A 70951-nucleotide genomic window follows, 5' to 3' on the forward strand; every position below is an offset into this window, starting at 1 on the left:
GGGAATTATGAATAGGGCTTAGATAAGAATTGATACAGCTAGAAACAGACAACATCCATATATATTTTTAGCACATTAGCAGTCTTAGCATGCCATATCATAAGCCTAAATACTGTATAATTATGGATTTCCAAAGACTGGTTATTGCGTGCGTGCTGCTGTGATGACGCGCGGATCAGGTGTTGCTTCATATATCGCTGGGAGCTGTCCTGGTGCTGAAAACAGAACCGCTCGTCCTAAGACTGGGAGGAGATGCTATACACGTTCACTACTGCGGTCTGAGCATCTTGCCAAAGGTAAAAATTCATGCGTATGATTTGTAGCATGTCTCAAACAAAGATGTTTTGTAGGTTCATGTGTGGGCTTTCTAGCATTCCATGTTTTGATTTTGACTCTCCTCATCTCTCCTCCTCAAGTTCTCATCTCTTATCAGATCTCGGCAATCACTTGGAATTTATTTGAATAAGTGATAGCTGTGTGTTGTTGTGATGAATGTCAAATAGTCTATTCATGTATTTTGTCACTGGGCAAAATTGCGATGTGAAGTAATTTTGATTCTATCCCTCGCGAAATTGGTTTATTAATATGAGTTTTAATAGAGATTACGGTTTGGAGAAAGGCAGCCACAAGCTAAAGGTTGCCCTGACAACGGCCAGTGACTCATCCTGTGATGTAGGCTATTGTCATTTAAAATAGAATGATTCGCAAATATAGCGCACTTCTCCAACTTTGTATAATTTGTGCATTGAATAAATAGTCTATGGGTTATCAATGAACTGAGATTCTGCTCAAACATTGGGGACATTTAATTAAAATGCAGCCCATAGGGGGGTTTTCAGATGTTGAATTAATTACTAAACTTCATTTTTAAGCCCATGTTTTATCATCATTACTTATAAAAAGATCTGTCAGTGTATTTTGGTATTTTGCGGAGGGGCACACCCTCCCTAGTAAGTGGTTCCTTCCAAGGTGCACCATGGAGCAAAGATATGCAAGACAGGATGCTAGATACTCTAGTGCATACAGACAGTATCATCAGTGGAGGAGCGTTTGATTTGATTTTAGCTGCCGGTGATGGGCAGGACTTGCAGGATGTATGTTTGTAAATTCATTTGATCAAGCTATGCAGTCTATTTATTCCTTATTGATGAATAAATAAAAACTATGTTTTGTTGTTTCTTTGTAATACCAGCCACCTAGCAATTTTATGAAGTTGGCTTTAGCTAGCCAGCTAGATAGGTTCCCAATCTCCCAACCTCATAACTAGCTACCAAGCCATTTCAAACTATCAATCAAGTAAAAATAGCTAGTCTAAGTACAGATAACTGCCCAAATAAAGGAAACACCAACATAAAGTGCCACCAGAACAGCTTCAATGTGCCTTGGCATAGATTCAACATGTATCTGGAAATCAATTGGAGGGACACGACACCATTCTTCTGAGAAATTCCATAATTTGGTGTTCTGTTGATGTGGCTGAAAACGCCATCTCAGGTGCTACTCCAGAATCCCATAAGTGAGATCAGGTGACTGACTGACTGACTGACTGACTGACTGACTTTAAACCCCCTATGCTCCTTTGAGACCACTCTTTCAAATTCACAGAGATCTCTTCTTCTAGCCATGGTAGCCAAAATAATGAGCAAATTTTATACATGACCCTACTAAGCATGATGTAATGTTAATTGCTTAATTAACTCAGGAACCACACTTGTGTGGAAGCACCTGCTTTCAATACACTTGTTTTCCCCTCATACACTCAAGTGTTTCCTTTATTTTGACAGTTATCTGTATCTTAGCTAGCATGCCTTCTGGCAAGGCTGCTAAACTTCAGAAAACACAAAAAAATGCTTTAATTCGTGGGCTGTGATACAATATACAAGTGTGGTAGTTGTACTAAACTCCTAAAGCATAACAGTTCTTAACTGGACTGCAGTGGGCTAAATCAGGGTCTTAAACAAATCTACTTTGAAACAAAAGTATACACCTCACACACATGGTTATGGGCTTACAAAAAAGAAGACACCTGTACCATGTCATATATAGGGTTGAAATGTATTCCATTTTGAGTTTGCTTCCCAATATTACACTTTATATACATCACAGAAGACCGAAATATAACAAAACTGTTTAAAATAAAAACACTGGATTTTCGGCGGGTTTTTAATTATGAAATTATGAAAAATTATGAAAAAAATGAATAACATTCCACCCTAGGTAATTTGACTGCAGGAAAGGGCTACAGAATCAATGTGCATCATTTATTAAAATGATAATTGAACAGGTAAAGAGGCCTGCTTAGATAACCTATGCAGAAAAATAATGATTATGGCTCTAGATTGCAGGAAAGAGCTGTTTCAGGTGTTGAAAAATGTTAAATTCTCCAACCCCCCCATCTTCAAATACTTTGTGCCCCCTCTAAAATAATGGGTGCCTGACGCCCCTGTGTTCAGGCATATCATTGTATTGAACTCATCCCTTTGTCTCTCTCTCTCTCTAGGCTGCAATAAGATGCTGTCACTCTTTAAACTATCCACAGGAAAAGCTGTTGTTCTCGCTTTCCTCCTCCTCCATGCATTCTCTGTGCAGGGCGCGTCCCGCCCTCGCCACCACAGGCTCAGAGGCGGGGAGGCCGAAGAACTGCAACCCGCCGTCTACCCGCCCAGCTCCGACATGATCAAAGCCCTGGAGTACATCGAGAGCCTGAAACAGCGGACAGACGGGGGCCAAGAGAGAGAGGAGCCAACAAAAGACTATGATGAGGTCGAGAAGTTCCGCATCCTCCTGCAGCTCACCTCTCTCCAGGGTGAAGGCACACCCGAAAGGCAGTCCTCCCCGCCGGCCCAGAGGCAGCAGGACATCCCGGCTGAGCAGTTGGTGAGAGCCTTGCTCAGGACCCTCCAGGAACAGTTCGCTAGTCCCCCCAGACCCGCCCTTGTGGTGCCGGGGAATGACCGCCGCGTGCACAGGCACCCCTCAGCAAACACAGGCAGCCCCGTGAACACGCCTGCCTACAGTGGCTTCCCGAGGCCGCACAAGAAGTACCCGCTGATGTTCGAGGACGAGGAAGATAGAGACAGCCCCAAGCGCGCCACAGAGGACCTGAAGGAAAAATACACCCCTCAGAGCCTCAACAACCTGCGATCCACCTCCAACAACCAGAAGCGCCAAATCTTTGACGATGATGACGATTTATTCAGTCCAAGGAACCTGGCCTACGAGGATGTGGCGGGTGGGGAGGAGTGGATTCCTGTAGAGGAGAATGTCGAGACTGAGGAGGTGGTGAACAGGAGCCACGAGGAGTTCGACAGGGCTCTGCAGCAGAACTATGACAAGGAGGAGGAAGAGAAGGATGACGGAATGCAGATGCAGCGCAGAGCAGGCCAGAATAAAGAGGAACCAGAGGAAGATACTAAACCAGTAGATTATTACCTGTTGAAGATGCTGGGAATGAGCGAACATGAGACAGCCAAGAGGCAAACCGGAGAGCAAAAAAAGAGACTAATCCGTCACCCCATGGTGGACCCCCGGGCCCTGAACGAGCTGTTAAAGATCTCCCTCAAACTCCACATCCCCCCTGAGGATCTTATTGACATGCTGATCACGGAGGAAATCAGAAAACTAGACCATCACCCACAAGCCATCCCCCGCTACAGGACCAGCAGCAACCCGAAGATCAGATACTACAGCCGGAGACTGCCAGTCAAAAATGCTCCTGAAGACATGGACGAGGAAGACTTCCTGAATATCGTAGAAATGGAAACCATCAGTAACGACTATCCTGTGAGTCGGCGGCCGCTCAAGAGTGCCCCTTCCCCTCCCAGAGTTTCAGCACCACCCGCCCCGGCGAGAGTTTTAGCACCAGCACCAGCGCCGCCTCCCGCGGCTGCTCCAAAAGTCCCATCCTCATCCGGCCGAAGGGAAAACTTATTTATGTCGGAGCTCAACAAGATGCCTTTTAAGAGAGAATCTGACAACGATGAGGCGGACGAAGATGAGATGATGGCATTTCTGGCGGCCAAAATATTAACTAAGTACCCCAGCACGATCAGCAAACGCAACACCCAATCTCAGGCGAACGGACAGTTTCCTTACGAGCTATACGAACAAGCCATGAAAGATTACTTTGACCAAGCGGACACAATGACAAAGAGAGATTCAGAGGGTAATGAGGTAGTGGAGCCCGCGGAGATGCAGGTGAAAGATCAGGTTCCACAGGAGACCGCAGCTCCAGAGACGGAGGAGGAAAAGGAGCATCAAGGAAAACCGGTTGCTGGAATGTAGGCTACGCCGTGAAGACAAGTGACTTAAGACATCCTCTACTAAATAAATGATGTTTATGCTATCAATAACCATTCTGCTAGTTTACATAAAATGTGTATATATAGTAAAGGAAATCATATTATATATATATATATAACGTATATAAGTGTTCTGGGCTGGAGGCAGTGTGTGTGTCGTGTATATATCTGGGTTTGTGAGGTCCCAATCTTGTAACATTGTGAAAATGTCATTCCCTGATATAGGCTAGAGATTAAGATGTCACCATCCGGCCTTCCAACCCCCTGATGCTGCAAGCGCTGTAATTGTTGGACTCTTTGGGTTGTTGTGGTATATATATGCTAATTTCTAAACCATTTTGTACATGTTCAATAATGTGTGACAAGTTGGAGACTAATAAAGCATTAGCGGTATTATTTTCTTCTTGCTGCGTTCTGTTGTCTTTTTATAATACACTGATCACTAGACCTACATTGATACAGTGATGATTAGATATATAGTTGAAGTCAGAAGTTTACATACACCTCAACCAAATACATTTAAACTCAGTATTTCACAATTCCTGACATTTAATCCTAGTAAAAATTCCGTTTTAGGTCAGTTAGGATCACCACTTTATTTTACGAATGTGAAACGTCAGAATAGTAGAGAGAATGATTTATTTCAGCTTTTATTTATTTCATCACATTCCCAGTGGGTCAGAAGTTCACACACTCAATTAGTATTTGGTAGCATTGCATTAAATTGTTTAACTTGGGTCAAACATTTCAGGTAGCCTTCCACAAGTTTCCCACAATAAGTCTGGTGAATTTTGTCCCATTCCTCCTGACAGAGCTGGTGTAACGGAGTCAGGTTTGTAGGCCTCCTTGCTTGCACACGCCTTTTCAGTTCAGTTCAGCGGTATGACAGCTGCGTGGTCACATGGTGTTTATACAGAACAACGTGGTACCTTCAGGCATTTGGAAATTGCACCTAAGGATGAACCAGACTTGTGGAGGTCTACCATTTTTTTCCCCGAGGTCTTGGCTGATTTCTTTTGATTTTCCCATGATGTCAAGCAAAGAGGCACTGCGTTTGAAGGTAGGCCTTGAAATATATCCACAGGTACACCTCCAATTGACTCAAATTATGTCGATTAGCCTATCAGAAGCTTCTAAAGCCATGACATAATTTCCCAAGCTGTTTAAAGGCACAGTCCACTTAGTGTATGTAAACTTCTGACCCACTGGAATTGTGATACACTGAATTATAAGTGAAATAATCTGTCTGTAAACAATTGTTGGAAAAATAACGTGTGTCATGCACAAAGTAGAACCGACTTGCCAAAACTATAGTTTAACAATAAATTTGTTGAATGGTCGTTAAAACTCGTTTTTCAACTCCAACCTAAGTGTATGTAACCTTCCGGCTTAAAACTATATATGGATTCCACAAGCTCATGTTCTTTTTATGCTTCTCTTCCTTCTAGAGCAAGCTTGGACCTAAATAATGTTGAAGCAGAATTAGATGTACGATTAAAGTGTCAGCGGCAGCTTATAAATGAAAAATCTACAGATAAATGTGCTTGGTTTATCAATGCTCATCGTGCACTTAAGTGAAATAATGACAAACATTAAATAGTCTAGCCGATAACAGAAATACAAATCCCCAGAAGATTCAAGTATCAAAATGCACTTTTATTCCAACGTCGTCAACATTCAAAATCAATAATTAGTTTTATAAAAAAACAAACCGTAACATTCACCCAGATAAATAATTCCCTTTCCAAAAAGGCTAGTCCCAACCAAGATTATACAAAACAAGGCTAGTCTACAAGATGCATTTAAAACGCAACATCAAATACATATTCTAAAGAGGCACTTCTTCAATGTTCATATAATCTTACATGCACAACATGTCATTGAAGAAATCAAGAATTGATTCAAAAGCACTTCGTGGTGATATATTAGGATTGTTATAACCCTAGTTTTCAGTAACTACTTCAAGGATCCAGGGGGATGGGTGATCATATCAATAATAACAGCTAAAGTCTCGTCCTTATCTTACGAGGAAAAATAAAGCCGTATTTAGAACACAACAATCGAGGATAAAACATCCTGCCCACCTCAGCAGACAAATTCCGTCATAGAAATAGAATTCTGGAACTCGTAATTCCATGGATTCTGTACAGTAGGAAGACTTCCAGTTCTGGAATGGTCCTGTATTCCACATTCCTTCTTGTGTGTGTAGATCCCCGGTTCCAGTATTAGAACGCAGGCTTGCTCATGTATTCCTCCATGGTCTGGAGAGGAGAGATGGACAAATTCATTGTGTGATATCCATATCAACAAGCCTTGTTTTAATGTCATGAATATTCCGTCACACCTACATAACATCTTTGTATGTAGCTCACATCCATTAAGACATAAGCATAGAACGTTTACACACGGCACTATGCTACTAATAGAATCACAATCATTAGCCTCTAACCTTTGTCCAAATTCAAGGCCATCCAAGCTCCAGATCATAATCACTGTTGTCAATCTCAGCCTAAAGCAATGATGATGAAGGTGATGAAGAATCAAATGAGTGATGATGCAACTGTTCAGATAGCATGCAATAGAGACTAGGATCAATATGTTAGTTGTATTTCCTAAGCAAGCAGATAGTGAAACTAGGGATGGGCGTGAGTACTCGATTCAAGGTTTGTATTTGTTTGTTAATAGTCAAATAAAAGTTCAACACTTACAATGCAACTATTTAGCAGGTGGAATTTATAAGCGCTGACAAAATGTAAAATTCTAAGATTAACTTATTGTTTGTTGACTATGTCAAGTGCGGGTAAAATAATGTTACATTGGAACGACCAATAGCATACCGCAAACTTCTTCTTCTTCCCCATTTCACAATAACATGCCGAATACGAGTTTTCAAATGCCCATCCCTAAGTAAAAACCAAAAAGGGCCATGCAGAGTGTCGCTTAGTGCCTATAGCGCCACACAGAGGCTGCATGGATAGTACAGAGAGTAGACAGCTCCTGCCAAAGCAGACCTACAGCAACGAGAGAGCCAGAAGAATCTAAATTGGTTCAGTCTCTCATGACAGACAGAATGAGGATAATAGGGCCATAAGTAAACCAGTTAATATGGGTCATGTAGGGGAGCCTATTAGCTATGAGACAGGAGAAGAGAGCTCATCAGGAGTCAGTCAACAGCACTGCACAGTCAATCCATGAGACATTAACACCATTTCCACAGTCCACTTTCATCGGGTTTTTACTAAGGAATTATAGGGTAAAATAGGTACTTTTCAGTACCCACTTTAAAGAATTCATTAAAATTGGTAACTACTTGTTACTAAATGGTGCATTCAATCCTAAATAAACATTATGTTAATTATTATGTAACTATAATAATTGTACCAGGTAAATCATATGTAGAAAAACAGGTCAATATCAGACCGTAAGATAAAGCATTTACAATGTTGCTTCTAGACACTGATCTAAGGTCAGTTTTTGCAATTCTCCCCCAAATAGTCTCAGTTAAGATTGGAAGTGGAAAACACTGATCCTAGATCTGTGTCATGGGCAACATCTACCTTGAGCACGGTCTCTCACTCACCTCCTGTAGCATGTCTGAGGCCTCGATGGAGCGGGATACGACCTGTTTGGACGTCTCCTGTACCTCTCCCCCCAACAGAAACTCATCCAGGATGAAGTAAGCCTTTTCAAAGTTAAATATTATGTCCAGCTCACATACCTTGGGAGAGGATGAAAAAAATTACCCAAGGTTCAAGAAGTAGAGTCCAGTCTAGCACAAATCAGTTTACGGTGTTAAATACATACTATGCAGGCAATGCAATTTGTTGAAAAATATAAATAGGGGGAGGAAATTGGAGGGGGGAGAGAGAGAGAGATCAACACAAATAGAGTGCTGTGTGAGAGAATCATACATTGCCAAAGTACTTGTCCAGCAGCTCCACATAGCGATGCAGCACCTCCAGGGCTAGCAGCTCATTCTCCTCAGCATCCAGACCACAGCAGAAATACAGACTGGCATACCTACCGTACCGAGAGAGAGAAAGCGGTAGAGAGAGTGAGAGAGAGAGAGGGAGGGTGAGCGAGAGAGGAATAACAGAGTAATACAGTTAGAGTTCAGATTATTGAATATGAAGAAGGAAGCCACTTTAGTCTTCTGATAAGCAACCTTAGGAGAGGAGAGCACACCGCTTGCTATTCATCTCCCCTCCCCCTCCCTCCTGTACACTACCCTTCTCACTTCTTGTAGACGATCTTCAGGTCTTTCCAGTGCAGGAAGTTGCAGGAGCGTGGTTTCCGTCCCAACACCATGGTGGTCATGTCCCTGACGATCTTCTTCTTCTCTCGCTCAGGGATGGGCGTGAACCACTTCTGGAGGCGGAGCTTGCCTTGGCGACTGAAGAGCAGCAGGAAATGCATCTACAGGAAAAGATGCACCACAAGGTTAGTAATATAACAATAACGTATGCCATTTAGCAGACGCTTCTATCCAAAGAGACCTACAGTCATGCTTGCATACATTTTACGTATGGGTGGCCCAGGGAATCAAACCCACAATCCTGGCATTGCAAACACCATGCTCTACCAACTGAGGAGAAAGAGAAATATAGGCCAGGAAGGAGAAATATAGGCCAGGAAGGATGCTGGGTTCCAATATTTTGAGAATGCATCCTTCCTTCAAGTAAACACTGACAATTCAGCAATAACAGCATGCAGTACATCAACCCTGTCATGTCAGATAGTGGTTATCAATGAGTAGTGCCAGACTGAATCAGTGTTTATTTCAAAGAATATGTATAAAAGTATTCAACTGAAAATCACACACACACAGTGAGTCACTGAATGACGCCTGACTCAAGCTGTATACAAGGCCCCCTGTATTAACTCTCTTCCCTGGAGCCCTATCAGCACCATGCATAGACCTTTGGTAGTGCTGCCCCCCCTTCTTCAATTCTATTCATACTTTCTTACTGCTCCTGTAGCCAAATTCTGTTTTATCATGGGCCTTAATTTTCTGCAAAAACACAGTCATCACACATTGTAGGCTAAGCAAGCTAAAACCAAAGATAAAAGGGAATTAGTGAAGTATCTTTGCTAGAAATACTAATGGGGTGTGCTATATCACCTGATCATCTCTAATGTAGGCTAGATGAATCAGCTAGGATATTCGGTCAAATATCCTAGCTAATATCCTGTCCCTGACCGGGAGACAACACATGCTAGCAATCCAAAGTAACCTACTACTGGCAGTATTCATTTCAAACTCACCGCTCGTTGCCGGTGGACAGTTCGCGCATTTGACGAAGACGAGTGCAGCAACGCACTGCCTCACTCGCGGTGGCTAAAGGACTTTTTCCCAAGAATCACAAGTTTGAGAAATTATCTAGTTTGATAGGCAATTTGTTGCATTTAAAAGCTACAAGTGAGAAGAGACCAAAAATAAAATAAGATCAGTAAAAAAATAAAAAGCACCAAATAAAAGGCCTTTGTTTTTTTTGTTTTTTTTTACAAAGGAGGGCAAAAGGGCACCCCAAGGGCTGAGGCAGTCCAGTGAAGATGTTAATTTACTAACCTAACAAGACAAAGGGAAGAGAAATTGAGAAAAAGGCAGAAAGAGAAAGAGGGGGAGGGATAAAAGGTACCTCAACCTGAGATGACAGAAAAAGAGAGGGGGGGGGGGGTGGAGGTAAGCAGTGCTAGAGGCATCACTACAGACCCTGGTTTGATCCTGGGCTGTATCACAACCGTTCATGATCGGGAGTTCCATAGGGCGGCGCACAATTGGCCCAGCGTCATCCGGAATAGGGGAAGGTCATTGTAAAATAAGAATTTCTTCTTGAAACTGACTTTCCTAGTTAAATAAAAACATTTTAAAAAGTAAGCAGATAGACCCAACCTCTTTTGTTTGATGCTATGGCGTTGTTTCCCAAAAGAGTTGAGGAGATGTATTCGTACTGTTTAGAGAGTACATTTCCTTGTTTTGTTCAGCTAGATGTCCAACATGATCTTTGTTTTAGGACCTGAGTGACTAGGGCAAAAGGCTCTCTGGTTTCATTTTCCTGCATTTGTTGACTTGAATATCTGGGCAATGTGTATTATTGTCAACTGTTTAAGTGAGCCACCTGGCAGCACCAGCAAAGCCATTTATATTCAGGGACATTTGATCCATTCTTTGGTCTGACAAGAACAGAGTACGTACAGAATACAAAATAAAGTTCAAGTTAATTTCACAGAGTAAATGTTTTCTCAACCTTGCACTGCAGAGATGTGTATCGTTGTCAATGAAAGGCAAAATAAAATATTCATATTTTAGGGACTTTTGAGGGATTCTTTGATTTGACAAGGAAGGACAGACAGTGTATATATAATTCATATATTCCCAAAAGTTTACTCAGAAAAGCAAGGTTTTCTACAATGAAAACGCCATACCTTTCTAAATGTTCATTTGGAGATACTGTATATTCAGAGACATTGAAATATCACGGCAGATACTTTGTGCAGAGTCCCAAATAGGCTACTCCCAAGTAGCACAAAACGTTCCTGGAACCGAAACCAACTTTGGACTTAGGTTGTATATTGGTGTTGCAAAAACAAAACGTAACAATGTTCTCCCAACATTCCCAAGTAAACATATTTGAAACATATTCCAAAGTTGCCTATAGGTTGAGATTTGGCACTGTTTGACACGTATGAAAGGGAATTCTTGGCCAATGTTTCTAAACATTGTCAGAAGGTTTCAAAATGAATGTATTTGAAACCTATTCCAACATAGCCAGTAGGTGGGGATTTGGTACTGTTTGCGGAATGCCGATACGCCCGACCACTTGAGTGCCAAAAATACGCTATTTTTGAGCGCTATTTTTGAGCGTTCACTTGAGCGTATTCACTGCAGTAACTTATGTTTGTTCCTTATATAATGACAAACTGGGGCGTAGGTTTAACTACTTTTAATGAACATATACTTCAGCTAAAAAACTCCATGTTTAGCCATTCTTTAACCATCCGAATAGCCTGCTGGGTAACGTAGTCTAAATGTTATTAACACAACACAGTAACGTCGTCAGGTCATTTGTATGTGATAACATGTAACATTATATTTTATGTCATCAGTGTTGATGTTCGATTATTAAACAACTGAATGCTTGGAGTTAGCTAGCTAACATTAACTTAACTTTACCTAACTCAGTTGACTCACTTAACACTAGCTAAATTGACTAACGTTAGTCAACTAGTCTTATTAACACTGACTTTACCGTTCTCCGAGTTAACCAGCCGGCTGACCAGCCGTAACGTTACTCGAATCATCATTCTCCTGCATTTCTCAAGCCAAGCTCCGGGTGTGTTCACTGACACAGATGTTTCAACGTAACTTAAATCAAGTCAGTTTGCTTTGAAACATGGCAATCTCTGTTCTCGGTCTCCAGTTACAGCCTGCCAACCAGCCAGCTGTAGCCCTTGGTAACTTACTCTTCGTAAGAGTCTTCCTCCTCCAGCCAGCTAACACAAGGCGATTATCTGAATTATTGAAATTAATTAACCCACCCAATTACTCAACTAAGCACCCCACTAGCCACTGTGTGTGTGTGTGTGTGTGTGTATATATATATATATATATATATATATATATATATATAATCTCAGTGACACGACCAATACATGCAGCAGTAAATTGATTATACACCGAGTATATTAACATATGTGTAGACCCGATGCTTATGACATGTTTTCTGTTTTGTACCCAACAGCTGATATAGATGAGTTCTTTATGCATTCCAGAGAAAACTGTGTTTACCCCTACCGCCCAGATATCAGGACAAAGTGTCTTATATGGAAAAATTATTTATGATTTCACAATGAACAGAATTTTTGCCCAATGCAAAAAATAAATTAAATCATGCTTCTTATGATTTGTAAGTACCCAAAAGATATCCCGCGAAAAGGAAAGGCCTACAAAGAGTTACCAACATTTTGGACCGTGGTATACAATGTCCAAAAGTATGTGGACACCCCTACTAATTATTGAGTTCAGGTGTTTCAGCAACACCCATTGCTAACTGGTGCATAAATCCAGCTGAGCCTTTAGCTCCAGTGAAGGGTAATTTTAATGCTACAGGATACAAATACATTTTAGACAAATTGGGTGCTTCCAACTTTGTGGAAACAGTTTGGGGAAGGCCCTTTCCTGTTCCAGCATGACTGTGTCGCACAGACACACTCCAAAATCTTGTGGAAAGCCTACCCAGAAGAGTGGCAGCTGTCATAGCCACAAAGGGGGGCCCGACTCCATATTAATGCCCATGGTTTTGGAATGGGATGTCCAACAAGCTCATATAGGTGTGATGGCCAGGTGTCCACATATTCTATATACACTGTGGCCATGAGTATCATCAAATTAAGCCGTCGCATTAATTTAAAATCTGAGGTGGAGAAGTACAGATTAGAGGTCAACCGATTAATCGGAATGGCTGATTTCAAGTTTTTGTAACAATTGGAAATCGGTATTTTTGGGCGCCAATTAATTTTTTTATACCTTTATTTTACTAGGCAAGTCAGTTAAGAACACATTCTTATTTTCAATGACGCCTAGGAACAATGGGTTAACTGCCTTGTTCAGGGGCAGAACAACAGATTTTCACCTTGTCAGCTCGGGGGAGCCAATCTTGCAACCTTACAATTAACTAGTCCAACGCAATAACGACCTGCCTCTCTCTCGTTGCACTCCACAAGGAGACTGCCTAAGCCAAGGTAAGTTGCTAGCTAGCATTAAACTTACAGTGCCTTGCGAAAGTATTCGGCCCCCTTGAACTTTGCGACCTTTTGCCACATTTCAGGCTTCAAACATAAAGATATAAAACGGTATTTTTTTGTGAAGAATCAACAACAAGTGGGACACAATCATGAAGTGGAACGACATTTATTGGATATTCCAAACTTTTTTAACAAATCAAAAACTGAAAAATTGTGCGTGCAAAATTATTCAGCCCCTTTACTTTCAGTGCAGCAAACTCTCTCCAGAAGTTCAGTGAGGATCTCTGAATGATCCAATGTTGACCTAAATGACTAATGATGATAAATACAATCCACCTGTGTGTAATCAAGTCTCCGTATAAATGCACCTGCACTGTGATAGTCTCAGAGGTCCGTCAAAAGCGCAGAGAGCATCATGAAGAACAAGGAACACACCAGGCAGGTCCGAGATACTGCTGTGAAGAAGTTTAAAGCCGGATTTGGATACAAAAAGATTTCCCAAGCTTTAAACATCCCAAGGTGCACTTTGCAAGCGATAATATTGAAATGGAAGGAGTATCAGACCACTGCAAATCTACCAAGATCTGGCCGTCCCTCTAAACTTTCAGCTCATACAAGGAGAAGACTGATCAGAGATGCAGCCAAGAGGCCCATGATCACTCTGGATGAACTGAAGAGATCTACAGCTGAGGTGGGAGACTCTGTCCATAGGACAACAATCAGTCGTATATTGCACAAATCTGGCCTTTATGGAAGAGTGGCAAGAAGAAAGCCATTTCTTAAAGATATCCATAAAAAGTGTCGTTTAAAGTTTGCCACAAGCCACCTGGCAGACACACCAAACATGTGGAAGAAGGTGCTCTGGTCAGATAAAAACAAAATTGAACTTTTTGGCAACAATGCAAAACGTTATGTTTGGCGTAAAAGCAACACCCTGAACACACCATCCCCACTGTCAAACATGGTGGTGGCAGCATCATGGTTTGGGCCTGCTTTTCTTCAGCAGGGACAGGGAAGATCGTTAAAATTGATGGGAAGATGGATGGAGCCAAATACAGGACCATTCTGGAAGAAAACCTGATGGAGTCTGCAAAAGACCTGAGACTGGGACGGAGATTTGTCTTCCAACAAGACAATGATCCAAAACATAAAGCAAAATCTACAATGGAATGGTTCAAAAATAAACATATCCAGGTGTTAGAATGGCCAAGTCAAAGTCCAGACCTGAATCCAATCAAGAATCTGTGGAAAGAACTGAAAACTGCTGTTTACAAATGCTATCCATCCAACCTCACTGAGCTCGAGCTGTTTTGCAAGGAGGAATGGGAAAAAATGTCAGTCTCTCGATGTGCAAAACTGATAGAGACATACCCCAAGCGACTTACAGCTGTTATCGCAGCAAAAGGTGGCGCTACAAAGTATTAACTTAAGGGGGCTGAATAATTTTGCACGCCCAATTTTTCAGTTTTTGATTTGTTAAAAAAGTTTGAAATATCCAATAAATGTCGTTCCACTTCATGATTGTGTCCCACTTGTTGTTGATTCTTCACGAAAAAAATACAGTTTTATATCTTCATGTTTGAAGCCTGAAATGTGGCAAAAGGTCGCAAAGTTCAAGGGGGCCGAATACTTTCGCAAGGCACTGTATCTTATAAAAAACAATCAATCATAATCACTAGTTAACTACACATGGTTGATGATATATTACTAGATATTATCTAGCGTGTCCTGCGTTGCATATAATCTGACTGAGCATACAAGTATCTAAGTATCTGACTGAGCGGTGGTAGGCAGAAGCAGGCGTGTAAACATTCATTCAAACAGCACTTTTGTGCGTTTTGCCAGCAGCTCTTCCTTGTGCGTCAAGCATTGCCGCTGTTTATGACTTCAAGCCTATCAGCTCAAGAGATGAGGCTGGTGTTACCGAAGTGAAATGGCTAGCTAGTTAGCGCGCGCTAATGGAGTTTCAAATGTCACTCGCTCTGAGCCTTCTAGTGGTTGTTCCCCTTGCTCTGCATGGGTAACGCTGCTTCGATGATGGCTGTTGTCGTTGTGTTGCTGGTTTGAGCCCAGGGAGGAGCGAGGAGAGGGACAGAAGCTATACTGTTACACTGGCAATACTAAAGTGCCTATAAGAACATCCAATAATCAAAGGTTAATGAAATACAAATGGTATAGAGGTAAATAGTCCTATAATAACTACAACCTAAAACTTCTTACCTGGGAATATTGAAGACTCATGTTAAAAGGAACCACCAGCTTTCATATGTTCTCATGTTCTGAGCAAGGAACTGAAACGTTAGCTTTCTTACATACAGTGCCTTGCGAAAGTATTCGGCCCCCTTGAACTTTGCGACCTTTTGCCACATTTCAGGCTTCAAACATAAAGATATAAAACTGTATTTTTTTGTGAAGAATCGACAACAAGTGGGACACAATCATGAAGTGGAACGACATTTATTGGATATTTCAAACTTTTTTAACAAATCAAAAACTGAAAAATTGGGCGTGCAAAATTATTCAGCCCCCTTAAGTTAATACTTTGTAGCGCCACCTTTTGCTGCGATTACAGCTGTAAGTCGCTTGGGGTATGTCTCTATCTGTTTTGTAACTTCGAGTTCATTGGTGTCCACATCAACAACAAACTAGAATGGTCCAAACACACCAAGACAGTTGTGAAGAGGGCACGACAAAGTCTAGTCCCCCTCAGGAAACTAAAAAGATTTGGCATGGGTCCTGAGATCCTCAAAAGGTTCTACAGCTGCAACACTTTGCATCACTGCCTGGTACGGCAATTGCTCACCCTCTGACCGCAAGGCACAACAGAGGGTTGTGCGTACGGCCCAGTACATCACTGGGGCTAAGCTGCCTTCCATCCAGGACCTCTACACCAGGCGGTGTCAGAGGAAGGCCCTAAAAATTGTCAAAGACCCCAGCCACCCCAGTCATAGACTCTTCTCTCTACTACCGCATTGCAAGAGGTACCGGAGTGCCAAGTCTAGGACAAAAAGGCTTCTCAACAGTTTTTACCCCTAAGTCATAAGAATGGCTACCCAGACTATTTGCATTGTGTGCCCCCAACCCCTCTTTTTACACTGCTGCTACTCTCTGTTTATCATATATGCATAGTCACTTTAACTATACATTCATGTACATACTACCTCAATTGGGTCGACCAACCAGTGCTCCCGCACATTGGCTAACCTGGCTATCTGCATTGTGTCCCACCCACCACCCCCTCTTTTACGCTACTGCTACTCTCTGTTCATCATATGCATAGTCACTTTAACCATATCTACATGTACATACTACATCAATCAGCCTGACTAACCGGTGTCTATATGTAGCCTCGATACTGTTATAGCCTCGCTACTTTTATAGCCCGTCTTTTTACTGTTGTTTTATTTCTTTACCTACCCATTGTTCACCGAATACCTTTTTTGCACTATTGGTTAGAGCCTGTAAGTAAGCATTTCACTGTAAGGTCTACTACACCTGTTGTATTCGGCACACGTGACAAATAAACTTTGATTAGATATCTTCTTCTGTAATGTTACACGCGAAATTGACACATCTGAGAAGAGCGCAGATAAACAGAAAGAGCTCCGTCTGCCCAAATGGTGTGAGAGAGCACGAGCTGACTGTGATGACAATGTGATGACAATGACGAGTTAACACTCAGTTACTTTGTTTCAGTCCACAGCACCTGAAAGAGACAGAAGCCCAAGACACAGAAGGAGAACAAACCCGAGTTGACCCTAATGCTTTTTGACTAAAGAGGACATTTTGTAACCAGTGATTTCATTAAATGTGTCCAGTGGGAAATAAAAAAAGGAAATAGTAATGTAACTAGTTGCTAATCCAATTATAATTCATCAATAGTTAGTGATTACCAGTTTATATTGTATTTCCTTGTTGGTTGAATACAATGTTATCTATAATAGTCCCCTTTTCAGTCATGTAAATAATTACCAATCAAATTATAGTTAGTCAAGAGTTAGGAAATACAACATAAAAAACTGTTAATTACTGTCTTTATTAGCTGAAGCAATGGTCGCATATAACATCTATTACCAACGTTTGCTAAACATTGGTCAACGTTGGTCGTTTGAAACCCAACCAACGTCGTAAAATACACCTACGTTAACCAAACGTTGATGACACCTATGGCAAATGTTTACAAAACGTAACCTGTCCCCTACACTTTAACCAAAACCGAACGTGTATCTGAATACATACAAAATGTTTAGACAACCAATCCAACACCTAAAGAACCCACCTATTTTTGCTACCTGGGTGACGCCTAAGGCGCAGGGAGCATGTACAGGCAAATACACCTGAACCAGCTTTCAACTGTCACCATGGCTGCAGAGTCACCAGCCAAGCGACAAGTGACGAAACCTGTTCCGCAGAGTGCAGTTCGAGGAAATACAACTTACTTCCGACTGTCGCTTCAGCAGAAATACTGTACCCAACACACCTAACATTTAGAAATAAACTATGCAATTGTGTCAATATAATTATGGTGTATAGAGAGGGCAAACGATTAATGACAAATACCAATCCGATATACAGTTTAAAATGACTCTGACACAGTCACCTTGTGGTAGCGACAGGTGCAGTCCAGTGGACTGTCGGAATAGTCTGACTCATCACTAAATTAGAACAACGGGTCGTGTGCCTGAAAACGAACTCACCATTTTGAGGATAGTTTGAGTCAAATTCCAGTCGTTAAATATAACTAAAAGTTAGTCCAATACTTTCACCCTCGCACAGCGGGCCAGACAACTTGAAGAGCGCATAGCTGTAGTCGTTTCACCCTGGACGCTGTCGTCGAGCAGAGAAAAGAAAACCAGGAGAACTGCTCTGTCCTGAACGTTGCCCACAGGTCTAGACCGGTGGAGGCCACCTCACCCAATTATCTGCCTCTGGATTGGTTGACAGCGTTACACCTGTTCGGAAGTCCTACAGCGCCTTTGATCAAATCTGAGGTGACTACCGTATTAGGCTTGTAGCCTACGGATGCAAAAATGTGCTCAATTAAAAGTGGTAAAATGACATTGTCAGTGTGGCTACTGAGGTTAGTATGCAGTTTAGAGTTTTGTTTTAGTACTGATCATGTGCAGAGCAGACGTAGGCCTATCCCTTTCACAAAAGTAGACAAAATAATCAACCAACGATTGTGTCATCTGACAAAGTGTTTTATAGGCTGGTGCAGTTGTTGTTCTCAGAAAAGACTAGAGAGGGCACCACTAAACTCTGAAATGAACTTGTAGGCACACGTGACGCTTGTCTGTCACAGTCCATGCTAGAGTGGGCTTGGTAAACCGGCCACAACTCAACGGGCTTCGGAGGAGAGAGCACTTGATCATGAAAAGCAATGTCTTTCTACCGCAATATCGTCTGGTTTCTCAAAGGAATTCACGAATACACAAGGTCAGTGAATTGCAAAACGACATAAATCTGTTGAATTTGGCTTTTTTAGGGATATGAGAAAGTTGTTGTTTTTTGAAGGTGGACTTTTTTTGTGGGTATATGAGAAGGTAGTTGGTACAGACACTGTTTGCAAGTACCCATGTCTCAGAGTATTCTATGCTGCTCCTGGTTTATAATAACGATCAAATATTTGTCTATTTGATCATCATCTGCAAGGATATTACTCTTACTGTTACAGTAGGCTATATGCAAATGTAGATCACTGTATGGCACTACCAGCCACACACACAATCCCTCTTTTCACTCGCATTACAATAGTCCCTTTGACAGATGAAGTGTCTTGTCATTTGAGGTCGCCTTCTCCTTCAGTCACCCCAACAGCTGATTAGTTTTTATAAGAGCTGACGGAAGAATCCTGACTTCAAACTTGCTCTTTGGGTTTTTATGTCATTGCAAAGAAAAGGTATGTCTACTTCAACATACAATGTGATGGGATTGGTTCATTAGTTGATTGATTGGTGTGTTGTGTTTCCCAACAGGAGTGGCTATGAGCAAGCTGCTAAACACTTTGTGGCCAAGGAGCTGGATGTGGCTGTGGTAGGAAGGTCCTTCATAATAACAGGAGCTAACAGTGGCATAGGGAAAGCCACTGCCACGGCTATAGCTAAGAAAGGTACGAAACCAGAGATTGGTCAGGAAGGCAACTCCACCACGCTTGCACTGTGTAATGGTGTCATACAGAAGAATCATGATTCTGTTTTACCAACATTCCCTCTTTGGTTTGCCAGGTGGTACAGTCCACATGTTATGCAGGAACAAGGAGAGAGCTGAGAAGGCCAAAGAAGATATTGTCAGGGAGACAGGAAACACGGTAAGCTTGACGTGTTGGTGCGCATCATTGGCATGTCCAAAACATTTTAAATGGGGTGGCCAAGGTGGGGCATAGACCCAGTTTCGGGGGCGATAACATTTTGAACCTTAATTGATGCAAGGTGGAATTTAAAAAAAATACAATTATGATTGTTCAACAGATTAAATTAGGGCTCCTGAGTGGCGCAGTGGTCTAAGGCACTGCATCTCAGTGTTAGAGGCGTCACGGCAGCCTGGTTCGAATCCAGGATGTATCACAACCGGCCGTGATTGGGAGTCCCATAAGGCGGCGCACAACTGGCCCAGCGTCGTCCGGCTTCGGCCGTCATTGTAAATAAGAATTTGTCCTCTAAGACAGAAGGGCGCTGTTTCGTTTGCCTGAAACAGCGCCATAGCGGTTTTGCTGTCGGTGCACGTCTTGGTCAAAATTATGAATATATTCAGAGACGACCTATCAGATCTCAGAATTTCTGGCGTGGCTACGAGTGTCTAATCAGATTTCTGGATACGCCACTGGTGTGCATGTGTTTGTGTCAAACTCAGCTACATACATTATAATGAACAACATCTGGCCATACCGCAATGGTTTATTGTATTACTTTTCACTCCAGGAAGTATACGTTCACCATCTGGATATGTCCGAGACACACAAGGTGTGGGAGTTTGCTGAATCCTTTAAGATGCAATACCCCTCCCTCAATGTGCTGGTAGGCACCACAGACTTTTTCTTCTCCCTCTTCCACTTTTGAATAGCTTTTTGCTAAACTCCATTATGGAGCATTGAGTGTGTTGAGAATAGAGTGAATATTGACTAAGGAGTTATTATTGAGTGGGTTACGCTGTTTCTCTGTGTTGGTTCAGATTAATAATGCTGGGTGTATGGTGAACAAGAGAGAGGTGAACGATGATGGTTTGGAGAAGAACTTTGCCACCAACACACTGGGTAAGACTTACTGTCTATACAGAGTGATCAATGAGTTGTATAGGTATAATTATCTTTTTCCTCCTCTCCTCCCTTCCATTTAGGAGTGTATCTTCTCACCCAGAGCCTCATTCCACTACTTCAGAAGAGCAGGGATCCGAGGGTGGTGGGTATAGGCACACTAGGATGGATAGATACTCTTAATTTAAAACCAAACCAATGGTCTGGATATTGCGTGGGGATACGCGTGGGAGTTTCTACAATAAAAATAAATATCTGTCAATATTGGCCAATATCCTGCAACATGTCTCATTTGCCCATTCTGGCATAGCCATCACCCCTCTCTCACCCCCTGTTCTCAAAGATAACAGTAACATCAGGGGGCATGCTGGTCCAGAAACTCCAACCTGATGACCTCCAGTCTGCAAAAGGTTCCTTTGACGGCACCATGGTCTACGCACAGAATAAGGTAGGAGAGGAGAACAGGGTTCCAATGATGGTAGGGCACAGGAGGTTGGTGCGACCTTAATTGGGGAGGACGGACTCGTGGTAATGACTGGAGCGGAATTAGTGGAATGGTATCAAACATATGGTTTCCATGTCTTTGTTACCATTCCATTTTCTCCGTTTCAGCCATTATGGTGAGTCGTCCTCCCCTCAGCTGCCTCCACTGTGGTAGGATACCTTGCCTGGGGTTGCATGGCTGTGTAATGTTGTACAGCACGGATTAAGATTGTATTGCATGTACAGTGGGGCAAAACAGTATTTAGTCAGCCACCAATTGTGCAAGTTCTCCCACTTAAAAATATGATTTTCATCATAGGCACACTTCAACTATGACAGACAAAATGAGAAAAAAAATCCAGAAAATCACATTGTAGGATTTTTAATGAATTTGAGCAAATTATGGTGGAAAATAAGTATTTGGTCACCTACAAACAAGCAAGATTTCTGGTTCTCAGACCTGTAACTTCTTCTTTAAGAGGCTCCTCTGTCCTCCACTCGTTACCTGTATTAATGGCACCTGTTTGAACTTGTTATCAGTTTAAAAGACACCTGTCCACAACCTCAAACAGTCACACTCCAAACTCCACTATGGCCAAGACCAAAGAGCTGTCAAAGGACACCAGAAACAAAATTGTAGACCTGCACCAGGCTGGGAAGACTGAATCTGCAATAGGTAAGCAGCTTGGTTTGAAGAAATCAACTGTGGGAGCAATTATTAGAAAATGGAAGACCACTGACAATCTCCCTCCATCTGGGGCTCCACGCAAGATCTCACCCCGTGGGGTCAAAATGATCACAAGAACAGTGAGCAAAAATCCCAGAACCACACGGGGGGACCTAGTGAATGACCTGCAGAGAGCTGGGACCAAAGTAACAAAGCCTACCATCAGTAACACACTACGCCGCCAGGGACTCAAATCCTGCAGTGCCAGACGTGTCCCCCTGCTTAAGCCAGTACATGTCCAGGCCCGTCTGAAGTTTGCTAGAGAGCATTTGGATGATCCAGAAGAAGATTGGGGGAATGTCATATGGTCAGATGAAACCAAAATAAAACTTTTTGGTAAAAACTCAACTTGTCGTGTTTGGAGGACAAAGAATGCTGAGTTGCATCCAAAGAACACCATACCTACTGTGAAGCATGGGGGTGGAAACATCATGCTTTGGGGCTGTTTTTCTGAAAAGGGACCAGGACGTCTGATCCGTGTAAAGGAAAGAATGAATGGGGCCATGTATCGTGAGATTTTGAGTGAAAACCTCCTTCCATCAGTAAGGGCATTGAAGATAAAACGTGGCTGGGTCTTTCAGCATGACAATGATCCCAAATACACTGCCCGGGCAACAAAGGAGTGGCTTCGTTAAAAGCATTAAGGTCCTGGAGTGGCCCAGCCAGTCTCCAGATCTCAACTCCATAGAAAATCTTTGGAGGGAGTTGAAAGTCCGTGTTGCCCAGCAACAGCCCCAAAACATCACTGCTCTAGAGGAGATCTGCATGGAGGAATGGGCCAAAATACCAACAACAGTGTGTGAGAACCTTGAAGGCTTACAGAAAACGTTTGACCTCTGTTATATACCCTTTGTTGGCAATGACAAAGTATTGAGATAGACTTTTATTGACCATATACTTATTTTCCACCATCATTTGCAAATAAATATCCTGTGTGATATCTCTTTAGTGAGTGTCAGTGTGCTGCTCTACCAACTGTTTGGCTCAGTAAGTAAAGAATGGCTCTTGCAACGCCAGGATTGTGGGTTCGATTCCCGGGGCCACCCATATGAAACATGTACGCATGCATGATAGTAAATCGCTTTGGATAAAAGTGTCTGCTAAATAGCACATTATATTGTTGTCCCCTGTAGAGACAGCAGGTGGTGCTGACAGAACAATGGGCCAAACACCACCCAGCCATCCACTTCTCCGTCATGCACCCTGGATGGGCTGACACACCAGGTACCATGGGGAGGCATAGGATAGATACAGATAGACCACGGGGAGACGGGGATAGACAGACCAGGTACCATGGGGAGATGGGGGGGGGAAGGACAGACCAGGTACCGTGGGGAGGTCAGGGGGATAGATAGAAATCAGACAAAATAATGTGTACAGACACATCAAATCATGTACCATATATTAGGGTAGACACTGATTGAAGATACTTTTATACAGATTGAGTAATGTGCTGTAAATTGCAAATATTGATTGTAAACATAAGATTGTTAGTTATTTGGTGCAGTCAGATGACATCTCTCCTCCCCCCAGCGGTTTCTACATCTATGCCTCAGTTCCACCAGATGATGGGGGAAAGGCTGCGTAGTGCAGAGCAGGGAGCTGACACTGTGGTGTGGCTGGCACTGACCCGTGCTGCTGGCAGAACACGCAGCGGAAAGTTCTTCCAAGGTGGGCACCAGTGTGTTTTAGTACCAGTGGGACGGGGATCCCCTAAAATGTTTCATTAAATTGACTTGCGTTTACTTCATTTAATCAACTAGGGCTGAGCAGAAAATGCCAATGCACACTAACTGCCAACACTAATGGGCTGGGTGTGATTTTTCTCAGATCGGCGGGCGGTCCCGGCCCACCTGCCCCTGGCCTGGACCCACAGTTCCCCCGAGGAGGTCCGGTCCTTCATGACCCAGCTGGAGATCTTGGCCCAGGCTGCAAAGCAGCCTCGCACTGACGCACAGCCCAGTTTTGACCCAACTTATTGAAAGGTCTTGTGACCCACCAGCACCAAAAGAGTACATATCCAGTCTCAAGCTGCAAACCCAATGTAACCAAACAACCACTTTGATAAACTTTCTTACCTAACCAATTATAATTGATTCAGCTCTTAGGAATCTTAACTTCCACTTGTAGTGCATTGATGTCAATGGACATCGATCCTTAGTGAAAAGTACTATAGTTAAGGTTCAGTATGTGACCACAGACCTAGAGGTATCCCTAACCTGTCCTCAATGTTTTGTTGGTATTAAAGGACTTGAACCTAGATGATGTATCTGTCTGAATCTTTCAGGACACACGCTTAAGAATTCAACGATTTTGTAGCTAGCCTGAAGGATCAGGCTAAAATTACCATGTTTCAAAGTGGGTAATAAAGCCTCAATATTGAATATTTTTTTTATTTATTTTTGTAGCAATCCACATTTGCCGTTTTGTTTTTAATATTTCATTTTTATACAGTATTGAAAACAAAAATAATGTGGTGCATTCACATCTTTCCCAAGGGATTCTTTAAGGTTGATCTCTACAAGGGTAAAACAGTGAAAAGCCTGAAGCTGGAATCCATACATGTTGAAGTTCTCACAGGGAGTAAGAAGAGTAGTGGGCCTGATTTTTAAAATCTACAAGGCTTGATGGATTTTGTTTGTACTTTTTTTGCCATTTACTTTTTAAATTTTTAGTAAAGGGAGGAGTCTGCTTCCCAGCATTTCTTTTAAAAGGAACTTCCCAGTCCATGCGAACAACAGTCCAAAAAAACACCCCTCCATCTCTCCTCATCCACAATGCGCCTCTCCTCCACTTATGCAACATAGGTGTAGACTTTGCGGTCCTCGGGCGTCCGTGCCAAGTATTCTCTCTCTATAAGTCCTTCAATGCGCTTCTTAATGACCACGGGGCTGGGGAGGAACCGGGCCCGCAGCTGCTGGGTTACCTGGGGAGAGAGGAAGTACAACAGCACTATTAGACACTTCACTATCATTTCTCTGGTTCAAAAGATAGGACATTTCAGCACAAACTTCTGAGGAATCATAACATGATTAGTTGGTACTCGTGTTCAACGTTAAAATAATCACCTCGAAGTACTTACTGAAATACTCCAGGATGCAAATTCCACATTCATAATAATGAGCTGAGAAATTAAGTCTAATAATCAACCAAATTGCCTCAACTCCAGATTTTAATAAAAAACGTGGCTCTTCCACACCTGGCTCAAGAGTCAAGAGAAGTAAAGCTAAAGACAGTTCTCTGCGGGCGGTTTCCCCAGAACAGATTAGGCTTAATCCAGGACTAAACATTTAATGTATATTCTCCATTGAGCTAGTTTTTTAGCCCAGGAAGTTAAGACCACACCCACCTTTGCTACCAAAATGTTAAGACCTTTGTTCTTAGTTTAACATTTGTGTTGCTGATCATGTCTATTAGTGTTCTGTATTTTGTCATGTTCTATGTTTTGTGAGGACCCCAGGAAGAATAGCTGCTGCTTTTTCAGCTAATGTGGATCAAAATAAAAATCACCACGCCCACCTCTGATACCAGGACCTAAAGGCCACACCCACCTCTGCTACCAGGACGTTATGCTGCATCTTCTTCCTGGACTTCATGATGCGGACGATGGCTGCTTCAATTTCGTGCTTCCTGTCGTCATCTACCTTCTGCCGCGTCTCTTTTCTCTCAGGGTCAGACTCCCCCTGCTTAGCAGCGACTGGAGGGAGGGAAATAAATGTTCAGTACAGGTCATCAGGGCAAAGTCAAAGGTCAACATGCCCAGAGGTTAAATGAGGAATAGCTAAGAAGTTGACCCTAAAACTGTGGCCACAAAAGCCTTTAGCTCCCCAAACCAGAGTGGGAGACCAATGTGATACAGCCGGGTAGTTTTCAGTTTCATCAATTAAATCTCATTAGAATAACAGACAGAATATAGATCAACATCTAAGGCCCATACTACACACCTGTCTGTATTTTGACTCTGTGCAGCTTGGAGGTAAACTGATCGTTGACTGTAAACACGTGGCCGTTCTCGATCTCCTTGGACTTGGGCTCCTTGGTGAGGACGCGCTGGGTGGGCTTCCCACAAGCCAGCGACTGCAGCGCTCGCACCAGCTCCCTCTCCGGGATGTCCGTCTCCTGCTGGATCTCCTACAATGGGGACGGGAGGGAGCAGAAAAGAGAGAGGGGAAGGATGAGAAATAAAAGGGAAGCAGAGTGGAGTAAAACAATATATGGGAGAGGAGGATGAATGGGAGAAGAAATAGAAATCAGATAAATGCAATCTAACACTTCCATGTGATTGAGACTGACAAGCCTATACAAGTGTCTGGCTCTTACCTCAAAGGTGGACTTTTCTCTGTTGTTGAAGAGCATGAGGATGGTCATCTGGAAAGTTGAGACCTGCAGTATGTGTTTCCTGGTGTTCGAGCCTGTCACCTGTGCTCCTCCCACTCCTACCTCCGAACCATCCTCCTGAAGCGGTAGGCAGGTAGAAAGGGAGAGACGAAGAGAAAGTGAGACGGGGTAATAAAAGTTGAGAATTGCCATTGTGCAGTTTAGGAAAGCTAGCCCCTCCATCCATGGGTGGCAGGCAGGGCCCTTTACCTTCTTGATGAGACCGTGAAAGGTGGCATTGAGGTCTGCTGAGCCCATGTGGTGCTGGAGTGTCAACTGTCTGCCGCTGTGTTTGGCCAAGTAGAACCTGAAAGGGGGAGGTAAATAACTGGTTACAAACTATACTTTTCATCAACCAAGGAATTGGTTTATCTAGTAGTTGCATTAAAGAGATGCCTGTAATGCAATTAATTGTATTGTTGTAATTGAAGGTGAAAAACAGCAAAAAGAGAATGAATCCTACCTTCTAAAGACCTCAAAGGCATGTCTGGGGGAGGGGGGGATGGTGCACTTGGGCGTGGCCGACTGCGTGGGCCAATAGCCAGTGGTGAGTACTCTTACTGTGAGGTCGACGCCCCCTAGAGACACCTGTAGGAAACAGCAGACACGGTCACAAAATGAAAACGAAAACCAAGACACAAAAGGAGTCCAGGATTGCATTTATTAAACATAAACAGGAGAAGATCAGACGCCTTTAATATCAATGTCAGTCTCGCTGATGATGTAAAGAGGAATTGTATGCATCATATCTTAAACCTGTGAACTGTGAGGTGTGTTTTTGAGTGATGCCTGTGTACTACCAGGTGTGAGTGTTTAGAAATGTGTACGATCAGGTGTGTGAGGTGAGCGGAGAGGTATAGTAGTGCAACACCGTCTTACCCCCGTGGACTGTAGGTGTTGTCTGAACTCGTCCATGGTGGTGTTGGAGATGCTCATGTCTCTGAACATCCCTTCCAGTTTAGAGGTGAACTGACAGCCACACTCAGTCTACACAGAGAAGAGACAACATACTGGTTCAGGGATGGGATCAGCACAATACGGACAATCAGGTCAAACAGCTACAAGTCCATTTTAACGCTAAGATAGAAGATTTAAGAACATCCTAAATTCCTGATTAATAATAAAAAGTAACAATGTAACTTTTATTATTAATTAAGGGGGGGCTGAACACCGATTCAACGTTTTCTGCTGCTCATTAAGAAAAATTAGATTAGGGTCTTGGGGGTGTGGTTCGATGTGGGTGTGTTAGGTTTGCATAGCGTACCCTGGCGGTTACTGGTGTTTGTCCCTCTTGAGACACCGTAGCAACAACATAGCCACGATCACTTCCTCAAAATAGAATTGATCTAAGATAAATCAAGAAATCTATAATAAATTGACGTTTTTGCAGATGTCTTAGTCAGGCAATTTTACATCTAGCTAAGGTGTTTGGTGCAGAAATTCAAGTAAAAAAAACTAGTCAGTGTACTGAGTATCAGTCTCAACTTCATCATCAGCAAGCTGCCAAACTACCGTAAATAAAAGCACAAGCTACACGCTGTTTGTCAGTGGCCAAAATCACTAGCTATAGCTAGGTTCCATCTCTGGGTTTGTCAATGAAGCTAGCTAATAGTAGCTAGCAGGCACATTGAGCAGGCAGGCCACAGACTAATCAGCTCATCAAGTCACTGGCAAGTGGCGACATGTAGTTCTTCATAACTTTCTCACTATCTATTACCAGAGTGTCTGTCTGGCAGTGGTTCATAGTGAATCATGTTGTGGTACAAAAGATGCTCACGAATGGGTTTAGAATGTTGGAATATGTGCACATCGTCTCAATTCAAATTCCCAAAACAGTGGCTGATCCTTAGTTACACAAATCTAACAAACTCAGTTTTTGAATATGCTGACTTTATGACCAGAATGATCCTACTTACCCTTCTTAGTCAATTTTGGCACTGGAATAAATGTTTGACTAATATTGATGCCACATACGCCAGTTTCAACCAGAGAAGTTGGTCATTCAGTTTCTCTTTAAAATCTAATTCATGAATACAAAATTCATTGGATAAAAAATGTCAATGTAATTGACAGCGGACTTGACTCGCCCTCTCCTCACCTTCAGCTTAGAGATCATGTTCTTCTCAGAGTCGTCAGAGACACTCTTGTTGGTGAGCAGCCTCCGGGCCAGGTGCTGTTTGTAGTACCTCTCAAACACATCCTTCTCCTGCATGAACCGGAAAAGCACCATGGCCTTGTCCAGGATGGACTCCACTTCCTGCTCTGTCAGCTGGAGATCATACCAAAAGACAGAGAGGGTTGGGATATGTGCTTGAATAGTTTGAAAATGGCATATTTCTTTTACCTTTTACAGAAAGTACAAAAGCATGTTTTTATGTTATTGATAAAAAAAAGGATGTGGGTTAAGGCAGCAACAGATGCATTTCATGATACCCAAATAGTGCACTGTGTGGTTCTGGCCAGAGCACTGTGTGGTTCTGGCCAGAGCCAGTGCACTGTGTGGTTCTGGCCAGAGCCAGACCACTGTGTGGTTCTGGCCAGAGCCAGTGCACTGTGTGGAGAATTAGGGTACCACATGAGATTATCCCATTGAAGTGTAGTGACATAAAATGTATAAGATTGAACACTACAGTGACGTACCCCTTTGACTCCCTTCTTGAGCTTGTCGTCGATGAAGAGGGAGAGGTATTCGGGGGAGCGGGAGTTTAGGTTGAGGAAGTACTCAAAGTCTCCGGCGATGGTCTGCTTGAAGAGCCGGTCGTTGTTGAACGACTCCAGGAGGAAGCGGTCGAACCGCGTCTTCAGGTCCAACAGGCCCTATAGGAGGGGGAATCAAATCCAACTTTATTTAAAAGATAAATCACAGCACACTAACATAAACACAGATACTATTAGAGTCAGTGGTTTATGTGTCAACTCTTGGGGATGCCATAAAAGAGTGGTCTGGAACATTAGCTTCAATGCTTATGGGGGTAGTTACTCATTATTTTAAACGCTTTAGATTTTAGACATTTAGTCCTGACTTTTTCCTGATCAGGAAATACTCAGTACCCTGATTTGTTCTGGGTATGTTTTGAATTTGACAATCTTTGATTTTTGAGATTAGGCCCAGTGTACCTGGATGTAGTCGACAGGGTTCTTGCCCTCTCCCTCCTCCGACACCAGAGCCTTGCCCTGCTCCCTCAGGTAGGAGCTCATACACTCACACATTGTCTTCAGGCCGTTAGGCACACGGCTAAACAGCTTGTACATGCAGCCCAGGTCTTGAGAAGTGGAGAGAGCGAGGGAAAGGAAGAAAGAATAGATGGGTTATGAAGGAACTTCATAAATATACAGATCTACACTCAAAATTGCAATGATACATTGTTTAAGCACTGTCAAATAGTCTGTCTGTCTAACTCGGTGTCTGGCTTTGCCACGGTTACAGCGTTCATTTGTCAGGTGAGCATGCAGAGCTCAAGAGATGCATTTGAAACTAATTAAACTAAACCTGTAAATGCCCGAGTGAGTGAGAATTTATTCATCTCCAACTGATTTATTAAGAGTGTTTGAGAGAGTCAACGCATGCCAGATCATGTTCAACATTAAACACTATCTTTTTAAATATGCTGGAAACCAGACAGGTTGATAGTGTTTTAAGACTGGCAACAGCAACAAACCCACTACACTGAATGAGAAGGTGTCCAAACTTAACTGGTACTGAATATTATTTTTTTTTTTGCTGAAACATTGAATTTGGCATTGGTGCCATTAGCCCATAGACATGCATTGAATAACAGATTCACTACATGGAACAATCAAATTAAAACATCAAAAGACAGTTTATTCAGGCCTCCCGGGTGGCGCAGTGGTTAAGGGCGCTGTACTGCAGCACCAGCTGTGCCATCAGAGACACTGGATTCGCGCCCAGGCTCTGTCGTAACCGGCCGTGGAGCGACGCACAATTGGCCTAGCGTTGTCCGGGTTAGGGAGGGCCTGGCCGGTAGGGATGTCCTTGTCTCATCGCGCACCAGCGACTCCTGTGGCGGGCCGGGCACAGTGCGCGCTAACCAAGGTTGCCAGGTGCATGGTGTTTCCTCCGACACATTGGTGTGGCTGGCTTCCGGGTTGGATGCGCGCTGTGTTAAGAAGCAGTGCGGCTTGGTTAGGTTGTGTATCGGAGGACGCATGACTTTCAACCTTAGTCTCTCCCGAGCCCGTACGGGAGTTGTAGCGATGAGACAAAACAATTAGATACCACGAAATTGGGGAGAAAAAGGGGTAAAAAAAAATATTTAAAAAAGAGTTTGTTCTGACGTGTCGGTCCTATATCTGAGACAAGAAAGATCAGGAAACAATGATTTATGTATTTATACCTTATTTTAGGCAATAAACTATCGCCATATATACTTCCATTAATTACTGGGGATCTTCAGACAAGCCTTGTGAGAAGACAGATTTTTTAGGATCTGATTCATGGTCTGACAAATACCGCTCTAGCTCTGCTAGTATTAGGTTAATTAGATTTCCAGGGCAGTGAAAATGTTTTAAGGTCATAAAAAAAGAGTGTTACATTTAGCCCCATTCTCCCCTATGCACTCAGAGAATTGCAGAGCCGTAACGTTTAAAAATAGTGCAGATTCCCCTCTTTTTATCAAATGCCATTAAAACTGCAGTTTTCCCACAACGTCAGAACGCATGTTTCCCTCCCTATGGCGCTCGCAACTTGAATGCGCCTTGAAGAATATTTCTCATATAAAACAAACAAGCCGACCAGGTAAATAGATTAACTATTCTACTATGGGGGTTCCAGTTTAGGAGCGATTTAGACTGATCTAATGAACCATTGCATTTATGTTCAAAAAGTTGTATCAAGTCTGCCCAAATGTGCCTAATTGGTTTATTGATACATTTTCAAATTCATAACAGTGCACTCTCCTCAAACAACAGCATGGTATTATTTCACTGTAATAGCTACTGTAAATTGGACAGTGCAGTTAGCTTAAATTCGTGTTAATCTCTTTCTGCCCATATCAGATATGTCTATGTCCTGAGAAATTCTCACGCTAATCACATTAGCACACGTTAGCTCAACCGTCCCGTGGGGGGTGGGGGGTAAACTTGAATAGATAAACTATTCTACTCATTACTTGTTTTGTTTGCAGATGTTGTAAATGTTGACTTTTCTAGCATCTTCTTTTCTAGTCTCTCTTTCACACACACACGCTAGGCGCTAAGGCTAGATATCATTTTTAAATATAGTTTAGGCTTACATTAGGCCTAGACCCATTGCCTAGACCTACTGTCAAGCTAACCGTTTTTTAGATAGCTATATAACATAACTGAGCATTGTTGTTGGTTTTCAAACCAATAATTAGCGACCCGGGATTAGTTTAAAACGGCCCGAGACGTGTTTTGTGAAATTAAATCAAATCAGAGCGAAATCAGGAATAGTATGATTCATATATATTTTCTTCCGGTTTGAAACGTTTTCTTTGCTGTGAAGCTGCAAGCATGCCTGTCACGAAGCTGTGCTCCATGTTCCTCTCGGTCACTCAGAGGCTGCGTGACAGCAAATTTGCAATTAAAGCCTACGCAGACTGCCTGTGCTCTTGTTTATACCAGGCGATGACTTTGCACGCTCTGCGCACTGCTCCAATATATAACATTTACAAATATAACATCAGGGTCTGCATCCCCGCTCGCCAATTCGGCTGAATTATATATATTTTTAAACTGATGGAGGAATAGATGCGCAGGAAGAGCAGACAGAGAAGCAGGTGAGTGATGGTTGGAAGGGGATGCAGCTGGTGGATTACAGCTGCTACAAGTGAGATGCGCATGAAAGGGAAGTGTTGGTATCATGACGTTTTGGTACCGTGATACCGTGCAACACCATTGGATAACATGCCTGACTCAATCTTATTAAGATAACCCTCAGCCCAGGGTCCATATTCACAAAGTCTCAGAGTATGAATGCTGATATAGGATAACTTTTCCCTTTCAGATCATAATGAATAAGATAATATGGACAGGAGAAACTGATCCTAGATCAGAAGTCCTCCATTGAGACGCTTTTTGAAAATGCGCCCAGGTCTCCAGAAATAATTCAACACACATAGTTCTCATTAGTCAGGATTATAACGCAATTCAGTCTTCATCTGATGCCTGTAAAACAAGCATGTCTTCCTTGTTTACCTTCGGTCTTGCCGTTCTTGAGCATGTGGACAAGGCCAGAGTTCTCCATCTCCACGATGGTCTTCATGTGTTTGGAGATGAGCTCCCGTTCCACCACCTTGACAATGGGCTCCTCTGTGGACTTGTCCAGGCAGTGCAGCACCCGCTCTATCTCCTCGTTGATCCTGGCCTCCACCTTCTTGATGTACACACTGGCACTGTTCTCCGCTAGGAACTTCTGGCTCTCCATCTAAAGAGGGGATAGATTAGCAGAGCATGTTTGAGGATCATGATGTTGGGGTTATTCAGCCACTCTTGGTGGACAGAAAGGAAGATGATAGAAGGTATGTGATCAGGGCAGGAAAATCTGATTTTTCTAGGGAATAGGGCAGTTCCCATATAAAATGGCAGATAAATGTCAGAAATGCAGGAAATCACATCCACGGCTATCAAAATGACTAAGCCCGCAAAGAATGTAGTCAGTGTGAAAAGGATGCATCATTAGGCCATCAAGATTTGCATGACCACAAACAAAGATATGTCACACCTACATGTTGGAAAATCACTATTTTGGGTTAGGATAGTGCGAAGTGTCACTGACTTAATGAATCTTAATGTTTTGTAAATAGCTTGGTTAAGTTTTTGTTTTGTTTTGGCATCCATGACAACATCAAACAATCTCAGCAGATTTGTCCAATCACAATGACAAAATAACAACTCAACTTTTTTTATTTTTTAAGTGTTGCCCAACCTACCTGGAAGAATTCTGCAGACATTTCTAAGAAGGGGGCCTCAAAGTCTTCCTCGTACACAGTCCTGCCCTCCAGGCCGAGAATCATCAGCATCTGACAGGCGTTCCTGATCGCTCCCCTGTACACACACACACACATTTTTATTTTTAAAGCGATAACGCTTGACTCAACTACATGAGCAAAAACCATCTGTATAGCACTTTGTGACATAAATACATTTAATTTGATATGGATTGAGTTTTATGATTTCTTACACAACCACATAGATTCTTCAAAAGAGATCACAACTACAGAGTAAAAACCATATGCCAGAGTGTTCATGGTGGGTTTTCATGTATTAGGCTCAGCTGCGTATCTCCCAAGTTGAGAGCATACAAACAAGGTCAGTGCTCTATGAATAGGTTATGCTACTGCCCTTATGATAGGCTTACATATAAAACAGTCAAAGATAAATATGGAGCCGTGTTAGAGCTTAAACCTTACATCACACAGCCAGCCATTGTCACCCAGCACATGACCTTCATACACCAGCCTCACCAAATAGCCACTACCTGATAAACAGTGACAGGACTCTGAGTAGGATCAGCCCCCCCCCCCCCCCCCAACATACTCATCGTGATCTGTAAGGAAAAACTGGTACTCTGACAATTTGTGAATAGAGGGCCAGATCTTTTTGTTAGACCCTGGAAGAGTCCGTACCTATCCACCACCTCTCCCTTCCTCTCGCGTGCGATCATGTCCAGCAGCGTCTGGCGGAGGTGGTCTCGGATGCAGCCGTAGCGCACCACCTGGTCTCTGAAGATGATCAGGCCCAGGTTGTACACATTCTCCACGTTGTTCTGCTGCACGTACACCCGGTCCTGGAGTAGAACACGGAGATAAGTTAGAATGGAACACATTTGACTATTTCATTGTCCTCCAAGGAGAAAGTTATTTGCAGTTAGCCAGAGCTTACTTTACGCAAATTAAAAGTTCAGGCAGGGGGAAGAGATGAAGGAATCAGAAGAATCTCTTGTTTTCTGCTTTGAAAAGCCATATATGATACTGGATAGGCAGGTCAGTTTGGTCACACTAACCAATGCAAATCTATACTCTGCCTGTAATACATGAGAGAAATAGAAGAAATATGCCTGAAACCTCAGTTCTGAGTGAGAGGAAGAGAAACAAAAGAATCCCCTTAGAGAACTCTGCACTCTCAAATGCACCTCCAAGGAGCATGCGCTCTCACAGTAAACACACACCCTCACACAACCACTCACAAGGCCTTACTGCTACAGTAAATCAAGCAGAGTTCTCAAAATGGATAGATAAAACAATAGTAGCTCTTTGTTCTGCCCAGTGCAAAGAGCTACTAGAAGGCTGAGCCTGGCCGGTGCCTGGCCACCGACCCGCCATGAGATGTAGAGGTGAGGGGAGTCTGCCAGGGTCATGCCATCATAAGAGGAAACTATTATTTACACTTCAAGGAAATACTCTAGACAGCTTTCTAGAAAATCAATAGTACTGATTAGGCCTATCTGAGGTTTTTAACATCTTCAGAATCATTCAGGACTAGAATTCAGGAATTCTGCAGATTCATTCAAATCATGCATATTTTCCAGCATGTCCCCGCTATACAGACCAGGGGTTTCCTTCTTGGCAGGGTTGCTAGGGCACTCCAATTCAGTCTCACAACAAAATGGTCGATCCTTCATGGTGAAATAACCATACGATAAGACAGAAAGCAGGCCACCTACCATGTACATGAGGATGTCTCGGATCATGACCATTGCCGTCTGGTGATCATTCCAAGCTTGATTTAATGTCTGCAGGAAGTTATTGTTTAATGAGTTGAGGACATCTTCTCTTACCTGTGGAAAGACATAAGTATTGATAACGACAGAAGCTATATCTTTGCTGAGACTATGTTGAAGTTGCCCATAGACAATGATCTAAAGTCTGTTTAATTCACTTCCCCACCAGATGCCTTTCATGAAGATCTTCAATTGTGTGATCTTTCTCATACATTTTCGCACTTGAAAACCATTCAAAAATAATGAGAAAACTTGATAAGCTACAAGGTGGTCACTTTCATAATACACTTTCATAGCGTATTATGGGAAATGCTTTTCGATAAGATAAATACAGTAGTGCATTGTGGGAAGTGTAGTAATTTACTTTGTTGACGAGGTGCTCGGTGACGACCTCACGCAGGCCTGTGTAGAGCTTCTCGCCGTGTTTGTGCAGCACCATTGTGTAGGCGTTCCTGTAGAGCTCCTCGAAGCTCAGCCCGCTGTTGTTCTTCCTCTGGATCTCCTGGATGGCGTTCTTCAGAAGGTCCCAGATGTTGTTGACATACTTCTCATCCATTGTCATCTAGGGGAAAGATGGCAGTAGGACACAATTGCGAAGAGAAAATTATAACAGAAAAGTTCAACCCTTTTCACGTGTGTCTGTTCATTCTTACAAAGTGTTGTTTCCTTGTGCTGCAAATCTGCACAGATGAGATATTAGTCAATTGTTTCATAAAAAGGTGTTGAAGGCTGTGAATAACAAATCACCCACAAGATGGACCTGCGCTTAAAACTTGACTGATAACAGGGGGGGAAAAAAAACAGCCAATTTTGACTTCACAGTGACTTAATTGTGGCAGTTGGAGCAAACTTTGTCTGAACACATTTAAAACAAACAATGCCATTCGCCTACAATTAGGGATGTCTGTGTTGCTCATTGGTAGAGAAAGTGAAAGAAATTAAAGGTTTATGCAATAGTACATCAAGTGACTAGGCTGATTGTGGTCAACACATTTGTATTAGGCATTTTGTGTTGTGACTGTACAACAGAAGTTAGATACAAATAGCTTGATATAAGCCTAGGCATTTTTTTGTATTGGAAATGATCAATAGCAGAATGTGCACAGCAGGAAGTTAAATGTCTGCATTAGCCTACATGAAAATGATAATAAGCGATGACATTATTAATACAGAAATGGTCCATCACTACACCAAAGCAGTGGAGTTGTTATGCTAGCCTGCCCATATAAAAACACATTAATTCAGGAGAGAATGTGTTCGGGAAAAGTCATGTCATTTAATAGTTAGGTTGGTGCAGAAGATCTCCAGCCACAACCATACACCTAGAGGCTAGCGCTGGAGGTTGTAACTTTGACTTCATTGTTGGTCTACCAAGAGATGGCTTTCCAACTCACACTGACACATGAGGAGTAATGTGGGGCAAAAAAAATGGAGATCAAAGTTTAAAAAGAGAGAGATATTCCATCAAGTCTCTCCTCCACACTGTGTGCCTCCCCTTCAAAAAGTAACTATTATTTGGGGGCAAACAACTGAACAGGATGATCCAACAAGTGCCAAGGGGAAAAACTGCCTAAATAGTACAACAGTTTTTCACAGCAGCTTCTCCCTACTTCTAAACTAGGCCTAATCCTCAGTTATTATTCTCAGTGGGGCTGTGGCAGGTTAGTCTGGCTAAAACCTAACTCTTCAAGTCCTCTGAACTTCAGAGTCTGTAATGGCTCTTTGATGTTGTGGTCGAGTGTGGTCACAGCTCTCCCCGCGCTTTAAGTCATGTGGCTCGCGTTAGCCAGGATAGCTGCAGGTACGCAGCCAGGCAAAAACTGCATATCCCATACCCTGGCTACATGTCCAGGTACACACAGACAGTGTGTGATCACTAAGGTTACAAAATTCCAGGAACTTTCAATAAATTCCCTGGTTTTCTATAAATCCTGGTTGCATTGTTCCGGATTTCCTGCTTATTCCGGGAATCCTCCAACCAGGATTTCCAGAAAACCAAGGAATGTATTGAAAGTTCCCGGAATTTTGCAACCCTGGTGGTCACAGATGCCGCAGTTATTCCTGCAGCATTCAAGCTGTCAGAGTGTAACACTGGGTGTGAAGGAGCGAGATAAAAGACAGAGCAGAATTCAGGGACTGAGATGGAGTACACTTCTGGCTAAGCCCAGGGCCCTGACTGCAATGTCATTCCTTCACATATGCTGCCAAATTCTGGCATCCAACAATGTGAGGCTCCTCTCAACAACATAAAGACTACTACAGCATATAGCTCTCCATGTTTACCTTTTTCTGCAACATAGCAGGCCTATTTTTAAATATCTATAAAATAGTCACCTCAAAAAAAAACACCTAATAAACTTTGACAAATGGGCAAAGGAAAAATACTATTTGATCACCAAATAAAAGTACTCAGTAAGAGAACCAAACTCCACTCCGTAAGCAACGTTGTACAATGCGTGTCTTGATCAACAGAAGCTGTTGACAAAAAATAACCAAACCACTAAGTAATGTTAGCTAACATTAGTAGTTAGCTGTGCTCCTCGATTAGCTAACGTTAATAACCGTTTCAAAGTAGGCCAAGATAAAGAACTGGTTCTGACAGACAGCTAGCTAGCAAGTAAAATACTTTACATTTCTGTTGCTGACTAAACTCAATGATTTCCGATGGAGTTGAGTGGTGATTAGTATGCGCGGACAGCAGCTGCAACGTCATGTTTTTACACTGTATTTTATGTGACGTCGGAGCTCCAGTCCGCCCACACTAGTCACCGCTCAACTCCATCATAAATCGTGGAATTGAGTCGGCTACCTTTTCTGCTGCCTTCAGTCTTTTTCGGCTGGGTAGTTAGCTAGCTGCACAGCTAGGGAACAGTCAAGATTTGCACATGGGTGTCCTAGAAGTCTACATTTTTTTAAAAAGCAATGTACATGTCTAAAGATTACTTTTCAGTATTGCCGGATCCGGAGTGTTCTCACTAGTTAGAAAAACCTAATATTGTGGCGCTGCCCCTTTTTATGACGCTGCTAGCAGCCACGAGTGAGTGCTAGCTAGCCAAGCACCACAACACAAGCATACTATACAACTACTACTGGTGAGTGGAGTTACAAACAGACTATACTAAACAAGTTAAATGTCTTACCTGTGATTAAAATGTTTTCCCACACACACACAGCTACGTGTAGCCTACTTATACACCGATTTACGTCATTTCCCATTTCGAAAGCTTGAAGCCACAGGACTCTTCTCGCAGGCTCCATGTCCCTATGTTGGAGCATTGTGAACCATAGGTCTTGATTTTTGACCTGGTTATATGTACATTGAACAACAGCAGCTTTTCTGCATGTTTTGTTATTTTGTATTTTTTTTAAACTACAACTCAGTTGGCTCTTTTACACTGGGGGTCAATGGGAAATAATGTGTTTTCCCCAATTTGTGGGCGTGGTCGAGGGAATTCCTTATTGTGTGAGGAAGAGGAGAAGACTTACTCCGCCCAAAACAAGACCACAGTGAGGAATATTTGTATGGAGGTCAATGCAAGTGTCAAATTTGTCTTGTAATGGTTAGGTTGCTACGAATGCACTGACACGGGATTTCAGCAAATTTGGAAAACGCTACTTTATATTGGTGGGTCCACTGTCAATATAATAGATAATAGATATAATAGATCTGGCTCTGTTCAAGGCAACTCGGAAATGTTCGACTTATAAAATCGTTGTAGAAAGATGAGGCCCGAGTTTCACTCTTGGATAGTACGTTAACTTTAACTCGGAGTTCCGAGTTTCCAACTTGTCATGAATGCACCATATCTATCATCGCAAACTGGCTAACTATCTTAACAACTAACGTTAGCTCAGGCTGAATGATAATCAAAACAACCTTCGCTAGCTACATTTTAAGTGACATTTCTCGAGTTAGCTAGTTACTAAGACTGGCGAACTTGGTAGGCTAGCTAGCTATGTAGCCAAGTTATGTATGGTTAACCTGGCAACTTGTTTGCTAGGTACCGTTAGATAGTTGACATACTGTAGGTTAGTTAGCCAGCTAGCCATGTAGGTAGCCAGTTAGCTATGTTAATCGAAGAACTAGTTAAGTTAGCTAGCTGGCTGACAGGTCTGTCAGCATCACTGCACGTTAACGTAAACTAGTAGCTAGTTAGTGGATATTTTCCAGTTTGCACAAATAGCTAACATAACTCGATCGACTCAATGCTTATCAGGCTAGCTAGCAAGCCAACGGGCGATTATTAATCAACGAAATAGTACGTTTAGCTAGTTGTTAGCTGACAGTGAAACGCATTTGCTCAGTTAGTCTGGCCTATCTATAGCATCAAACAGCTAGCAAGTGACAACCCCGGTAGTCGCGTCTCAGCGTACCCGGCCAATAACGTTACTTACAGGAAAGGCTCTTATCCTCATCTTGGTGTCTTTCTTGACGCCGCCTTTGAGGTTGGACATGATTAGTTAGTGCGTCCGTCGTCTCTAAGTTAACATGAAATACTATTTTAGGCTGCAACAGGGAGGCCTTCAAATGCAAAGTGGTAAAGATCTCCCTCGACCTTCCCCTTGGGTTTGGGTCCGTCTCTCTGCGCTGTTGTTGTCACACTTCTCTCAAAATTTGCCTAGCTTCTCTTGCAGTGATGGCGGACAACAATCTTCTACTGCGCAGTGTTAACGGCGCACCGAAATCACGCGAGATTAACTGTCGAAAAATAAAGTCACAAAAAGATACAGAACGTTCATCCTCCTCATTCAGCAAGTTTGAACTATGTCCAATTTATGAACTATGTCCAATTATAAACTGGGTGGGTTGAGCCCTGAATGCTGATTGGCTGACAGACATGATATATCAGACCATATACCATGGGTATGACAAAACATGTATTTTTACTGCTCTAATTATGTTGGTAAGTACTTTATAATAGCAATATAATAGGCACCTCGTGGGTTTGTGATATATGGCCAATATCAGTGTTGTAAAAATACATGTTTTGGGGTATCTGTTCTTTACTATTTTTATTATTGACAACTTTTACTTTTACTCCACTACTTTCCTGAAGAAAATCATGTACTTTTAACATTTTCCCTGACACCCAAAAGTATTCGTTGCATTTCAAATGCTTAGCAGGACAGGAAAAGTATCCTTAGTCACACACATCAAGAGAACATCCCCGGTCATCCATTCTGCCTCTTGGCAGACTCAATAAACACAAATGCTTTGTTTGTAAATGTTGTCTGAGTGTGAGGGGTGGGGGGAGGGGGGGGGGGGGGGGGTGAAAGGAAATAAAGAAAATTGTGCCATCTGATTTGCTTAATATAAGGAATGTGAAATGATTATACTTTTACTTTTGATACTTGAGTATATCTTAGCAATTGCATTTACTTTTGATACTTAAGCATATTTAAAACCAAACACTTTTAGACTTTTACTCAAGTAGTATTTTACTAGGTGACTTTCACTTTTCCTTGAGTAATTTTCTATTAAGGTATCTTTACTTTTACTCAAGTATGACAATTAGGTACTTTTCCACCACTGGCCAATATACCACGGCTAAGGGCCGTGTCCAGACACTTCGCGTTGCATCATTCATAAGAACAGCCCTTATCCGTGGTATATTGGCCATATATCACACCCCCTTGGGCCTTTTTGCTTAATTATAATAGGTTCTCACTGTAAAATATCAGATTTAACTAGTATTGACAATTTATGTTTAAATACAGTCTATGAAATTCATATCCTATTGCATTTCAGCAAATAGTCAAAATTGGAGGTGTCATTGATTGGTTTAATATGACAAAAATGTGCACATTTAAAAATATAGCATTCTTCGCACTCACTTGCTACTTAACTACAATCCCTTATTGAGTAGTCAGTGCCCATGCACTGTCTACTATGATGAGATGGCCAATAGGCTACTGTCTCAATCACATAACCAATCTACTATTTTGTTGCATTTAAGTAGGCTACCAGTGTGCATGTACCATGCATATGCCTACATACAAGACACTGTGCTAATGTAAACTGAGGGGTATTGTGATATTCTTAGAGCTAATAGTATGACAGTGTAGGATCTGTAGTTTCTGTCCATGTTTCCCATGGGACCCTAAACCAGGATTGGGGAGTAACTGATTACATGTAATCCAACTACAAAAAACCTAACTATAATCAGTTACTTACCAGCTAAAATATTTTGCTTAGAGAAAGGCACAATCTGTTTCTGTAGAAAGCCAACTTTAAATCTTAGCTTCTTAACCAGCTCATCTAGATGTTTTTTAAACATAAAATCCATATCAATCCAAATGTTGTTGTCATGTGGTGTTGCTACCATGCTGTATGTTCATGTGTTGCTGCCATGTTGTTGTCATGTGGTGTTGCTACCATGCTGTATGTTCATGTGTTGCTGCCATGTTGCTGCCATGTTGCTACCATGCTGTATGTCCATGTGTTGCTGCCATGTTGTTGTCATGTGGTGTTGCTACCATGCTGTATGTTCATGTGTTGCTGCCATGTTGTTGTCATGTGGTGTTGCTACCATGCTGTATGTTCATGTGTTGCTGCCATGTTGCTACCATGCTGTATGTTCATGTGTTGCTGCCATGTTGTTGTCATGTGGTGTTGCTACCATGCTGTATTTTCATGTATTGCTACCATGCTGTATGTTCATGTGTTGCTGCCATGTTGTTGTCATGTGGTGTTGCTACCATGCTGCATGTTCATGTGTTGCTGCCATGTTGTGTTGCTACCATGCTGTATGTTCATGTGTTGCTGCCATGTTGTTGTCATGTGGTGTTGCTACCATGCTGTATGTTCATGTGTTGCTGTCTTAGGTCTCTCTTTATGTAGTATTGTGGTGTCTCTCGTTGTGATGTGTGTTAGGTCCTATATATATTTTATCCGAGCCCTCTCCCCGCCGTTGCCCTTTTGCAGGCCGTTATTGTAAATAAGCATTTGTTCTTAACTGACTTGCCTAGTTAAATAAAGGTTAAAATAAATAAAAATGTATATGCAGGAAAATGTTTGATTGGAGAACCATCTCATGAGTGAAAATGTAGTTCATCTGAAATATTCTTCAGAGAGTTTGAAAAAACACCATGTACATAATTTGGTTTTGCCTGTATTAAGCACAAGTTTTAAATCAGCAAGGTGTAACAGCTGTTGGAAGGAGAGAACCAATGGTAAGTGTTCATATTTATTTATTGAACACTAAATACAAAAATAACAAGAGAATAAATGAAACCGTTTAAACAGTTTAAAAGGTGCAAACACTGATACAGAAAACAACTACCCACAAACCCATGTGGGCAAGAGCTACCTAAGTATGGTTCTCAATCAGAGACAACGATAGACAGCTGCCTCTGATTGAGAACCACACCCGGCCAAACACATAGAAATAGAAAAACATAGAATGCCCACCCCAACTCACGCCCTGACCAAACCAAAATAGAGACATAAAAAGGATCTCTCAGGTCAGGGCATGACACAAGGGATTCCTGCATAGCTATAAAATCTGACTGTAGTTTTGATACAGCCAGATCAACAGTCGGGGCAATAGCATACATAATAGTATCATCCGCATATAGATTAAAATGACAATTTTTAACAGATTGACCAATGGTGTTTATATAAATAGTGAAGAGAATAGGTACCAAAACCGACCCCTGTGGTACACATTTATGTACTTCAAGAAATTCTGATCTCACCTGAAAAAAGGGTTGTTTTTACAGTACCAGTCAAACGTTTTAGAACACCTACTCATTCAAGGGTTTTTCTTAATTTTCACTATTTTCTACATTGTAGAATAATAGTGAAGACATAAACTATGAAATAACACATATGGAATCATGTAGTAACCAAAAAAAGTGTTAAACAAATCAAAATATATTGTATATTTTAGATTTTTCAAAGTAGCCACCCTTTGCCTTGACAGCTTTGCACACTCTTGGCATTCTCTCAACCAGCTTCATGAGGTAGTCACCTGGAATGCATTTCAGTCAACAGATGTGCCTTCTTAAGCTGAGACCTTGACACTGAGATATCTTTTGTTCTCAAAACAAGGTCTGGGCGTACTGCCAAATTGCAGCTACTGATAGTGATGATTCGTTCAGTCAGCGACTCGCATGAACATAGAAATTGGTTTATAGAACAGCACATGAATAGAACACAGAAATTAGTTTTAAGAAAAGCAAATGTATGACATTTCCATCACAAGATTTTACAACTTATTATTTTCTTACAATTTAAATGTGGTGACCACATTATTTGACCAACTCAGGCTACATCTGTTTTTAAGAGTTTTAGCTTTTAAACTTGTTATACCTGCTAGCCTATCTGAGTGGCTTCTTACGGATGAGGGACGGGATGAACAAAACAACAAAAGAAATGTCACATTTCACATTATGCTGTCCACCGTGCCTCCGTCAGAGCGTTATTCCAACTCTCTATCTGCACCCTGGTCACATTAAAATGCCCTGGCCCTGGGTGATGATGGACCAAGGACTGGAAGATGGAATATCTTCTCACAGTCATGACGCTGCTCTCTGAATAAGACAATAGACAGTTACTCAAACACTAACTGTCCCATGCAGGGGCAGACTGGCAGATGGGCTGGTCCATTTTTTTTCTCAGTGGGCATGTCTAACTTGTTTTTTTTTAAATGTTGCACAAAATTATCATGGGGGCCTCAAGGAAAACAATGGGTCAGTGTGTTAGAAATGCCAGGGCCAATTTCAGGTTGATGCCATGCCCCTGATGCCATGTTCTCTTCACATCAGGCCACAATCAAAAGAAATGGCGAGAATAGGAAAATGTAAAGCATTGAGTCACTTTCGTATTCAACCACTAATGTAGGGGTGGGTAGCATTCTTTCGTAACTTGTTTCCAACTCCTCAGCCTCAAGTTCTCAAACTCCAATTTTCTGATTTCCCACAGCCTTTCTCTGATCACATTCATGAGCCTCTGTTCGCTCTCCATGTTGCTGAAACGACAAACGTATGTCTGCGTGGAAAGTAGTGCCATTGGGATAGAATATCTAATCGCTAGCCACTTGCCTAACCTGACCTGGTAAATAGATACCATGATTTCCTCAACTTTTTTCCCCCTACATACATACAGTTGAAATCAGAAGTTTACATCCACCTTAGCCAAATACATTTAAACTCAGTTTTTCACAATTCCTGAAGTAAAGTAAAGTAAAAATTCCCGGTCTTACGTCAGTTAGGATCACCACTTTATTTTAAGAATGTGAAATGTAAGAATAATAGTAGAAAGAATAATTTATTTCAGCTTTTATTTCTTTCATCACATTCCCAGTTGGTCAGAAGTTCACTTGCACTCAATTAGAATTTGGTAGCATTGCCTTTAAATTGTTTAACTTGGGTCAAACGTTTTGGGTAGCCTTCCACAAGCTTCCCACAATAACTTGGGTGAATTTTGGCCCATTCCTCCTGACAGAGCAGTTGTAACTGAATCAGTTTTGTAGGCCTCCATGCTCGCACACACTTTTTCAGTTCTGCCCACAAATTTTCAATAGGATTGAGGTCAGGGCTTTGTGATGGCAACTCCAATACCTTGACTTTGTTGTCCTTAAGCCATTTTTCCACAACTTTGGAAGTATGCTTTGGGTCATTGTCCATTTGGAAGACCCATTTGCGACCAAGCTTTAATTTCCTGACTGATGTCTTGAGATGTTGCTTCAATATATCCACATAGTTTTCCCCCCTCATGATGCCATCTATTTTATGAAGTGCACCAGTCCTTTCTGCAGAAAAGCACCACAACATGATGCTGCCATCCCCGTGCTTCACGGTTGGGAAGGTGTTCTTTGGCTTGCAAGCCTCCCCCTTTTTCCTCCAAACATAACGATGGCATTATGGCCAAACAGTTCTAATTTTATTTCATCAGACCAGAGGACATTTCTCAAAAAAGTACGATCTTTGTTCCCATGTGCAGTTGTAAACAGTAGTCTGGCGTTTTTTATGGTGGTTTTGGAGCAGTGGCTTCTTCCTTGCATAGCCTTTCAGGTTATGTCAATATAGGACTCGTTTTACTGTGGATATAGATACTTTTGTACCTATTTCTTCCAGCATCTTCACAAGGTCCTTTGCTGTTGTTCTGGGATTGATTTGCACTTTTCGCACCAACGTACATGAATCTCTAGGAGAGAGGCACTGAGTTTGAAGGTAGGCCTTGAAATACACCCACACCTCTAATTGACTCAAATTATGTCAATTAGCCTGTCAGAAGCTTCTAAAGCCATGACATCATTTTCTGGAATTTTCCAAGCTGTTTAAAGCCACAGTCAACTTAGTGTATGTAAACTTCTGACCCACTGGAATTGTGATACAGTGAATTATAAGTGAAATAATCTGTCTGTAAACAATTGCTGGAAAAAATACTTGTGTCATGACAAAACTATAGTTTGTTAACAAGAAATGTGTGGAGTGGTTGAAAAAGGAGTGTATGTCAACTTCCGACTTCAACTGTATGTACACTATTTCAGTCACATGCCCCCCCCCCCCCCCCCCCCCCCCCAATCTCTGTTATCGATGTAATAGCCGAGCACCTGGTTTGTGATCCATGTGGAGCAAAGTTTTCTTCCTTTCTCCCTTTATTTATAAACAAAACAAAAACGTACCCTGCTATGGCACCATTGTAGTCACAATCGCATGATGTAGGCCTTCTAGGAGAGTGTACTTTTCTTCCCTGAGACCCGATGCCTCCCACCTTCTCTGCTCGAGTTAAAAATGTATCAGTTCTCTCTCTCTCGTCTATTGTCATCTATCATTCATCTGCATCTGCATGGTCTCCATCTGGTCCAATCACTGAAACTAGGCCTATTTTTCAGAATGAGCTAGACCTACTTAGGTGATTCATATAGAAAGTGTGTAGACATTTTTAGACTTTTCTAGACATGTCTTATGTAGGCCTAGAAAGTCTCTGTTATCACCTTTTAAAAACTCTAAAATTAGACCTAGGTCGAACTCCCTCACCCTTCTCTCCCCATTTAGTTTCAAAATTGATGCTTTAGAAGTCAGAAACACATTTTCCAGTTCCCACGCTGTTATCCTTGGGCTATCTTTGTTGTCCTGCAGTCCTGCAGTCACTTAAAGCCCTGCTACACAATAGCTCCAAAAACTCAGGGAAGATGAGCGTGTGTGTGTGTGTGTGTGTGTGTAAGAAAAGGAGAGGGAGAGAGACAGACAGGAAATCAGTTTAACAGTACATTTTTAGACATTATGCTCTATGTATGCAATGTTGCTTGTTGATTCAAGCCTGTTGTTTTGCCAAATAACAAGGTACCGAACTGTCGTATACCAAGAGTAGTTTTTGCCACACACTTTACACCTGTGTATGTGTATGGCAGGGCTTTACACTTTTGGTGCTGCTCTTCTCTATGACTGTGGTCTCTCAGAACCAACCTCAGGACTGCTCAGAGGTATATGACAATAGCTTCATCCACAGTGGAATGTTTACCATCTACCCTGCTGGCCCCACGTCTGCTGTCTATGCCTACTGTGACATGGACACTGACGGAGTGAAATGGACTGTGAGAATGAGAGACAGATGGAGAGAGAGAACAGTGAGAGGAAACAGAGAGAGAGAACAGAGGGGAGAACAAAGTGAAGACTGTGATTTCTGTTTCTTTCCCAGTTCTTCCAGAGACAAATGGATGGGTCTGTGAACTTCTACAGAGACTTGGACCACTACAAGAATGGCTTTGAGCATGCTGCAGGAGACCACTGGCTGGGGTAAGGGCTTTTTATTGATGTGGACTGGGTTGTACTGCACCGGATATGTGTAAGTTATGTTCACCACTGACTGTAAAGTTCTTACTAAATCCATTACTTGTTAGTTTGTAACTAGTGGTTTACTAAATTGGGTTGCCGGTTTGGAGACCCTCCATCACCTGTCCAGGGTAGGAAGACAGAGCTGAGGGTGGACATGGAGGACTTTGAGCAATTTGGGGAGAAGGGCCTTGGTCAGGGAGGTGACCAAGAACCCAATGGTCACTCTGACAGAGCTTCAGAGTTCCTCTGTGGAGATGGTAGAACCTTCTAGAAGGACAACCATCTCTGCAGCACTCCACCAATCACTCCTCAGTAAAAGGCACATGACAGCCTGCTTGGAGTATGCCAAAAGGCACTGGTCTGATGAAACCAAGATTGAACTCTTTGGCCTGAATACCAAGCATCACGTCTGGAGGAAACCAGGCACCACTCATCACCTGGCAAATACCACCCCTACCATGAAGCATGGTGGTGGAAACATCATGCTGTGGGATGTTTTTCAGGGGCAGAGACTAGCCAGTATCGAGGGAAAGATGAAAGGCCAAAGTACAGAGAGATCCTTGATGAAAACCTGCTCCAGAGGGCTCAGGCCCTCAGGCTAGGGTGAAGGTTCACCTTGCAACAGGACAATGACCCTAAGCACACAGGCAAGACAACCTAGGAGTGGCTTCCGGGCCTATCTCTGAATGTTCTTGAGTGGCCCAGCCAGAGCCCAGACTTGAACCCGATCGAACATCTTTGGAGAGACCTGAAAATAGCTGTGCAGTGACACTCCTCATCCAACCTGACAGAGCTTGAGAGGATTTGCAGAGAAGAATATGAGAAACTCCCCAAATACAGGTATGGCAAGCTTGTAGCGTCATACCCAAGAAGACTCGAGGCTGTGATTGCTGCCAAAGATGCTTCAACAAAGTACTGAGTAAAGGCTCTGAATACTTATGTAAATGTGATATTTAATTTTTTTAAAATTTGCAAACATTTCTAAAAACCTGTTTTTGCTTTGTCATTATGGAGTATTGTGTACAGATTGATGAGGAAAAAAATGTCCTCCATTTTAGAATAAGCCTGTAACGTAACAAAATGTGAAAAAGTGAAGGGGTCTGAATACTTTCAGAATGCACTGTATTGTGAATCGTAATAATGTAGATTAACAGGTAAAAACGACCTAAAACTAATATTATGCAAGATGTCAATTCTTCGTGGCTAGCTGGCTAGCTAACAGTACTAGTAGCTAACCAGTTAGCGCTATTGGCTTATTTTGTGCTTGTGATCTATGGTATGTAGGCAGGTAAACATTCAAAAATTAACACAACATGTATTTATTAATGTATCAAGATAAAAAATATTGTAGTCAGGCAATGTATGAGATGTGAATAGGCAACATGTCATTCCAAAGTCGGAGTGTATTTTTCTCGCTTCAGCTCAAATAATGGCCACCGTGATTTCAATACCTTTTGCATCATTTTTTACGTGGTTGCGTCATATTTATTTGCATCCTTTCCGTGGAATCTTGAATTGATGCAAGATTCAAAATATGTGTAAACAGAGTACGCATTCGAGAAGTGCCCTCCGTGCTCTGTTTCGCATACTTTGATTTGGACTCATACGCTGACCCTCCCATGCTCCAATTTGTGTGCTCGGAGCACAGTAGTATTTATTTTGAGAAACACCCTCAGAGTAAGACGCTCCACGTCTTCAACTTTAAGATGGCGGGGCAGGTGACATAGAAATCAGAGCTGCTCACTTTATTGGTGGATTCATGAATGACTCATTTGTAATATATTATGGTATTTTTCACAGCAATAGAAAGCAAAATGGTTGATTGTTTCTGCTTATTCTATTGTGGGTGTTATGTTAAATGCCACATCAGGATTCAAAATGATTCACAGTTCAATTAAATTCACAATCAATCTAAACTCAATTCAACTCAACCCGATTGATGAACAATTAAATTAAATTAAATCCTGAACCCCTTTCACCAGGTGATGCCCTCTCCCACTACAACATCCAGAGGTTTTCCACCTGCGACCGGGACCAGGTCAGCAGCCATGTGAACTGTGCTGAAAGTTACCTGGGAGGCGTCTAGTAGACCAAGCGCTACAGCGCTAACCCCAACTGTGTCTATAGCCAGAATAGTCTGCAAAATTGCAAATTGATCACAACTAAGCCCAAAAAAAGATTGTATTTGAAAAGAACAATAATTTTATACCTTGATTACATTAAGCCACAATCACATAATTATGTCTCTTTTTTTTTGTGCGAATACTTGGGAACAGATTTCGGTAATTAAACAGATTTTTTGCTGAATTCCTTTTTACTAAAAACCTTGGGGGGCCCAAGAAAATCATTCAACGTTCATTGGCCTACATAAGCACATAGGTATGTGTGTACATGTGTGTGTTTAGGAGAGTGTGTGCTATTTGTGGCTGCCTCGCAAATGGCACCCTATTCCCTATTTAGTGCAATACATTTGACCAAGTAGTACACTATATAAAGAATAGGGTGCCATTTAGGATGCAATCTGTGAGTGCATAGTGGCATGTATCAGCACTGTAGCCCATGCTCTGAGTTCCTCCCATTCCACAGAACAGTGGCTCAGCTACTGTTTGCTTGCTGATAATGACAGCAACTGACAGATAGACTAAGTTGACCCAGAGGTCTGAAATGCATCTGTAGATAATGGGCAAATGAGGATCTTAGGTTACGTTAGGGAAATAAATGAATGACAATGCAACATTTAATTTTGGTGACATTGAAAATAAACCTTTACTGTGTCATAGTTGCATATCATATATTGTACGTTTAGCACATTAGTAATATATAATACGAAATGGGTGATGGACAGTCACAAATTAATACATACCATACAAAATGTAACATATCATACTAAATGTAGTATGTCAGATTTACATACAGAATAATACGAAATGCTCTGAGACCAGGTTGAAAGAGCAGGTGTTCTTAATGTTTTGTATACTCCGTGTATATCTATAGACCCTTTCCAGTACACGTCACACTGATGTCAGTGACTCTTGTCGGCAGTAAGAAAGATATCGCCATCTGTGCCCATTCAACATAGCCTAGATGTACTTTTTTGGGTTCTCATACGCTTACAATTATGTTCTCATACGCTTACAATTTTACCTTTTGAAGTTGGACGTTTTTTTTAAAACATTATATTAAGCAGGACATTCATACGAGCCTTAAAATCCAAGTATAATCCAAAAGTAGTGTGAAATACACTCATGTGTGCTACAACACGAGCAACATGTAAATCGAGGCTCTTTTTGCAGACGTTCTAGATGAACCCAACTTGCGCGCATCGCCCCCGTGCGGCAATGTTTGTAAACACAGGAAGGCGTCTATAGAAAATGTAGTCTTTTGTTTTTAAACTGAAGTAACAATATCGACCTGCTGATGTCAGTGTCGTGTCGCGTGCTTTTTTCTGTTGTTGCTGTAGTGTGGGCCGAAACCTGGCAATGTGCTGTAAATTAGCTAATTGAGGAGGAGACAGCAATTCAAAGTCAGGACAGACAGGTACGTGAAAAATGTCAACGTTTGTTTGTTAAAATTTACGATAAACGGTAGATGATCGTTGTGGTGAAGGCAGCACAGTCATACCTGTAGTTTCTTCAGTAATGCTGAAGTGCTGTGAACTGCTGCCGTTGATTTCTGCTGATTTCCAACGTTCACGTTGCACAGCCACTGGTCCCAAAAGCGCTGACATCAAGGAAGGCCAGGGAAACAAACACTGCTTACTACTGTATCCCTGTTTCATAATTTTAGCCAGGTCACTTTTGTCTGTGTGCCAACATCACAACATTGGAGGACTAATTTAATCCCTTACTGGTGTTGACCTTGAAACCATGTATGCTTCACATTGGCTACAGAGAAAATATCAAGGGATATATTCAGGACAACAGAGATGTATTGCCATGTTGCCCACTGTATAATGGCCACTAGTTTACTTTCATATACAAGGGTTGATGCATAGAATGCATACATAGTTCGTATAACTTCAGTAGGCCTCGTACATAAATAGAGTTGAAAACACCTCATATCAGGCACAACAAGAGAAAAGAGTTGCTAAGCCTACTTAGTACATTAGAATAGGTGTGCCATGTCAGTCACAAGAGTATTCAAGTTTCCATTGAGTTTGGATGAGGGAAATCAGAGTTGCCCCAGTGTTTGCAGATCCATTGTCATGTCTTCTATAGCAACGGGTTGGGTCACAGTAACATTACAGAACAAAGTGAAATGCATGGTTGGAGTCCGAGAGACATCACACTGAGGTTCAGAAAGTGGCACCACTTGGAGTGTGAGCTGCCTAATGAAAGTGAGAGGGAAGGCAGCAGACATGTAGGACACATCTGTTTTAACACCTGATAACTGCCAAAGGCATCTCAGTGCACTTGCATCAGTCATCATTCCTCTTTCTGATCACTCTGGATATTACAGTGTGGTTGCCGTAACTATTGGAATATTGACATGGTCACATGGGTGTAATGTTATGGCTGCATCAAGAATGTAATGACCGTAGTAGACCAGGGAACTGAATTCCTGGTATGCCTACTTGAGACCCACAAGGGTTTGCAGGTTTTTGTTCCAGCCTAACAATAATGAAACAGATTGAACTAATCAAGGGCTTGATTGTTAAATAATTAGTTGATTCACCAATGTTAGTGTTGGGCTGGAACAAAAGCCTGAACACACAATGGATCTCCAGGATCAGTAGCGAAGATCACTGCGGCTCAGACTGCAGCCTAAAGAAGGAGTGACTTCTGGAATGTGCTCAGGAAAAACAGTAATCATTGCCAAAACAGATTGAGTGTTGAGATGCCAACGCCCTGAAATGATAAGCAGGGCTTTGGAATCTTTGGAAGGGCGTTATTACACATTAAGAGTCTTCATATACACTTCGCTAACTCTTATCTTTCAGCAGCCACCCAGCATTTTTAGAAAAAGATCTCTCCAACAAACCATGTTGTGATGTGATAGTAATTTTGGCTGTAACTTCTTGCCCCGTCAACAGTGACACTGTAGATAACTGGTGAAAATGTCTAGGGGGGGGGGGGGGGGAATTCAATATTCTTCAGAAAATCAATAGATAGTTCCCAAAGGTTCTAGGGCCATTTTGCAGAACTCTGTATTAGCTGCCAATAGTCCACAAGGCAATTCATCTTTAAAATGTTTGATATATAGAAGATCTGGCCATTGAAAACCATTAGTAACTATAAAGCAGTGTTGTCATAGTTGTAAGGCCTTGTAAGCGTTTTTAATCACTGCCTGTGAGTGTTTTGAAACCCTGAAAATGTATGTTGGGTCATTCTTATGCATTTCAAATGATCAAAGAGTCTACCAGTGTTTGAAATATTGACATATAAGGCCATTATGCTAGCATGGACTTTCAACTGCCAATGTTTTTCAGGCCTTAGCCCACTTATCATCGCCCCTGCATGGTTATGACTCAGTAATCATAGGCTATGTCTGTTTTTCTTGTCCCTCCCTCTCCCTCCTCTCCTCTTTCTCTCTGCTAGGGGAATCCAGTATTGAGTTAATGACGCTACTGGAGAAAGTATTTGTTGACTTTTGTGCCCAGACTGGAGGTCAGTAAGGGAGTTCTGTGTTATTAATGGGGCGACGTGATTGGCCAAAGAGGGATATAAGTATGCATGGGCACGCTGGCTAGCTAGTCCGGGAAATACAGTAGGTGCTGTGTGGAGTTTGCCGGTTACTAGGCGACAAAGTGGTGAGTCGTCTGAAAATGTTTTTAAAGACTCGAGGTGCTGTGGCCATGTCCCCCTTCCCTGGTTTGCCCCCAGATAGATCCATCCACCCATGATCCCCCTAGGTATTTTAACTGTGGTGCTAGCTGTCATCATGATCCATTGGAGGGATAGTTCATCTCCATGGAATTTTATGTTGCCAATCTTTCCCATTCATTTTCGATTGAGGCCTGCAGATTTGTACTAATGGATTTAGCAGGATTGACACAACAGATGGGCTTGGAATATGGACACAACTCCGATTCAGCTTCTGGTGTTTGGCTCATATTCCATCAGACTCTGCATTTAAACCGACAACTCTCCAGTTGTTGGCCTGTCTATCTAATCTCTAGGCTACCAAGCGGCCACCCCAAAACATTTGACAGACTGATTTTGGGGGGAGCTATCTTTTCAATCAGTTTTACTTTCTGGTGTTTAAATGAGCATGTTAATGCCTATACTGTATAAGATTAAAGACATGGCATTCTAATGTATCAGGTTGCTCTATCACTCAACCAACCTGTCAAGATGATGGGAAATATTTGAATGCAGAGTGGATCTTCTTAACCCTTCCTTTACCCTTGACCTTTTTCCTCACCCTTACACCTCACCCCTGTAAACTCTTCCATTAACCTTATGAGCTACAGCTTATTGCCTTCCCCCTTATCCCTAACCAAACCCTCAACCCTATCTAATATCCATTAGCCTACCCTTTACCCCCGCCCTCACCCATCCCTCTTGATACTGACCGGAGCCCTCAGTTTGATTCATGCTCTGATAAATCAACACCACGTATTCTGGATTGACCCGCTCTGGTTGGCAATACGCTTGTCTGTAACCTGCCTTAAGCAATGTGTCTACAGCATTGAGGATAACGCATTACATCAATAAATGTTAGGCTAATTTAACCTAGAGGGGCTTTCTCAAGCCCAGCACTACAGGATTAGTGGAGATAGGACTGTAATTGAATGTGTTAATATTGATGGTGCTTTAAACTCCAATACCCCTACGTACCCCAGGACGCTTAGGGGTTATTATTATGTTATTGCAGGGCCTGCATGATGATAACTGTTGGTATTGAGTTGATGGGCTCCCACAACTGTCTGACTGGATCTCTTCTCTTAAGGCCTAATTCTGATGGGATGGATGAATGTATAAATGACATTGTACCATGATAAGATTCTAAGATTCAGAGTAGCCTATGTGTATAATATACTTAAAACACCTGGAAAGGCAGCACTGTCTCCAGGCAAGTTATTTTGAAAAGTTTTAATGAATTATTTTCATAACTGCTGCTCGAACTTGGAGACTTATAGATGATAGAAACATAGTACTGTAGCTACATTGCAGTCGAGTTCCCTCTATATGAATAAACTCCTGTTCCCTTCCTATTGTAGTGGGACCTTTTAGAGAAGTGACGGAGTAATGGGATTATGGCTGGTGTGAAAACAGCATTCCCAGGGCTATCCCATATTAAAATGTTGAGTCTGGCGACTCAGCTGCCATGTTGGTTCGTTGAGCAGACAACTTTTAATTTGTGTGTCTCCCTCTCCCTATTTCCCTCTTTCTCTCTCCCTCTCAGGGACATGTCTGTGATATGAGGGGGTAAGAGAGGTGATGCTACATTAGTCTGATATTGATCTGGGTTGATGGGAACACGTATCCGGGGACATGGGTAATTCTGTCCTCGATTTAAGAGAGGGAGTGGAGAGTGGGAGATGGAGTAAGACACACAGTCATGCATGTAGGCAGGCAGGTATGGGGCTCCGAGTGGTGCAGTGGTCCTAGGCACTGCATCTCAGTGCTAGAGGGGTCAAATCCAGGCTGTATCACAACTGGCTCTGATTGTGAGTCCCATGGGGCAGCGCACAATTGGACCAGCGTCGTCCGGGTTTGGCCGGTGTAGGCCGTCATTGTAAATAAGAATTTGTTCTTAACTCACTTGCCTAGTTAAAGGTTAAATAAAAATATGCAGGCAGGTATGCAGGCTGGCAGACAGAGAAAGAAAGAGGAAATAGAGAGAAGGACCTGTTGTTGTTGCGGGTAAAACTGTGCACAAGATCTTTATCCACTAATGTGATCATTACACTGTGAAAAAATGTAATATGACATTGCATAGTGTCATAATATATAGCAGGGTTTGAGACTGCAACCTTTTGAATTGGCAGTGCGGCACCAATTGTTTATTGGTCTCTACACACTGCGCACACACTGGTTGAATCAATGTTGTTTTAACGTCATTTGTCAATGTATTGTGATGTGGAATCAACGCGGAAAATACATTGGATTTGAAAAAAGTAATGAACCAGTAGTGTTTTCATCTCATTTCAACCAGCGTTGTTAACATTGAAATGAGGGTAAAACTTCAAGTTAAATACAGTGCCTTAACCTTACTAACAGGTTGTTACATCAATCTAATTTCAACATGATTATCAGAACTATGTACACATTGAAATTGTGTTGGAAATCCCATGTAGAAACAGAACATATTTTTCATCCTGTGGGTGGTGGAAATGATGCTGAATTTCGTATTTGATGACACGTATTTTATTTGAACTTGTTTCAGTTTTGATAGTAAAATGGTATGTTTGATTCAACATCATGCCATCAACCTAACTAAAGAGGTATATTTAAATGTGAAGCCACACATTACTGCCTGAACAGTGACTCATACTGACATATGAGGTGTAGGACACTTCAGTGAGAATAGGTCTACCATCCAGATGCCTACCTCTATGTAGCTTTAGAAACAAGCGGTGTTTGATTCAGCAGAACCATCATGTCAACACGTTTAGATATTGATCAGCCTCCATATTAATCTGTGTAGACTACCTAAATAACATTGAAGAGTTGAAGTAACTTCTCTAACTTTTCTGACACAAGCTGAATGTGAAAGTCAATTCAGAGTGAGGTTGGGTTTATGTAGGCTACATCTGATTTTCCCAACAAAGGACACCATCATTTCTACCTGTGGCTAGGTATACAATCATTCAGCCATGGTTGAATGGATCTTTGGAAGTTTAGAAATAGATACCAGGTTGTGTTTATGTAGGCTACATTGACATCTGATTTGCCCAAAGTACACCATCATGAGGTCGAAGGAATTGTCTGTAGAGCTCCAAGACAGGATTGTGTCGAGGCACAGATCTGGGGAAGGGTACCAAAACATTTCTGCAGCATTGAAGGTCCCCAAGAACACAGTGGCCTACACCATTCTTAAATGGAAGAAGTTTGGAAACACCAAGACTCTTCCTAGAGCTGGCCACTCGGCCAAACTGAGCAATCGGGGGAGAAGGGCCTTGGTCAGGGAGGTGACCAAGAACCCGATGGTCACTCTGACAGTGCTCCAGAGTTCCTCTGTGGAGATGGGAGAAGCTTCCAGAAGGACAACCATCTCTGCAGCACTCCACCAATCAGGCCTTTATGGTAGAGTGACCAGACAGAAGCCACTCCTCAGTAAAATGCATATGACAGCCCGCTTGGAGTTTGCCAAAAAAGCTCCTAAAAGGACTCTGACCACGAGAAACAAGATTCTCTGGTATGATGAAAACAACTCTTTGGCCTGAATGCCAAGCATCACTTCTGGAGGAAACCTGGCACCATCCCTACAGTGAAGCATGGTGATAGCAGCATCATGCTGTGGGTATGTTTTCAGCAGCAGGGACTGGGAGACTAGTCAGGATTGAGGGAAAGATGAATGGAGCAAAGTACAGAGAGATCCTTAATAAAAACCTGCTCCAGAGTGCTCAGGACCTCAGACTGGGGCGAATGTACACCTTCCAACAGGACAATGACACTAAACACACAGCCAAGACAACGCAGGAGTGGCTTCAGGACAAGTCTCTGAATGTCCTTGAGTGGCCCAGCCAGAGCCCGTACTTGAACCCGATCGAACATCTCTGGAGACACCTGAAAATAGCTGTGCAACGATGCTCCCCATCCAACCTGACAGAGCTTGAGAGGATCTGCAGAGAAGAATGGGAGAAACTCCCCAAATACAGGTGTGCCAAGCTTGTAGCATCATACTCAAGAAGACTCGAGACTGTGATTGCTGCCAAAGGTGCTTCAACAAAGTTCTGAGTAAAGTGTCTGAATACTTATTTCTGTTTTTTATTTTTCATAAATTTGAGAGAGAAAAAAATCTAAAAACCTGTTTTTGCTTTGTCATAATGGGGTTTTGTGTGTAGATTGATGAGGGAATAAAACGATTTAATACATTTTATAATAAGGCAGTAACGTAACAAAATGTTGTCTGAATACTTTCCGAATGCACTGTATATACTTTCAAAGCAGAAGATATCTCCTTCCAATGTTGATATTTGGTTGCGTTCACAATTCAATATGATTGATATGTTGTATTCACGTCTTAAAAAATGATTTAAAAGAATAAGACTAAATCAAAACGAATAAATGTGATTTGATTTAGTCCTATTCTTCTGCTTAGATTTTTGGTTGAGATGGAGATGTGAATCCAACATATTAATAACTTGTTGGCCTAGATTAAATTTGAACTCAACCAACCATCCCACATATACAAGACAATATAAACTCAGCAAAAAAAGAAACGTCCTCTCACTGTCAATTGTGTTTATTTTCAGCAAACTTAACGTGTAAATATTTCTATGAACAGAAGATTCAACAACTGAGACAAACTGAAGAAGTTCCACAGACATGTGACTAACAGAAATGGAGTAATGTGTCCCTGAACAAAGGGGGGGAGGGGGTCAAAAGTAACAGTCAGTATTTGGTGTGGCGGCCAGCTGCATTGAGTACTGCAGTGCATCTCCTCCTCATGGACTGCACCAGATTTGCCAGTTCTTGCTGTGAGATGTTACCCCACTCTTCCACCAAGGCGCCGGCAAGTTCCCGGACACTTCTGGGGGGAATGGCCATAGCCCTCACCCTCCGATCCAACAGGTCCCAGACGTGCTCAATGGAATTGAGATCCGGACTCTTCGCTGGCCATGACAGGACACTGACATTCCTGTGTTGCAGGAAATCACGCACAGAACGAGCAGTATGGCTGGTGGCATTGTCTTGCTGGAGGGTCATGTCAGGACAAGCCTGCAGGAAGGGTACCACATGAGGGAGGAGGATGTCTTCCCTGTAATGCACAGCGTTGAGATTGCCTGCAATGACAACAAGCTCAGTCCGATGATGCTGTGACACACCGCGCCAGACCACGACGGACCCTCCACCTCTAAATCGATCCCGCTCCAGAGTACAGGCCTCTGTGTAACACTCATTCCGTCGACGATAAACGCAACTCCGACCATCACCCCTGGTGAGACAAACCCGTGACTTGTCAGTGAAGAGCACTTTTTGCCAGTCCTATCTGGTCCAGCGACGGTGGGTTTGTGCCCATAGGCGACGTTGTTGCTGGTGATGTCTGGTGAATACCTGCCTTACAACAGGCCTACAAGCCCTCAGTCCAGCCTCTCTCAGCCTATTGTGGACAGTCTGAGCACTGATGGAGGGATTGTGCATTCCTGGTGTAACTTGGGCAGTTGTTGTTGCCATCCTGTACCTGTCCCACACTGATGTTCAGATGTACCAATCCTGTGCAGGTGTTGTTACACGTGGTCTGCCACTGCGAGGATGATCAGCTGTCCATTCTGTCTCCCTGTAGCGCTGTCTTAGGCGTCTCACAGTTGGACATTGCAATTTTCTGCCCTGGCCACATCTGCACGTTCACGCAGATGAGCAGGGACCCTGGGCATCTTTCTTTTGGTGCTTTTCAGAGTCAGTGGAAGAGCCTCTTTTTTGTCCATAACTGTGACCTTAATTGCCTACCGTCTATAAGATGTTAGTATCTTAATGACCATTCCACAGGTGCATGTTGATTAATTGTTTATGGTTCAATGAACAAGCTTGGGAAACAGTGTTGAAACTCTTTACAATGAAGATCTGTGAAGTTATTTAGATTTTTATGAATTGTCTTTGAAAGACAGGATCCTGAAAAAGGGACGTTTCTTTTTTTGCTGAGTTTACAAAGGTAAAAGTTAATATTAATATTGTGAATTTGGCGTCCGATTTATAGGGCTAATGGTATTTATTTCTAAACTTCCAAAGATCCATTCAACCATGGCTGAATGATTGGATACCTAGCTACAGGTAGAAATGATGGTGTCCTTTGTTGGGTAAATCAGATGTAGCCTACATAAACACAACCTCACTCTGAATTTACTTTCACATACAGCTTGTGTAAAAAAAGCTACTTCAACTATTCCATGCTATTTTTGGTAGTTTACGCAAATGAGTATGGAAGCTGATCAATGTCTAAATGTGTTGACATGATAGCTCAGCTGAAACGAACACTGCTTCTTTCCGATGCTCAGCAGGGTACATAGAGGTCAGAGTTTCCGTTAGAATATGCATTGGTTGCGTAACCTGATAAGGGCGTCCACCCACGGTTCTCAGAATGACAGAAATCACATTTAGTGTATGGTAATTTCTTGAACTGCATTGTTGGTTTAGGGCTTTTAAGTAAGCATTTCATGGTATTCGGCGCATGTGACAAACATTTATTTGAATTCATCTTAACAGAACAAGTAACTTGGATGCAACGGCGTGTGTCATTTTTTACTGAATTTCCAATGTGCAATTGCAAGCAATTTGAAGGCACGTCCATAAGGCTAGGGGAAGCTGCAGTAGCTTTCCCTAAAGTAAATTGAATTAAATTGCCAAAATGATATAGCCTAATTATCTTACTCCTGTCTATACAGAAATAAATAAAATAATAAAAAAATAGGCTACTACGCCAGAAAGCATGGTTTGGCAACAGAGGATCATTAGGGCCTTTAAAAATAAAAATGCTTTTAAATCACATAGCCTACAGTCAGAAGGGCCAGCAAATTTGGGCAAATCGCAAATGACCAAATAGATGATTGTTGATTTGTGACTGTCAGCGAAAAATAGAGAGATCCAGCCAGGCATAATTACAATATTAAAAAATCCAATCGTGGAAAAATAGTTTGGAAATGAAATGGCTATTTGCTGTAAAGAGAAGCCAATGAAAAGACTCCATCAGCCATATCCCGGGTGTGTGCATATTCACTGTCTTTGTCAGTAGGTCAGTGCCACTTTTGTTTGTTTTTGGACAATAATTTCCTCCTCCAGGTTAGATGTACGTCATATTGTATTTGTATCTCCCCTTTTCATAGGCCTAATATATAGATCAGTCCATAGCTGTGAGAAGTAGTTTGGGGGTGGGAATGCTGCCATTTTTTTGCCATGTTTTTTTTAACGGAAGTGTTTATATTGGTCTTCTAATACAGGGCTAGTAAAGACCCAGTTCACTACCTTTGTGAACAAATGTAATCTAAATGTATTTAAGTGTTTAATATTATTTGTTACTTGAGTCTGATAATTATCTGTACAAAGATACTTGCTTAATATACACTACTGTTCAAAAATGTTGGGTCACTTAGATACTTCCTTGTTTTTGAAAGAAAAGCACATTTTTTGTCCATTAAAATAACATCAAATTGATCAGAAATACAGTATAGACATTGTTTATGTTGTAAATTACTATTGTAGCTGGAAACGGCTGATCTTTAATTGAATATCTACATAGGCCGTACAGAGGCCCATTATCTGCAACCATCACTCCTGTGTTCCAATGGCACATTGTGTTAGCTAATCCAAGTTTATCATTTTAAAAGGCTAATTGATCATTAGAAAACCCTTTTCCATTTATGTTAGCACAAAGACCTTTCTTCTGAAACTCGTCAGTCTATTCTTGTTCTGAGAAATGAAGGCTACTCCATGTGAGAAATTGCCAAGAAACTGAAGATCTCTTATAACGCTGGCTCTAAGCAGAATAGAAAGTGGAGTGGGAGGCCCCGGTGCACAACTGAGCAAGAGGAAAGGTACATTTAGAGTGTCTAGTTTGAGAAACAGTCCAATCATAAATCTACACTACTGTTCAAACTGACTGAACTGTCTAGTTTGAGAAACAGAAGCCTCACAAGGCCTCAACTGGTAGCTTCATTAAATAGTACCCACAAAACACCAGTCTCAACGTCAACAGTGAAGAGGCGACTCAGGGATGATGGCCTTTTCGGCAGAGTTGCAATGAAAAAGCCACATCTCAGACTGGCCAATAAAAGATCAAGATGGGCAAAAGAACACAGACACTGGACAGAGGCATGGCTTTTTCTTTGCAACTCCGTATTTTGGGTACATGTTGTGAAAATGTTAGATATTACTACACTGTCGGAGCAAGAAGCACAAGCATTTCGCTACACCCGCAATAACATCTGCTAAACACGTTTGTGACCAATACATTTGATTTGATTTGAAAACAAGCTTAATAACTCAATGCATACACACATTCCTACTGAATACAATTCACCTGTATTGTGAATAGACCTGCATCTTTATTCACCAAGTTTATCAACAGAGATTTACTATTCAAATAAATGATAACCATTATGTTGTTATATGGATAAAAACAATGTCATATTGATTGTGTGATTGTTTTATAATTGATTGTATGAATGGTTAGGTAAAACAAAATTGTCAAATAAAAAATGTGACCAGATCATATGTGCAATCAGCTGAAAAAGTGAAAAAGAATTAGTCTAGAACCCTGATACTGTAGTTTCATAATATGACATGGCAAGAATAACATCGCAGATCAGCCTATTTCTCATAGCTCATAGCTCACGGGTGCACCTCAGCCACGCTCAAGGTACTAAACGATATCATAACCGCCATCGATAAAAGACAGTACTGTGTAGCTGTCTTCATCGACCTGGCCAAGGCTTTCGACTCTGTCAATCACCATATTCTTATCGGCAGACTCAGTAGCCTCGGTTTTTCCAATGACTGCCTTGCCTGGTTCACCAACTACTTTGCAGACAGAGTTCAGTCTGTCAAATCGGAGGGCATGTGGTCCGGTCCTCTGGCAGTCTCTATGGGGGTACCACAGGGTTCAATTCTCGGGCCGACTCTTTTCTCTGTATATATCAATGATGTTGCTCTTGCTGCGGGCGATTCCATGATCCACCTCTACGCAGACGACACCATTCTGTATACTTCTGGCCCTTCCTTGGACACTGTGCTATCTATCCTCCAAACGAGCTTCAATGCCATACAACACTCCTTCCGTGGCCTCCAACTGCTCTTAAACGCTAGTAAAACCAAATGCATGCTTTTCAACCGTTCGCTGCCTGCACCCGCACGCCCGACTAGCATCACCACCCTGGATGGTTCCGACCTAGAATATGTGGACATCTATAAGTACCTAGGTGTCTGGCTAGACTGCAAACTCTCCTTCCAGACTCATATCAAACATCTCCAATCCAAAATCAAATCTAGAGTCGGCTTTCTATTTCGCAACAAAGCCTCCTTCACTCACGCCGCAAAACTTACCCTAGTAAAACTGACCATCCTACCGATCCTCGACTTCAGCGATGTCATCTACAAAATAGCTTCCAATACTCTACTCAGCAAACTGGATGCAGTTTATCACAGTGCCATCCGTTTTGTTACTAAAGCACCTTATACCTTCCACCACTGCGACCTGTATGCTCAAGTCAGCTTGCCCTTGCTACATGTTCGTCGCCAGACCCACTGGCTCCAGGTCATCTACAAGTCTATGCTAGGCAAAGCACCGCCTTATCTCAGTTCACTGGTCACGATGGCAAAACCCACCCGTAGCACGCGCTCCAGCAGGCGTATCTCACTGATCATCCCTAAAGCCAACAACTCATTTGTCCGCCTTTCCTTCCAGTTCTCTGCTGCCTGCGACTGGAACGAAATGCAAAATTTGCTGAAGTTGGAGACTTTTATCTCCCTCACCAACTTTAAACATCTGCTATCTGAGCAGCTAACCAATCGCTGCAGCTGTACATAGTCCATCGGTAAATAGCCCACCCAATTTACCTACCTCATCCCCGTACTGTTTTTATTTTATTTACTTTTCTGCTCTTTTGCACACCAGTATCTCTACCTGCACATGTTCATCTGATCATTTATCACTCCAGTGTTAATCTGCTAAATTGTAATTATTCACTCCTATGGCCTATTTATTGCCTACCTCCTCCTGTCTTTTGCACACAATGTATATAGACTCTTTTTTTTTTTTCTAATGTGTTATTGACTTGTTTATTGTTTACTCCATGTGTAACTCTGTGTTGTCTGTTCACACTGCTATGCTTTATCTTGGCCAGGTCGCAGTTGTAAATGAGAACTTGTTCTCAACTAGCCTACCTGGTTAAATAAAGGTAAAATAAAAATAAATAAATAGCTAATTAGTGCTGAGATATTAGACAGGCTATTTTTACTGGGCCTGACCATCGTAGAGTCTGATTCATAGGGAAAACATTGGATCATCGTTCTTACGACTACAACATTTCCCTCAAGTTGGCTTTTTTTTAACCACTGTTTGACGTTTTCCCATTGATGAGATTCTCAGAATTTTTCGAAACTCATTCAACTCAGATTGTTGTTATTGTTGTTTTATCCTTCTGGGGTTTACCACCTATGTGACAGTAATGTATTGACCTATAACAACGACTTCAGGATAGTGACATTTTTTATATAGCCTAGTTATCACTGATTAAGCACGTACCGCTGCACTATTTATTACCGCTGACTCATGGGGGATAGGCAGGTATTAACAACATGTCTGCATTGACTTCCTCCTGAACGAACATCCTTTTTAGCAACTTTTATAGTATCTCTCTCACCACCACTTTCTCTCTCTTTCTCTCTTTCCATCTGAAGAGTTTCATTCCAAAACACTATATCCATTTTCAGAAATGATGGTCAATGAGCTTTTATTGTTGAAAGAAATTATGAAAGAGATATGCTTTTTCACATGGGTTTGTTCAATGAGACATGTATTTGTTTAAAATATATTACATGATGGTTTCAATTCAGAGAGAAAAATAGTCATAATCATGTTTATTTCAAAATGCTATATATCCGCCTCACTTCCAGAGAAATAAGTCGTTTTGAACAGTGAAATGTAACAAATAACAACATTTTTAATAAAGAACTGTACAAATGGTACATTTGTGACATCAATATAAAGATAACATGTGGGGAAAAAATGTTATATATACAGTAATATGAGATCTGTTTGTAAGACTTTTACATTTTACATTTTAGTCATTTAGCAGATGCTCTTATCCCCCCCTCTCTGTCTGCCTCTCCCTCTCTTTCTTGGCGTAGCCCGTTCGGAATGCGGCAGTGGCCTCTTGCAGACGGCAGCGTCCAGGGAACCTAAAAAGGGAAGGAGTCTCACATTGGGTTCCTGGCAGCAGTAAGAAGTAGCAGGCAGGCAGGCAGCAGGCTAAATTAGGCTGTCTCATTGACTTCCACTCCCCAGAGCCCTGTAGGCAGACCTAAGGAAGGAAGGCTGCACCAGAGGCCCTTATTGCCTGCTGCGCTACTGTGTCTCTGAGAGTCCCTGAAGAACCTCAGTCCCTGTGAAGGAGCTAAGTGTAGGTCAGTTGTATCTGGATAGAGGAGTGTTGTACTTTTGAAAGGGTGTTTTGGGATTTTCTTGGGATGCCGATTGATAACGGATGTTCACAGACCTGAGCAAGGTAAACAAGGTAAACATGGTTGATAAGATTTTGAATGTAGATTTTATTTGACTTGTTGGTTGAATATTAACTAGAAGTCCTGTTGACACAAATCGAGTAGCTATAGCACTTTTAGAAAAATCTCTTTCTCTCTCTTTTTCTTTCGCTCTCTCTTCCTCTGTCTGTCTGTGTCCTCTCGTTCGCTCTCTCTGTCTCTCCATTGGCGGCAGGTGGGGATGTGCTGACTGCTGCTCTCCTCTCAATATTGACTTCAGAAGGCCAGTCTGTCTCCTGTCTCTACCACTGTGACAGATTGACGGGCTTGGCACTGAAGGTCTGATATACAAATGCACTTCTGAACAGGAACTTGGGGTAAGGGAAACCTTGTGCCAGTGCACCTGATACACACTATGTGGGAGGGGGGTATATGGTGACCTAAGCTCCCCTTCTGTTTCTGTGCCCCTAAACAGAACCACTACCACACCCAACTTCCTGTTTCGAATTGTTTCACTCCTTATCTGTAATGCTGCAAACTGGTCACATGTCAGAGTGACTTCCTCTTTTCACACACGCACACACAGAGAGAGAGAGAGAGAGAGAGAGAGAGAGAGAGAGAGAGAGAGAGAGAGAGAGAGAGAGAGAGAGAGAGAGAGAGAGAGAGAGAGAGAGAGAGAGAGAGAGAGAGAGAGAGAGAGAGAGAGAGAGAGAGAGAGAGAGAGAGAGAGAGAGAGAGAGAGAGAGAGAGAGAGAGAGAGAGAGAGAGAGAGAGAGAGAGAGAGAGAGAGAGAGAGAGAGAGAGAGAGAGAGAGAGAGAGAGAGAGAAAAAAAGAAGTGAGGGGTGGGGGCGGGGTGAAAGAAAAAAGAGAAATTTGGCGGATGGCGGGGAGAAACTATTAAACGTTACCATGTTTGGCAGCACATAATGTAAGCAAAAGATGCAAATGAGATAAGAAGGGCAGATTGCCATGGCAACCTGCTTGTCGGATCGGCCATGGTGTGATTCGGCCGCTCGCCAGGCAGAAGGCGCTGTTGGGAGAGAGGGAAAGAGAGAGAGAGAGGGGGAGGGAGGTGGATTGAGAGAGTGAGACAGAGGGGGGGAGGGAGGGAGGTAAAGTAACAGCAATAAAAAGAGAGAGGAGGGAGAGAGAGAGAGAGCGGTGGGGTGAGATAAAGAGAGGAAGTGGAGAGAGAGAAAAAACTATTGAGTTAGAAAAAGCAAGAGAGAAGAGAGATGGGCAGTTTAACCCACAATGCATTGTGGTACGTTGTGACTCGGTTAAAGTGTTGTCACTCAGCCCCAGTGTCACGTCAGCTTTCTACAGACATACAGGTAAGAAGGCACAGACACAGGGGACTTAAGGGCCACCTCTCTTTAGGATGAGGATAACCTCATAAACCTAGAAATATATTGGATGTAAACTATTATATTTACTTTGATTTGACTTTACTTTCATACTTTTCTCTATGTAAAACTATAATACATATTTGACAAATGAATTAACTGTTACACGCGGCTTCCATACCGTGCAGAGAATACGAAACACTTTAATTCTGGTACTTTTTCATTATATTGTGAACATTTTCTAAAGATAACATTTATAAGTGCCTCATTCAGTAGCGACTTCATGCAGAACTTGTTTTATTTTAATGTATTTTGTTTGAAAAACTTTTGTTTTAACTTTACTACCGCAACAGCTGTCAGCATCTCCACTCTTCCTTTTATGTGAGTGTTTATGAGTGTGAATGATTGAGGTTGAGATGGTGACATTTTGAAATCGTTTGCAACTATTTCTCTGCAACCTGCCTGAATATTATAGCACACTGCAAAGCCAACTGAAATATCTCTTTACACAGGGTGTTTCCATTCACTTTCATATAATCTCCCTAGATAAGGCCAAAGTTAAGAGATATGCTACTGCATACAGTGTGGAGTCAGCTAGGGACACTATGCCCTCTGTTTCCTAAGTCTGTGACTGTTAGAATCGCACCTGCTTCTCCTATCTGCGTCAGAGTCGAGAGAGAGCCATAGAAAATGGCGCGCTGAGGGACAACTTTATCTTCACGCACCAGCAAGGCAGTTATTGCTGTAAGATGAATGATATGCTTTTTTTTATGTAGTCTATGAGAATGTTTCTTAAATTATTTGAGAATGTTTTTAAATGGTTTCCACTAGTTTAGCAATTGAAGTTTGCGTGATTATAATTGTTTTACTCCCAAGTTTTTGTCTCGTAGTTTGACTTCATCAGTCTCTTCACATTTACCATTGATTAACTTTGTTGACAAGCAAACCGAATACCTCAAGGCTGCATTCAAAAGGGGTGTTACCACACAGAAGGAATGAGGAACTATTTTAGTCTCAGCAGTTATATCTCATCTTCATTCTGCTGTCTCATAACATCACAACGACAAAATGTTGCGAAATTGCTGACTTTGAATGTAGCTCTCTGAGCTTCCAGCCTGTCAGCGATGCTGCGTGCCATGCTATATATTTTTGGGTGATGCTCTGTAATGGTGGTGTAATGTGTGTTTGTGTGTGATAGATGGGCCATCAGGGCTTATAAAGGGCCTGGGACATTTCAGCCAGTCCACATCAGTGAGCCAGTGTAATTTACAGAAGGCTGGGAAATAGCAGGGCGCTGAGCAGAGAGGGAGACACTCAATGTTTTCACCACAGGAGGAAGAGGGAGAGGGAGAGAGAGAAAGAAAAAAAGAAAGAGAGAAAGAAAGAAAGAAAAAGAGAACGAGAGAGAGGTGTCATTAAAAGTTTTGGCCTGCTGTCTCTCATAAAGAAAGAGAGAAAGAGAGAAAGACAGAGAGTAGTTGTGGATAAGATGAAATTGCATTCGATTTGAAAAATGCATAAACCAGTACGTTTTCATCTCATTTCAACCAGCATTGTAAACATTGAAGTTAGGGTAAATCATCACGTTAAATACATTGACTTAACCTGATTAACATGTTGTTACATCAATCATATTTCAACATAATCATCAGAACTATGTATATGTTGAAACTGTGTAGAAACGTAAATGATCCTTTTCATCCTATATTCAGTGCCTTCAGAAAGTATACACACCCCTTAACTTCTTCCAAATGTTGTTGTGTTACAGCCTGAATTTAAAATGGACAACATTTAGATTTTGTGTCACTGGTCTACACACAATAGCCCATCATGTCAAAGTGGAATTATGTTTTACATTTTTTTTTTTTAATTTACAAATTAATAAAAAATGTAAAGCTGAAATGTCTTGTCAATAAGTATTAAACCCCTTCCTTTTGGCAAGCCTAAATAAGTTCAGTAATGCAATGTAGCATAACAAGTCACATAATAAGTTGCATGGACTCACTCTGTGTGCAATAATAGTGTTTAACATGATTTTTTTATGACTACCTCATCTCTGTTCCCCACACATAAGGTCCCTCAGTCCAGCAGTGAATTTCAAACACAGATTCAACCACAAAGACCAGGGAGGTTTTCCACTACCTCGCAAAGAAGGTCACCTACAGTATTGATCGATTTTAAAACCATTTTAAAACATACATTGCATTTGTATACAATACCAGTCAAAAGTTTTGAAACACCTACTCATTCAAAGGTGTTTCTTTATGTTTGACTATTTTAGAATAATACTGAAGACATCCACACTATGAAATAACACATATGGAATCATGTAGTAACCAAAAAAAGTGTTAAAGAAATTCAAATGTTTTATATTTGAGATACTTTCAAGCATCCACCCTTTGCCTTGATGACAGCTTTGCACACTCTTGGCATTATCCACAATCTAAATGTGTTTATTCAACTTTCTTGTTGTTTTTTCTGTTTGATGGAAACAGTATGAGAGTTTTAACTACATTCCACCTGTAGTCAATTGTTTTATGTAGTTGCTTTTTCATGTTTTGAATGTTGTATTGTAGTAACCCTCAAGCTTTTTTTCTCCATAGTGTAAGGACTATTTCATCACGCAGAATATTTATACTTAAAAATATGTAACTTTGTGCAGCATCTATAATCACAATGTGTTTATCCAACTTTCTTGTTGTTTTTCTGTTTGACTTTGTATGGGCATTTATTTGACTTAAATTGTAGTTGATACACAACAACAAAAAATACTTCATAATAAGATAATACATCAGTTATCTACCGACAACATATTTGGCTGGACAACAAATAAACTTTAAACACCATTTTTCTCAGTTTCAATGTTTGCATAGTAACTTAAGTTACTGCTTGATTGCCTTGGTTTTTACTCAGATTATATAGTTACTGCACTTTTAACACTCCATTTTATCTGAAACAGAACAGAATTGAACCAGGACACTTCATCACAAGATAAAACACATAATACAAAGCCTGATTCCAGTCTTAACTCAATTTTCACCAAAAGTCTAGTTACTATATTTTGCCTTTGTAGGGCAGTATAGTCTACACACGTTTTATGCATGTCGTTTGTGGTTATTGTTGGCCACTAAAGGTGGTGTGCACTACGGCCAGAGGCTCCGTGTGTAACAACGCAAAGTGGGAGATCTCTAATCAATGCAAAATGGAATTAAAATGGCGTAATTACGTTAGCTAAATGAGAAGGAGTAAGCTACAATGAGCAACCAACAGGCAGGCTGTTGTTTAAACTGAATAGAGTTGTTGTAACATTAGACAAGGACGGAGAGCGCAGCAGAATAGCCTCATCTACCCTAGCTAGCTAGCTAGCTAACATTGGCGGATGTGGTTGATTGAGACGCAGCCCATGAAGCAAAAAACACATATCTCTAGCTTAAACAGACAGTTTTATATTGGGAATGCTAATACCATTTCCAAGGGGGTGCGGACATCGACTCTAGGGTTTTAAATGTAGAGAAATATCCTCTGTGGTTATGACATAGAGAAGGGATTGAGGACTGAGAGAAAATGTCCGCAATCAAAATGGGGAAATAGAGAGAGAAATGAAGTGAGTACAAAATACTGGCGCGATGCATCAATCACCCTGCACCTCTATTACAGGTCAAAGCATACTATTCCTCCAATCTGGGTCAGAGTGACCTGGCCTGCATTGACCAATAGGCTTTCAACGGATCCATATGGGGCCCCAGTTTCTCATCTAGAACAGATAATCATATCAAAGCTAATTAAAAGCAGCCATTTTGACTCAAACGTGAATGGATCTGTTTCTATGTGTGGTGTGTGATTGGTTACTATGTGTGTGAGCAGTAATGGAGAAAACTGATGTCCATCAAAGTTAAAATTTGTGCGGTTGGAACTACCCAGCACTAGCTCTCAAGTTTCTAATTTCAGTCCAGCTAGGAGCTGGTATGCAGCCTTCTCTCGCTCTTGAGAGAGAGAGAGAGAGAACATTGTAAGAGGAAGCTAGAGAAGGAAATCAAGAATGAGGGAGAAAGAAAGAACAAGATGGTGTTTGCGGAGTTGAACCCAGTTAGTCCTCTAGCTGGGGCTGTCAGAGATTGTCACCCTGGGTTTAGGCCAAGCCGTGTAAATTAGAGGTGACTTATCACCAGCTCTAGTTAGACTGGCCTACAACGCTCTGCGCCGATCTGCTGCTAACAGGCAAAGCTCATCACATCATCCAGGGAGAGAAAGGGAGAGCGAGGGATGAGGGGTAGGGGGACATAGAAAGAGAGAGATGGGGAGCAGAGTGAGTGAGGGGAGACAGGAGTCACAGAGGAGTGGGACAGAGAGAAAGCGAGAGAGGGGGCTGAGAGAAGAGAGCGACAAGCGTGCCGGGAAACCTGTAGTGCACAGGTGCACTGCAATTAAATTAGTGACATTTCATTGAGATACTGTAGGTGAAGAAACGATGGATGCTTGGTTCAACTGTTTTCAGAACTAAGCATTTCACCATAGATGTTCAAGTGAAGCCTATGTAAAGGGAAGCCGGTTGCACCAGTCACGTGCAACATCTCCACTGACCTCACATACTCTCCATCCATGGGCATAAAATTAGCCTTGGACCCAATCCTGTGGCTGTGGCCTCCCTTCCTCTCTCCCTGCCTTGACCAGTAAACTATGCATTAGCTTTGGGTTGGTTGCTGGGAGCTGTGTGATGGTTTCTCATGGTTGTTAATGTCATGCATTTGAGCTGATGGTTTCTCCAGGTCAGGCTTTCTCTCTCTCTCTCTCTCTCTCTCTTTCTCTTTCTCTCTCTTTCTTTTTCTCTTTCTCTCTTTTTCTCTCTTTCTTTTTTTCTCTCTCTTTCTCTCTCTTGTATTGTGCCCCTGGGCTGTGGCCTTTCTAGTTGGTATACTGTATCTGTGTGCTGTGTGTTGGTTTCTTTGGTTGGTAAAATATTGTATTATTAAATATTAAAGAATTAAACATCTCACTAAAAGCTTCAGTCATACAAAAGTTCTACTTAAACCCGAACCGGTCCTCCAGTAGATTAGAAAGAATGGCTCACCCTTTGTTCAAAATATCCTTTTTGCCTTTATCCAGATTACAAGCTCTCATTTTCGGTTAATTGAAAATGAATCCTTGTTCAAAGGATCACCTTTTCTAAAAACAACCCATACAAAGCTGGTTACAATTTCAATGTCATCCTCCTGAAAAGCCAGAACAAATATTAAAACAAATATTATGGTTAAAATCAAATATACTGAGTATTAAAAAAAAAACATTATTCATGTAAAACATTTATGATATTATCAATAGGAATGGTGATGGTATGTCACACATGCAGTTATCAAAAACATATGGGAATGTTTGCTCTATCCAAAGTTATATATCATTTTTTTGTCATAAATCAAAAAATATACCAGTTTCATTTGAGGACCAAATGTTGATACAGGTTGCAAAATAACTGGGAAAAGATTTTCGATGTTCAGATGGTTTATGAACTGACACACAAAACAACGCTTTATTCAAGACTTAGAGTTTTTCAATTGAAATTATTATACAACATTCTTGCCACCAACAGAATGTTATATACAGGATATGGCGCATACAACCATTTCAGTTCTGAAGGTTTTTCTGCGAAGAGACAGAAGAATTACATATTTTATTCTGGTATTGCCCTCATTGGCTTGTTTCTGGTCACAGGTTCAGGAGTGGCTGAGAAATCACAGCATTCACTTAAAATGCTAACCCTACAAATAGCACTGTTGAGTGATTTGGAAAGTTATAGTCAATCAGTTAACAATATAATAATACTAATAGCAAAAATATTTATCTTTAATTTACAATCTATGGATACTATGAGATTACAAAGGTTCAGAATGAATGTAATACATCACAGCACAGTTAAAAATATAAGTCAGTTAGAGTGTTCTG

At 41.8% G+C, this 70951-nt stretch overlaps 5 protein-coding genes and 1 long non-coding RNA gene across 10 annotated transcripts in view; 4 read left to right on the top strand and 2 right to left on the bottom strand.

The window, feature by feature from the left end:
* Positions 1-201: 201 nt before the first annotated feature.
* Positions 202-4705, top strand: LOC110508337 (secretogranin-2). Its single transcript, XM_021588787.2, has 2 exons — positions 202-296; positions 2501-4705. The coding sequence occupies exon 2, from the start codon at positions 2512-2514 to the stop codon at positions 4282-4284; it is 1773 nt and encodes a 590-aa protein (XP_021444462.2). The 5' UTR covers positions 202-296; positions 2501-2511; the 3' UTR covers positions 4285-4705.
* A 1230-nt stretch (positions 4706-5935) lies between these two features.
* LOC110508341 (AP-1 complex subunit sigma-3) lies at positions 5936-18177 on the bottom strand. 2 transcript variants are annotated; one of them, XM_021588791.2, is made up of 6 exons: positions 17744-18177; positions 8539-8717; positions 8213-8321; positions 7882-8019; positions 6751-6810; positions 5936-6562 (listed from the first exon to the last, which is right to left on the bottom strand). In XM_021588791.2, exons 1-5 carry the CDS (start codon positions 17744-17746, stop codon positions 6763-6765), a joined length of 477 nt encoding a protein of 158 aa, XP_021444466.1. In that variant the 5' UTR covers positions 17747-18177; the 3' UTR covers positions 5936-6562; positions 6751-6762. The 2 variants fall into 2 exon arrangements, with proteins under 2 accessions (XP_021444466.1, XP_021444467.1); XM_021588792.2 differs by lacking the exon at positions 6751-6810.
* Positions 18178-18327: 150 nt separating this feature from the next.
* Positions 18328-23766, top strand: LOC110508340 (dehydrogenase/reductase SDR family member 12). 2 transcript variants are annotated; one of them, XM_021588789.2, is made up of 10 exons: positions 18328-18482; positions 19022-19155; positions 19271-19353; positions 19964-20059; positions 20214-20295; positions 20379-20440; positions 20606-20743; positions 22639-22729; positions 23039-23176; positions 23336-23766. In XM_021588789.2, the coding sequence occupies exons 1-10, from the start codon at positions 18427-18429 to the stop codon at positions 23485-23487; spliced, it is 1032 nt and encodes a 343-aa protein (XP_021444464.1). In that variant the 5' UTR covers positions 18328-18426; the 3' UTR covers positions 23488-23766. The 2 variants fall into 2 exon arrangements, with proteins under 2 accessions (XP_021444464.1, XP_021444465.1); XM_021588790.2 differs by having other exon boundaries at positions 20639-20743.
* A 116-nt stretch (positions 23767-23882) lies between these two features.
* On the bottom strand, positions 23883-39341 carry LOC110508338 (cullin-3). The gene is made up of 16 exons (XM_021588788.2): positions 38979-39341; positions 34948-35145; positions 34527-34640; positions 33490-33650; positions 32794-32908; positions 32060-32288; positions 29000-29145; positions 28523-28699; positions 27981-28151; positions 26762-26869; positions 26346-26470; positions 26093-26189; positions 25826-25960; positions 25450-25636; positions 25057-25202; positions 23883-24431 (listed from the first exon to the last, which is right to left on the bottom strand). Exons 1-16 carry the CDS (start codon positions 39036-39038, stop codon positions 24300-24302), a joined length of 2301 nt encoding a protein of 766 aa, XP_021444463.2. The 5' UTR covers positions 39039-39341; the 3' UTR covers positions 23883-24299.
* Positions 37299-48688, top strand: LOC118944816. Its single transcript, XR_005040195.1, has 3 exons — positions 37299-37675; positions 46231-46328; positions 48350-48688. It is a non-coding gene; the product is annotated as an uncharacterized LOC118944816 (long non-coding RNA).
* Positions 48689-63403: 14715 nt separating this feature from the next.
* The window catches only part of LOC110508342 (muscleblind-like protein 1), a 105732-nt gene continuing 98184 nt past the window's right edge, over positions 63404-70951 (top strand). Inside the window, exons 1-2 of one of the 3 annotated variants that reach the window (XM_036967000.1) lie at positions 63404-63693; positions 63903-64044. The gene's annotated coding sequence lies outside the window, so the exon portion shown is untranslated. Of the gene's footprint in view, positions 63703-63902; positions 64045-64827; positions 65003-70951 lie in introns of those variants that run through there. The other 2 variants (XM_036966999.1, XM_036967001.1) reach the window with 2 other exon arrangements.

This window comes from Oncorhynchus mykiss, chromosome 28 (genome assembly GCF_013265735.2).
Source record: "Oncorhynchus mykiss isolate Arlee chromosome 28, USDA_OmykA_1.1, whole genome shotgun sequence".
Lineage (NCBI taxonomy): Eukaryota > Metazoa > Chordata > Actinopteri > Salmoniformes > Salmonidae > Oncorhynchus > Oncorhynchus mykiss.

What these genes read in the sequence shown, in the direction of transcription:
- LOC110508337 (XM_021588787.2), top strand. Translation starts at nt 2,512, where the DNA reads ATGCTGTCACTCTTTAAACTATCCACAGGAAAAGCTGTTGTTCTCGCT.
- LOC110508341 (XM_021588791.2), bottom strand. An exon ending in CTGAAGATCGTCTACAAGAA is followed by an intron (nt 8,322 to 8,538) that starts GTGAGAAGGGTA and finishes TCGGTACGGTAG; the next exon opens with GTATGCCAGTCTGTATTTCT. An exon ending in CCTCAGACATGCTACAGGAG is followed by an intron (nt 6,811 to 7,881) that starts GTGAGTGAGAGA and finishes TCATTGCTTTAG; the next exon opens with GCTGAGATTGACAACAGTGA.
- LOC110508340 (XM_021588789.2), top strand. Translation starts at nt 18,427, where the DNA reads ATGTCTTTCTACCGCAATATCGTCTGGTTTCTCAAAGGAATTCACGAA. An exon ending in GGAATTCACGAATACACAAG is followed by an intron (nt 18,483 to 19,021) that starts GTCAGTGAATTG and finishes GTTTCCCAACAG; the next exon opens with GAGTGGCTATGAGCAAGCTG. An exon ending in TGGATGGGCTGACACACCAG is followed by an intron (nt 22,730 to 23,038) that starts GTACCATGGGGA and finishes TCCTCCCCCCAG; the next exon opens with CGGTTTCTACATCTATGCCT.
- LOC110508338 (XM_021588788.2), bottom strand. Translation starts at nt 39,038, where the DNA reads ATGTCCAACCTCAAAGGCGGCGTCAAGAAAGACACCAAGATGAGGATA. An exon ending in AAGGGAGAGGTGGTGGATAG is followed by an intron (nt 32,909 to 33,489) that starts GTACGGACTCTT and finishes GTGTGTGTACAG; the next exon opens with GGGAGCGATCAGGAACGCCT. An exon ending in TTCACGGTCTCATCAAGAAG is followed by an intron (nt 25,961 to 26,092) that starts GTAAAGGGCCCT and finishes CTACCGCTTCAG; the next exon opens with GAGGATGGTTCGGAGGTAGG.